General features: G+C 37.4%; 1 pseudogene; it reads right to left on the bottom strand.

Moving 5' to 3' along the window:
• Window positions 1-58,399: 58,399 nt before the first annotated feature.
• Window positions 58,400-59,842, bottom strand: LOC103006625 (elongation factor 1-alpha 1-like; annotated as a pseudogene).
• Window positions 59,843-72,089: the final 12,247 nt, after the last annotated feature.

The following is a 72,089-nucleotide window of genomic DNA, read 5'->3' as shown; positions in this document are numbered from 1 at the left end:
CAAGAAATGATAATTATGTGATGTGTTAGAGGTGTTAGCTACTGCTACAATGGCAACCACACTGCAATAGTAAATGTATAAAATCAATATGTTGATTTACTTAAACTTACACTATTGTTATATGCCAATTATATCTCTATAAAATACCCTAAAATAGTTTTATCACACACACACACACACACACACAGTCCTCCCTTGGTATCTGCCAGGGATTGTTTCCAGGACTCCTGCAAGGACACCAAAATCTGAGGATACTCAAGTCCCTTATACAAAGTAGTGCATTATTTGCATATAACCTATGCACATTTTCCCATATACTTTGAACCATCTCTAGATTACTTATATTACCTACTGTAATGTAAATGCTATGTAAATAGTTGACAGTACATGGCAAAATCAAGTTTTGCTCTTTGGAACTTTCTGAAACTTTTTCCAAATATTTTTGAGCCATGATTGGTTGAATCCATGCATGTGGAACCCATGGATATGAAGGACCGACTGTACATGTATACATATATTGTGTATATATGTATGTATATTCCTAATTATAATAGGTTAAGTTCTGCATGGTGATTAGATTTATTTTCTTTTTATTTTGCCTTCTATGAGTTTGGAGGTTGTATTTTCCATATCCATTCTTTTAGTAATTACCACAGATACTTTAACATGGATACTTCAAAAGTCTAATGTTAATCACTATTTTTACCCTCTTCTCAAATGAAACAACATCAGAATGCTTCAGATCAAATCAATCTTCTCTCAATTAGAGTATATGGGTTTTTTCTTTTCATTTGACAAAATATATATTATTATTTTATATAGCCAATATTTGTTTAGATTTGCCTACATAAGTCTTTGCTCACCATTTCTTTCTGCATCTGTGCCTTTCCATTTGGTATTACTGTTACTTGAAGCTCACTGTTGAGAATCACCTTTAATAAGAACCTGTTGCTGGTAAATTCTGGTATCTTTTAGCCTGGATGTGTTATTTTTCTCCCCTCCTATTGTTGAAAGGTAATTTCACCATGTATTCCATGTAAGTTGATAGTTATTTTTTCTTAGCATTTTAAAATATCATTCATTGTCTTCTGGTTTACATTATTGTTGTGGGAAAAAAAATCAATCAAGCTATTTACAATGCCTTTGTAGAAACATCTTTACTTTCTAGATGCTTTACAGATCTTTCTGCCTTTATTGTTTTACAGTTTCACTGTAGTTTATATCTAGATGAGAATTTCCTTTTATTGATATTGCCTGGAATTTTTTTGACTTCTCAAATCTGAGGGTCAGTTGTTTTTTAAACTTTAGGGTATCTCTTGAACTACTGCTTCTGATACATTCTCTTTATTATTTCCTTATGAAACATTCTCCTTATTATTTCCCTATGAAACTCTAATTAGACATCTTTTAAAACTTCTCATTCTATCTTTAGTGTCTCTTAATCCTGCTTCATATTCTGTCCTTTAAAAACTGTACTGCATTATGCATAATTCATTCAGATCTGTATTCCATTTCACTGATTTCTTTTTCCTCAGTCATGTTCAATCAGTTAAGCCATCCATTGAATTTTTTATTTCAATGATTATATTTTTATTTCTGGAAATTCTATTTGGTCTTTTCATATCTGTTTTGTTGCTTTTTATTATTTTGTGTTCCTTTTTCATATTTTTAAGCCTCTCTTATTTCTCTAGATATGTTAAACATGCCTTTTGTATACTCTTTGATAATATCTGAAATCTCTGCAACACTGATTCTGCTGTTGTTTCTGGTTGGCAATTCCTCATGATACATTGTGATATTTGACTGTAAGTACATGTTCCTTGGAACTTTATTTGTAGGAATTATCTGAGAAGTGGTTTAAAGTTGGGTCTCTTCAGATAGGAGTTGTCTTTGCTTCTGATGTTGGCTAGGATACTACCAACCTGCAAATAACTTCTATTTCTCATCTTGAGTTTTTCTGACCATAAACCTGTGTGAAAACTGGCTTGTGGTTACATATTCTCAAGGGAGATTGATTTACCCTCTACCTTGCTATGTTTTTTTCTGCATAGTAAGTTTGTTTCTCACGTACCCTTACAATGAGAATGTCGACCTTTGGGCTCCTAGCTTAATGCTGGAGTCTTCCATTAGATTTTCCTCCTTAGGTGTGTCTTAGGCTTTATTTCCTGTATCTCATGCAGGGTGACCCTGAGCAGCTATTAAATCAGAAGCTCAAAGTTACCAGGATTTGGCAAATGCCGTTAGAGCAAATGCTGGGCTACCCATAGGGTTACCTAAGAATGATTGTCTCTTTTACTTGTTTTGGGTATCTGAAGATTCATCAAAACAAAAAAACAATACATAGCATTTTTATTGTTTTCACTGGGAGGGTTATGGAGAAAATCTCAATATACCATATTTCCAGAATCAGAAGTCAAATCAGAAGTCAGGGTTTTTTTTTAATCACTCAACATTATATCAAAAGTATTCCACATAATATTTGTAATCATTATTGTAATAGCAGATGGAGTTTCTTTGCCATTCCCTAATTTTTTACTATTATTTTTTAAAGAGCAATGCTATAAATACATTTAAAAATAACATTTTCTGTATATTTGAAGTTATTTTCATAGGCTATATTACCAGTGTAGTATTGCTGGACTAAAGGGATGCATATTTTAAGGTTGTTGATATACTTCACAAAAGCGCTTTTCAAAAGCATTGTAACAACTTACATTTTCATTAATTAAAATGAGAGGGCTCTATAGCCTCATCATTATTTGGTGTTATTGTTAATACTAAATATTTTCCAATTTGATAAGGGACTTTTCTTTAAAAGCAAAAACATGTTTGTCTTAAAATCTATTTGTGATTAAAAATTTTAAAGTTTAAGAAGTTCCATTTGTTCTGTGTTTACATATTTATACATACGTTTATTATTGGAAGTAAATACAGAACGGCTAACCTCTGAGATGGGTGGTAAAAATAAACATTTGTCAGCTCTAGAATATTTTGGTTCTTATCTCTCTCTTTACTCTTCCTCCACTCCCTTCCTTCTGACATTTAGGGAAATGTTTTTTAAACATATAATATATCCCATCTCTAGAATGCCTTCCTCTGGAGGTGCCCAGAGGCCACCCAGTGTCCTCATATAAATCCTGGTAAACTCCTCCCTTTAGTCCACTCTATCCTCAGAATAAACCAGTTCATTTATGGCCACTAGTTTTCCAGCTTAACAATGACAACAAACAGTAAGAAAACACAAACCTTAGAAACACAAAAACTCCATTTTTCCCTTGGGACTTTTTTTGGTATATAAGGTCAAATAGTTTGTGAATACACAAAATACTTTATACATGTGGAGGACAGTCAGAGAGGGAAGACAGAGCAATCAATATTCCAAAATTTTTTTTTCAGAAAATAAACATATTTTTTCCTACTTAGAATAATTTTTATGTGCAGACAGTGCAAAACATCCCCCTTGAAGGCAAGTCTTCTGTAGCAGTAGCCAAAGGAGGGGGGTTGCCTCTGTGCCGCCAGCATTTATAGGCTCAGCTTCCTGAGGACCTGCTCTCTCTCAGCATCACCTGAACCTGTCTCCCCACAGCCTCAAAGCTTTGTTTCCGATAAGGTGCCTCTTGCCTCCCAACCCCCCCAGGTGACTGGTCACCTCTCTCAAGCAAAGCCCCTGGAGTCCTGATGGACTTCTCTCTGAGAGCTCTCCAGGAAACCTGGCTGCTGATAGCTTTTCAGCTTTCTTTGTTTCCCTGGAGAGACTGGTTTCAAATCAGCAGCTGCCTGCCTGGGCTTGCATTCTTTGTGTCCCAATTGGGACAACCAGGATCTTGAATGGTTCTCACGCAAGATGGCAAAACATGCAGAAAGGGTCACCAATTCTCCTAGTGTTGCTGTTTGAAGTAATTATTTTCTATTTAAATTCTTTTTTTTTTTAATACAATATCCTAAAGGTTGTTCAGATTCTGTCTGACAGATTGACTTTAAAAAATGGAGAACAATTAGCCAATCATTGTTTTTAAAGGTCAGGTTTGACTGATTTTACCCAGAAGGATATCTGCACATCTTCAGAGGGAAATGGTTTGTTTGAGTTGTTTGTAAATGTTCGATTTATTTTCTGACACCCTGTTGCTCCCTATCCACAGCAATTGGCTGGCTGTCCTTTGGTTTTCCTAACTTGTTTCACTTCAGGAGGAAGGAGATTATTTCAATTCACTCCATCTGAGACTATGTGAATCGTTTAACAACTCCCAGGCGTCAGTCATAGGCTTCCCAGTTTAATTCCCAATCCCATACGCTTTAGCCTTTCTATTCCCAACTCCTTTCCCCATAGTTACAGCCAACCAAACATCCTATTTTTTTTTTTTTTTTTTTTAAAGAGAGGAACAGAAGTTTGTTTTCTAAGAAAGTATAGAGCATGGAAGAAGGTAATTCGGATTTCTGACATGTTTTAAAACATGCTTCCTGTGGGATATGCCACAGAATACTCAGTGTAGTCAGAAACCATTAGTAAAGGGCTTTTACCTGGACAGAGCGGAGTTGAAGTTCGAACTCTGCTACCTCTTAGCTTTGTGACTTTGGGCCTGTTTCTCCATCTGTAAAATGAGATGTGCCTACTGGGTTCCCTGTCACTTTCCCATCCACAAATGTATGGCCACTACTATATATGTTAGACGATTAAGGTCTTAGGAATGTCTAATGGCAAGAACACTTTAAGATACTTTGTCTTGTAAAGGTAGTTAGAATATTAATTAGCATTCTCAAAGTGCTTCTTATCTTCTTAGGCATTTGGAGAAACTTTCAGTTAAAACTAATAATTATTTCGCATTAAGAAAAAAGCCTTGAAGTTATGAGCTCTTTCCATTTTTTAAGAGCAATAAAAAGTCCAACTAGGATATTCTGATAAAAAGTGATCTAGGGACTTCCCTGGTGGCGCAGTGGTTAAGAATCTGCCTGCCAATGCAGGGCACGTGGGTTCGATCCCTGGTTCGGGAAGGTCTCACGTGCTACGGAGCAACTAAACCTGTGCGCCACAGCTACTGAGCTTGTGCTCTAGTGAGCACACCAGGGAAGCCCCAAAATCCTGTTTTTATCTCTGTCTCCCTAGAGTCTAGTCTCAACTTTCGAGCTAGCATCTTTCAAAAATATTGTCAGTTCATGTCACTCCCTTGATTACAATCCTCCAAGAATTTCTAACCCACTCCAAATAAAAGTCAATGTCTTTACAATGACCTTCAAAACCCTATGTGCCCTGGCCCCCTGTTAAAAAGATAACTTAATAAAAGACAATTACCTTTTACTCTTCCCAATGTTTAGATCACTTCCCAGCCTCCCAGCCCCCAGGGACCTGCAGAGCTCCCTCCTCCTCCTCCTTCCTTTGTTACCTTTACAGTGAGGCTGTCTTTTATCATACCAGTTGAAGTGAAGCCCATCCCCCTCCTTCCAGGTTTCATTTGTCCATGTAGCTTTTATCACCTTCTGATACACTACATAATTTAATCATTTATCTGTTTTGTTATTTGCCCTTGCCTAGAAGCTTCCTGAAGGCAGAGATTTGGTTAATTTTGTTAATGGATGGCTCCACAGCTCCTTGAATCATGCCTGGAGTGTAGTAGGCACTTAATAAATATTTGTTGAATTAATACAGGAGAAAATTTAAAAGCAGACAATGGACTTTAGAAGGTGAATTTTTTTCAACCTTTTCAGATAAAATAATTCCTTTGGTAAAACTTCAAAGGAGATTTTACTTAAACTTAAAGGGAAAAAAAAAGACGTGGATTAACAGAGAAAATACAAGCAACGCACGAGCGGTTGAGTTAGTAAGTAAAAGGTTTCTGAAATGATGGAGGCTTAAGATCAGGCATGCTTTTCAATTCCGTTTTCACCATATTTGGAAATACGGTGCCTTCTCAGATTGTAAATGATGCTCCCTTTGGCTTTTGCCCTCTCTTTTATAGTGAGGGGTTGGGGCAGACATCGCCAATAGAAATGCTGGTTCCTTTAAAAATACAACAAAGCCTTCCACATCCTATGAGTACTATACAATTTCCAACAACCTGAGTTTACAGCTAATATCACATAGAAGATAAGGACCACACGCTCTAGGCTTTGCCAACCCCGAGTTTCTGGTTTGAAAGCAGTTCAGTCTGCATGTTTTCTCTTTATCTCTCTCTTCCGACTGCCACTTATAAGACCCGCGTTTCCTACCTCACAACGTCCCAGTTCCCAGGAGAGACCAGGTGCTCAACTTGCTGAGGCTGCTTCCAAGTCTCTGTCACTGTTTTCCAGGAAATGCTGTAAAAGACGCTGCTGCTCCTGACCCTGGGAGACTGTTTCTCCTCCTTTAAAAAGTGATCTCAGCTCACAAAATAATTAGCTCCTTAGTGCTAATCCATGTGCATTTGCAAAAGTGCTTTCAGGTTAGGAGAAATAAAGACTTGATTAGGTCTTCATCACTGAGATGTAACACCAGGGAGCTCTTACCTGCTAGTTCCATTGGCATAAGGAGACCCAAGGCTCCTCAGGTTTGCTCACTAACCAGCTCTCTTTCCCTGCTTTTTAAAAACATGTGGAGCTTGCAGAAAACTCTGGCGTCATGGGTTGATTTCGTCTAGAATGTTATTTACATTACTTTGATTGGGCTTTTGGCATTTCTCCCTTTGTTCTTAGCAGTCCTTTGGGGTACAATCTAACAGCCTCACAATCCCTCTGTATACTTTGTGACCAAGACATTTGACTTTGTAATCTAGGCTGCTTCTTTCCAACTCTTCAAATCAAAGAGACTTGGTATGATTCCCAGGCTCTAAGATATTAAAAGAGGAACTGAGAAAGCAGAAATGAAGACAAGAGAGGACAAATTTATGTCAATGAAATCCCGTGACAACTTACTTGCATTTAGAGATCATGCACATTTTTTTCCTTGATGAAAGGTTTCTTTTTTTAAAAAAAAAAACTGTTCTGAAAATGCTAATAAGACAAGTTTCAAGAAATTGACAGTAATGGAAAACTTGAATGTTACAATGATATCTTAAAAGAAAGAAATTATTTCACTCATCTTAATCTTGCTGGAGAGGAGAAAAAAATGTGAGCAGAGAAATGAGACAGCTGGCAATTGAAGCCTTGGGATTCCTAAACCTTCTCTTCTGTGCTCCCAAATGAACAAGGTTTAAGCAGCCTTCAAGAGAAAGTCAATCTAAAGTCCATGATGACTTTTCAAAATGAAACCTTAGGGGGCTTTTAAAACTACAAGCTTCAGCTCACCAAGGTCACTTTCTAAAGTGAAAATTCTTTTTAGGATAATGATTGTGGGGTTAGAAAAGGAAGGGGATGGGGTGGCCTGGCGAAGTTTGAGTTACAAGCCATGTCAGGAATCTTCACCTGTAGAAAGAAACACTGTACTGTCTCCCTCAACAGATCATAGGGAGGGACACTGTCCAGCTGGGTGCTAAGCCCCCCGTGGGCTTCTTTTGCATACCACCTGCTAAGAGCATACACACCTGTTCATTGGTAGTTAATTGGCTGATCTCTATTAGAAGTTAAAACTCTGGTCACTGGGGAGACTGCATTGGTCTGGGACACCAGCAGCCCGAGGAATGCTCAGCTGTCACCAGGATTGCTAGAAAATAACCCAGATTTGTGTTGAATTCCTTTCCACTCTCTGCTGCTTTTTTTTTCAGTCTTTACACCCGCTCTTTGCTTACAGGCTGTCTCGCTGTTGTTCCCTATTGTTTCACAAATGTGTGTTTTGAATTCCTGGTGACACTGTGACATTCTTAGGGAAAGGGAACAACTTGCAGACCCCACGTTCTCTGCCCTGCCCTGGAATAGGGAAGGGAGTGTGAGGGAGGAGCAGTGGCCCAGGGCTGGACTGGAGCCTGAGTGAGTGGACAGCATCAGCATGGCTATCTGGAACCTAGAGAAGTGAGCGGAGGCCACAAACTGAGCTAGCCCTTCTGAGGACTGGGTTGGCAGGGAAGGTGGGGGGAAGCTAGGCAGCCCAAGCAAGTCCAAGTTCATAATCAAAGTTAAACTTTACAATAAGAACAAGGGAATGCAACAGAGGACCGTATGGAATCCTGCCAGATGTTTGCCACAGCTGCCTGTACCTCAGCCCTCTCCCAGGAGGATGTCCACCTGCTATTCAAAAAAATAAAAATAAAAAAAAGGGGGGAGGCATCAAGAGGCTCCTTCTCTTGTGTTTCTGTTGGTATCAGTATCCCAGATGGTCCCTAGATGCTGACTCCATTACTTCCTAACAGGGTCATCTTGGGCACATCCCTTAATTTCTGCCTTTCTGTTTCTACAAATAAAACAATGAAACAGGAATCAAAATAAGGATAAACTATGTCATTAAATTTAAGTTAATATTGTAGGTATGCAAGAAGGATTTGTTTCTTTTCTCTTCCATTTCACATGCTCAGAGTAAGTAATTAATACATATTTGTCAAGAAACCGTAAGGTGATCTTGAGAGTAGAGTGTGTAGTAGTAGCTGTGGAACCAGAATATCTGGGCTCAAACTCTTAAAAACTAGCGACGTGACTTTGGACGAGCTATTTAGACTCTGTGATTCAGTTTTCTCAGGATGCAACACTAATAGTGACAATTTGACAAGGTTATGGTGAGAATGAAATGATATAATGTACACAGATGTTAAAAAGATGGTGATGATGGTAGCTTTCCCCACCCTCAGGCTTGCTGAGTACAGCTACCATCTCTCCCTCACCTGCCTCGCATACTTGTATTGCTCAAGGCCAGGTATGACACATCCCTTCCCCCAAACAATTAAATGCACTTATTTTTCATGGAAAAAAGTGAGAACAGGAAAGAACATTTAAAACAAATGTCATTCGATTTTATAAATGACATAGTTTTAACGTTACCTGGGGAGATGTTGTCAAGGTAAAAAGCTGACACTCTATGGAGTGTGGAATTTCTTCCATAATAGCTTTATGGGGAATAGAAAGGGAAGTGTTGAGTTGTGTGCTGCTGAAACCCTCCTTTTTTGCATCCATAAAATCTATATAAGAACGAGCCACATGCAACCCAAAAACTTCTGGAAGGAAAGTTAAGATCTCAGGATCCCTACTCTGGCTAGGACCCCATCTGGCACCTTCCAGCAGCCCCATGCCTCCTCCAGGGCACTGACCTCAGGCATGCAGTCACGTCTTTGCAGATGGGCCTTCTAAAGCATCCTCTCTGTGGAGGGAACATTCCAAGAAGGAGTGCTTACTGACTGAAAATTGCTGTCTATGATGGCCGTTTTGAGCAACGCTTTACATTTACTCCATGTGTAGCTCTTTCAGCAGCAGGTTTCCCTGTGGGTTATGGAAGCGGTTTAAATTTCCTTTCTAAGATCTCTGAGCTGCCAGCTCTGGAGGAGGCTCTTTGATTTCTGAAGTTCGATGACATTCACCAAACCGTACTCACTTGTAAGAACGAAGCAGCAGTACATTCTGAACGTTCATGCTGTTCTCAGCAAGGAGTTACCTGGCCAGGGTGATGGAAGGGAAGCCTCACGGGCTGGTGGGAGAATGGAGAGTGCTGATCTCCAGCCTTAACATTTTCAAACACAGCCGGTCACAGGTCACATAGAAATAGGGTAAAAAGGAGGGTGCGTAAAAGCGAGGAATAGGAAATTCCATTTTGGGTCTCTGTATGTTTGCCTCTTGAAATATAGCTACAGTGTTAGGAAAAAAAATGTATAATTGAGTCATACATTCTAAAGAATGCTAAACGTGGACTATTGTTTTCTCCAAAGTGGGAGTTTTAAATTTGTAATCCACAGACCTTTAGGGAAAATATGAAATTTGAGTGTGTGTGTTTACTTAGGGAAGAAGGTGTGGTTTAGAACATGGACTTTAGAGCCAGACTGCCTGGGTTGGAATCCCAGCTCTTCTTCTTACTGGACAAATTATCCAACTTCTCTGACCCTCATTTTTCCCATCGGTAAAGGGGATAATAACAGTACTTACCTCATAGATTTGTGAGGATTAATGACATAACACATGTGAAACCTTTATAACAATGCCTTTCATACAGTTAGCACTAACAAGCAATCGTTATCCTTATTGTTGTTTTATTAGTATTTTCTTAAATCTATGGGCTGGCCAAAAAGTTCGTTCGGGTTTTTCTGCATGATGTTACTGACAATCCCGAGTGAAATTTTTGGCCAACCCAATATAACCAAATAAAGTTCAGATTCACTGCTCTAGAGTGTGATGAAACAAAATGTCCATGACGAATTTCTGTAACATCACCAATTCGTAGTTGAACAAACTAGCCTGGTAGCGACGAGGCAAAAACTATCATACCCTACACTTACACCGTGATTTAGAGTTTACAAAATGTTTCTGTCTATGTTTCCCTCACATTGATCGTCACAGTCACTGTGAGATGGAGAGGATTACCTCCATTGTATAGATGAGATTGTTTGGCTCAGGGAGAGTATGTGACTTGCCCAAGGTTGTGCAGATAGTTAGCTGCACAATCCAAGTCTAATCCATCCCTGCACTGATGTGCTTTCCTTTACAGTATACAAGAGGTAAACAGTCTCATAATTAGGCTATTGGCTGCATATTATATATAGTGTAACACTCATCAAGGAAAAGCTGAAGGATTTAAGAACAACACCACAGGTCCCTGAAGCAGCAGCAGCAAACCTGTACATGACTAACAGTCAATCACTGTTCAGCTTTGCTCTCCAGTCACTCATTAGCTGTAGATTCCACAGAACGCTCCTCGCTGAGCCAGCCGAACACGAATTGCTGTCTGGAGAGCTTTTAGAAATATATGCTCAGAGACAGCATTCGAAAAATTCATCAAAAATGGGGGATGAGATGACAAACTGCAAATTCAAAGGATTTATTTATGTCTTTATAACCTAAGTATATGGCAATATTGGGCCTTGAACAGACTGCTTTGGCCCAGCCCCCAACTTGACCTTCAGGGTAGTTTTGGAACCCTGCTTGTCTGGAATAAATCCTGTCTAAAGGATTTATTCACTGCTCCCTTAAACCCCACCAATTACCCTTTTTGCTACTTTACCTATGTTTAGTTGTCCAGGATATATTCTCCAGGCCATTGACTAAATGCTACTCATCTTTCAGACCCATCTCAAAATTTTACCTCCCCAGATAGAATCCACGTTTGTAATATAATACTTGCTTTTGAACTCCTGGAGAAGTGATTTTCTAAATTACCTAATTTGCCTTTAGCTTTAACTGCTGCACATTTTCTTTTCATATACATGTACCCTATCTTTCCCACAGAACCATTTTTTCTTGAGGGCCAGGAACACATTCTTTATTTCTTCATATGCCACATAGAACCTCAAATTATGCCCTGTAACTACTAGAAGCACAGCAGACACTCAATTATCAATTGATTACATTAAAAGATCAATTTATACATATCAGCTATGTACCTGATTAAACTTGGACAAAAACAAGAAGATGCATAAATCAGACAAAAAAAATTTTTTTTTTAATTTAAAAGCTCCTATAATGGATAGCATTTTTTCTCCCAAAGTTTCACTGCTTCTGCTGTCACCCAAAATCTGAATCTTGGCTGCTTTCTGAGGACCTGTAGGTACCCAGGATATGAAAGGGGTATGTGAAATATCAGTTAGTTGATGCTGTTATCTAATGGAATAACACCAAAAAGAATGATAAATTTATCTGTAACCCCCACCTCCAAGGGCTATCATTCAAAAAGAAAGCTAAAGGAAAGAGCCAAAAAGGAAATATGATTGTCACTCTTACAACTTTTTCAAATGCCTCTCCTGGAAAGTAAGTTCTGAGGGGCGGGTTAAGGTGAGAAAGGAGATTAGGAAATTTGCTAACTAGGAGTGAGAGTCCCATCAGAGGTTCATGTAGTTGGTAGGGAAAGGAGGCATCCCGTGGAGACCCCGGTGTCCTCATAAAGAGGAATTGATAGAGGAGGAGCTAGGGTGGAAGGGAGGTGAGATGGATTCTCAATAATGAAGGGAAAGTGGGCCAGGAGCAATGATTGTCCTTTGTGCTGGGTGGAGGGAAGCTTTGCTAACCTGGGGCACTAGAACCCTGACAGGAAGCCTCTGACATCAGCACAAAACACATCCCCAGAACTGTATCTGGGGTTTCAGCCTATCTGAAATTGGTTTATCCTTTTTATTCCATTAGATGGTACCCACTTCATAGATAGGAATTCTATTTCCTAAGCCTCTGTTTCTGCTTAGCCTGGACCATTGTGTGTGTGTGTGTGTGTGTGTGTGTGTGTGTGTGTGTGTGTGTGTGTGTATAAATACAATGCCATAATTTTAATTGGCATATGTGTATACCCCTCAAAAGTTCATTGCTAAAAGCCATTTCTGTCAATGAGAATGTATGTGTAGGTGGTTGTGCAGTGGTAGTGGAGATAGCAGAGATTGGTATTTAAAATACAAAATCTCCAGCAGCAAGGAGAAGAAAATACTACTTCAGAGTTGTCTGCTTACAGCAAAGTTGGAAAGCCAAAATATGTTGGCAGTAGGACTAGCACACCTCAGCAGTCCTCCTGGTACTCTACATGAGTGTTTTACACACCGTGGGTAGCAAGCCGTTAGTGACTCACGAAATCAATTAGAGGGCTACGTCTAGATTTAAAGAAATAAATTTAATAGTATATTCATTTAAAATATACATTTTAAATGAAATAGAACAGAAAATGTCAGAATATGTTACACACTGTAAGAGTATTATTTAGTGAACTTTTTGTTATATAAAAGTATGTTCTGATTCATGATTTTAAAAAATGTATTACTTAATGAGGGTCATGGTCAAAAAAGTTTAAAACTCACTGCCCTAAAGTATTGTGAGGCTTTACTTGATTTAATTGGGCAATCTAGGATGAAGGATATGCTTTAATGGGTTGTGAATGCCACTTTTATCTAGTAGGAAAAGATTTTAAAAAGACATAAAAACTACTAAGCAAATGAGAAAGAGCTTCTCTCATGGAAAAAAGAAGTGTGCGCAAAGGCAATGTCCTGGAGAAGCCATAGGCCATTGGGGGAGACAGTCAAATAATAAGCAATTGCCCTATGAGGTCTATCCATTATAACGTTGCTTATAATAGAAAGCTAACGGAAACAGCTTCAATGGCCCACAAATAAAGGCTTGATTAATATATGAGTACATATTTACAATCAAACATATTCAACCATTACACATGAAGGTAAGGATCTACATTTACTGGCTTAGAAAGATGGGTGTGAAATATTGTTGAGTAAAAAAAAAAAGCAGGTTATAAAACTAGTACAGTAGGCTCATTAGGAAGGACCTTCAAGATGGCAGAGGAGTAAGACATAGAGATCACCTTCCTCCCCACAAATACATCAGAAATACATCTACATGTGGAACAACTCCTACGGAACACCTACTGAACGCTGGCAGAAGACCTCAGACCTCCCCAAAGGCAAGAAACTCCCCAAATACCTGGGTAGGGCAAAAGAAAAAAGAAAAAACAGAGACAAAAGAATAGGGATGGGACCTGCACCTCTGGGAGGGAGCTGTGAAGGAGGAAAAATTTCCACACACCAGGAAGCCCCTTCACTGGCAGAGATGGGGGGGTGGGGTGGCAGGGGAAGCTTTGGAGCCATGGAGGAGAGCACAGCCACAGGGGGAAAAAAGGGCAAAGAGGAGAGATTCCCACACAGAGGATTGGTGCCAACCAGCACTCACCAGCCTGAGAGGCTTGTCTGCTCACCCACCGGGACGGGTGGGGGCTGGGAGCTGAGGTTTGGGCTTCAGAGGTCAGACCCCAGGGAGAGGACTGGGGTTTGCTGCGTGAACACAGCCAGAAGGGGGCTAGTGCACCACAGCTAGCCGGGAGGGAGTCTGGGAAAAAGTTTGGACCTCCTGAAGAGGCAAGAGACCATTGTTTTGGGGTGTGTGAGGAGAGGGGTTCCTTGCCTGTCTGCCTGTCTGCCCACAGAAGGCAGAGAACTGACTGAATGAGCTCCAGAGATGGGCACGAGCCATAGCTATCACCTCGGACACCAGAGACGGGCATGAAACGCTAATGCTGCTGCTGCAGCCACCAAGAAGCCTGTGTGCAAGCACAGGTCACTATCCACACCACCCCTCCCAGGAGCCTGTGCAGCCCGCCACTGCCAGGGTCCTGTGATCCAGGGACAACTTCCCCAGGAGAAAACACGGCATGCCTAAGGCTGGTGCAACGTCACGCTGGCCTCTGGCACCATAGGCTCACCCCGCATTCTGTACCCCTCCCTCCCCCCGGCCTGAGTGAGCCAGAGTCCCCTAATCAGCTGCTACTTAAATCCCATCCAGTCTGAGCGAAGAACAGATGCCCTCAGATGACCTACGTGCAGAGGCGGGGCCAAATCCAAAGCTGAACCCCAGGAGCTGTGCAAACAAAGAAGAGAAAGGGAAATCTCTCCCAGCAGCCTCAGGAGCAGCAGATTAAATCTCCACAATCAACTTGATATACCCTGAAGCTCTGGAATACCTGAACAGACAATGAATCATCCCCAAAATTGAGGTGGTGGACTGTGCAAGCAACTGTAGACTTGGGGTTTGCTTTCTGCATCTAATTTGTTTCTGGTTTTATGTTTATTTTAGTTTAGTATTTACAGCTTATTATCACTGGTAGATTTGTTTACTGAATTTATTGCTCTCTTCCTTTTTGTAATATAGATATATATATATTTTTTCCTTATTCTTTTTTTGTGAGTGTGTATGTGTATGCTTCTTTGTGTGATTTTGTCTGTATAGCTTTGCTTTTACCATTTGTCCTACGGTTCTGTCTGTCCGTTTTTTTTTTTTTTTTTTAGTATAGTTTTTAGCACTTGATATCATTGGTGGATTTGTTTTTTGGTTTGGTTGCTCTCTTCTTTCATTCTTTCTTTCTTTCTTTTTTATTTTTCTTTTTTTAATTACATTTCAATTTTTCTATTTTTATTTTTAATAATTTTTTATTTTAATAACTTTATTTTATTTTTTTCTTTCTTTCTTTCCGTTTTTCTCCCTTTTCTTCTGAGCCGTGTGGCTGACAGGGACTTGGTGCTCCGGCTGGGCATCAGGCCTGTGACTCTGAGGTGGAGAGCCGAGTTAAGGACATTGGTCCCCAAGAGACCTCCTGCGCCCACGTAATATCAAATGGTGAAAGCACTCCAAGAGATCTCAACTCAATGTTAAGACACACCTCCACTCAATGAGCAGCAAGGTACAGTGCTAGACACTCTATGCCAAACAACTAACAAGACAGGAACACAACCCTACCCATTAGCAGTGAGGCTGCCTAAAATCATAATAAGGTCACAAACACCCCAAAACACAACATCGGATGTGGTCCTGCCAACCAGAAAGACAAGATCCAGCCTCATCCACCAGAACACAGGCACCAGTCCCCTCCACCAGGAGGCCTACATAACCCCCTGAACCAACCTTAGCCACTGGGGGAAGACACTAAAAATAACTGGAACTACAAACCTGGAGCTTGTGAAAAGGAGACCCCAAACACAGTAAGTTAAGCAAAATGAGAAGACAGAGAAACACATAGCAGATGAAGGAGCAAGGTAAAAACACACAAGACCAAACAAATGAAGAAGAAATAGGTAGTCTACATGAAAAGGAATTCAGAGTAATGATAGTAAAGATGATCCAAAATCTTGGAAATAGAATGAAGAAAATACAAGAAACGTTAAACAAGGACCTAGAACTAAAGTGCAAACAAACAATGATGAACAACACAATAAATGAAATTAAAAATTCTCTAGAAGGAATCAATAGCAGAATAACTGAGGCAGAAGAATGGATAAGTGACCTGGAAGATAAAATAGTGGAAATAACTACTGCAGAGCAGAATAAAGAAAAAAGAATGAAAAGAATAGAGGACAGTCTTAGAGACCTCTGGGACAACATTAAACGCACCAACTTTCGAATTATAGGGGTCCCAGAGGAAGAAAAGAAAAAGAAAGAGACTGAGAAAATATTTGAAGAGATTATAGTTGAACACTTCCCTAATATGGGAAAGGAAGTAGTCAATCAGGTCAAGGAAGCCCAGAGAGTCCCATACAGGAAAAATCCAAGGAGAAACACGCCAAGACACATATTAATCAAACTATCAAAAATTAAATTAAAACAAAAAAATATTAAAAGCAGCAAGGGAAAAACAACAAATAACATACAAAGGAATCCCCATAAGGTCAACAGCTGGTCTTTCAGCAGCATCTCTGCAAGCCAGAAGGGAGTGACAGGACATATGTAAAGTGATGAAAGGGAAAAACATACAACCAAGATTACTATACCCAGCAAGGATCTCATTCATATTTGACAGAGAAATTAAAACCTTTACAGACAAGCAAAAAATAAGAGAATTCAACACCACCAAACCAGCTCTACAACAAATGCTAAAGGAACTTCTCTAAGTGGGAAACACAAGAGAAGAAAAGGACCTACAAAAACAAACCCAAAGCAATTAAGAAAATGGTCATAGGAACATACATATTGATAACTACCTTAAATGTAAATGGATTAAATGCTCCAACCAAAAGACACAGACTGGATGAATGCATACAAAAACAAGACCCGTATATATGCTGTCTACAAGAGACCCACTTCAGACCTAGGGACACATACAGACTGAAAGTGAGGGGATGGCAAAAGATATTTCATGCAAATGGAAATCAAAAGAAAGCTGGAGTAGCAATTCTCATATCAGACAAAATAGACATTAAAATAAAGACAATCAGAGAAGAAAAAGAAACAAAAGGAATACAAATTGGAAAAGAAGAAGTAAAACTGTCACTGTTTGCAGATGACATGATACTATACATAGAGAATCCTAAAGATGCCACCAGAAAACTACTAGAGCTAATCAATGAATTTGGTAAAGTTACAGGATACAAAATTAATGCACAGAAATCTCTTACATTCCTATATACTAATGATGAAAAATCTGAAAGAGAAATTATGGAAACATTCCCATTTACCATTGCAACAAAAAGAATAAAATACCTAGGAATAAACCTACCTAGGGAGACAAAAGACCTGTATGCAGAAAACTATAAGACACTGATGAAAGAAATTAAAGATGATACCAACAGATGGCGAGATATACCATGTTCTTGGATTGGAAGAATCAACATTATGAAAATGACTATACTACCCAAAGCAATCTACAGATTCAATGCAATCCCTATCAAACAACCACTGGCATTTTTCACAGAACTAGAACAAAAAATTTCACAATTTGTATGGAAACACAAAAGACCCCGATTAGCCAAAGCAATCTTGAGAAAGAAAAACGGAGCTGGAGGAATCAGGCTCCCGGGCTTCAGACTATACTACAAAGCTACAGTAATCAAGACAATATGGTACTGGCACAAAAACAGAAACATAGATCAATAGAACAAGATAGAAAACCCAGAGATAAACCCACGCACCTATGGTCAACTAATGTATTACAAAGGAGGCAAGGATATACAATGGAGAAAAGACAGTCTCTTCAATAAGTGGTGCTGGGCAAACTGGACAGCTACATGTAAAAGAATGAAATTAGAACACTCCCTAACACCATACACAAAAATAAACTCAAAATGGATTTGGACCTAAATGTAAGACCGGACACTATAAAACTCTTAGAGCAAAACATAGGAAGAACACTCTTTGACATGAATCACAGCAAGATCTTTTTTGATCCACCTCCTAGAGTAATGGAAATAAAAATAAACAATGGGACTTAATGAAACTTCAAAGCTTTTGCACAGCAAAGGAAACCATAAACAAGATGAAAAGATAACCCTCAGAATGGGAGAAAATATTTTCAAATGAATCAACGGACAAAGGATTAATCTCCAAAATATATAAACAGCTCATGAAGCTGAATATTAAAGAAACAAACAACCCAATCCAAAAATGGGCAGAAGACCTAAATAGACATTTCTCCAAAGAAGACCTACAGATGGCCAAGAAGCACATGAAAAGCTGCTCAACATCACTAATTATTAGAGAAATGCAAATCAAAACTACAATGAGGTATCACCACACACCAGTTAGAATGGACATCATCAGAAAATCTACAAAAAACAAATGCTGGAGAGGGTGCGGAGAGAAGGGGACCCTCTTGCACTGTTGGTGTGAATATAAATTGATACAGCCACTATGGAGAACAGTATGGAAGTTCCTTAAAAAACTAAAAATAGAATTACCATATGACCCAGTAATCCCACTACTGGTCATATATCCAGAGAAAACCATAATTCAAAAAGACACATGCACCCCAATGTTCATTGCAGCACTATTTACAATAGCCAGGTCACGGAAGCAACCTAAATACCCATCAACAGATGAATGGATAAAGAAGATGTGGTACATATATACAATGGAATATTACTCAGCCATAAAAAGGAACGAAATTGAGTCATTTGTTGAGATGTGGATGGACCCAGAGACTGTCATACAGAGTGAAGTAAGTCAGAAAGAGAAAAACAAATATCGTATATTAACGTGTGTATGTGGAACCTAGAAAAATGGTACAGATGAACCAGTTTGCAGGGCAGAAGTTGAGACACAGATGTAGAGAACAAACATATGGACACCAAGGGGGGAAAACCACAGTGGGGTGGGGATGGTGGTGTGCTGAATTGGGCGATTGGGATTGACATGTATACGCTGATGTGTATAAAATTGATGACTAGTAAGAACCTGCAGTATAAAACAAACAAACAAACAAGAAAAACAACTAATACTAAACTTTCATTGGGTTATTTGTATGGAAATATGTTAATATAAATGTTTCAGACATTCCATGAAATTTCTAAAAATCTTATATGTTCTGGTATAATGTTATAAGTCATAATTCTAGTTATTACTTTAAAATGTATATCTCAGAAATAACTAAATTTCCTTGTCAATTGCATTATTATGAACTTTCATCAAATCTTTAACCGTGGTCATTTTTAAGTCTTTTTTCATTTACAGACAGTTCTGGGTGTACTCTGATGCTTTTGCAAATATGTTCCTATAAAAGGGTTTCATCTTCAAGGAATTCATGGGAAAGACTCTGACAAGTACAGATTTCTGATAACTGACTATACTGCTGAACTGAATAAATAAGCATTTTCAGAACTCTAATGGAAAACTGATGAATTCATAAAAGTGCTAACAAAAGATCAAGATGAAAAAAAAATTAATTACATGGGACTGAGTGAACTGATGAGGATGATTATAATTCTTGTGACTTTCTGTTTGAATAAAAAAAAAAAATCCCACAAGGACTCAGAGGCAAAAAATATACAAATCAATTTTCACTGCAAAGTAAAGGAGCTGTTACAGTGGAGGATTACTGGACTGAATGTCAATATTATGACATAGTATGAGTGTGTTTCATGTTTGGTAATTGCAATCATTTTTGCTTTTGTTGTGGTCATCCATTTACAATGCTTGGTGTCAGTTTATTTATCTCCTGTAAAAACAAAATACAGTGTGTGTGTGTGTGTGTGGGAAAAAAAAAAAAAAAGAATAAAGGCAGCCTCTGGGCCCCTGGGAGGAAAGTCAGAGAGGCAAAGATCTGGCTCAGGGCTCTCCCCTTACATGAAGTAGACAATTGCTCTTAATTTTTAAGACATTACTATTCCTGGAGGTATATGTTTAGTCCAACATAGTTTAAAAACTACAAAGCCAGAGGAAACAGTTTTGAATTAACATAACTTGAGTGACTTTACAAAATGATTTTACTCAGAACGCTCAGAAAAACCAATCATTTTAAAAATTGTAAGGGATTGGGGTTTTCTAAATTTGAAGTTACTGCTAATGATTTAACTTAGCTGGAGGGAAAATGAAGTCTTTCTGTCAACTACAGGTTGTTCAGCCAGGGAAGGTCAAAAAAAAGCACACACACAGAAAGAACAAAGTCTGATATTCATGAGAAGTGATGGTCTTTTCTAAAATGAAGTTTCAACTGAAATGTAAGAAGTCAGCTAGAAGCAATGATTCCAAGAGGTTTTGAAGAAAGCATCAGAGAAGAGTGATAGAGATGCAAATTTCAAGCTGTCTGTACAGCTTCAGCCCAGCAGAGATCTGGAGTGAAGAGAAACTATTTCCTCAAGTCTTTAGTGCCTGTCCATCTGGAAGTTAAAAAAAAAAAAAAAAAAAGTAGGCAGGAAAAATAGAGACAGCCCAATCTGGTGTATGGTTTGGTTTATGGCCAGAGAAAGTTCAGCTAACTCCATCTTCCCTGTTCAAATACAGAGAAGTTTCTCCCTTGTCCCTTACACCCACCTTTGCTTTCTTCCTCAGGTAAGTTAAGTCCTCAGACAGGGTCACCACCAGTCTTTGGTTCGTGACACTAGATGTTTTCTAAGGAATTCCCTTTTGGAGCAGACAGTGTGTAAAGTAGATTTAAAAATGTACCAGTCTCCTCGCTCTTCCTTTATATGTTTGAAATAAACATACTATTCCTTTTCTTTTTAAGGATTTTATTGTGAAACACTACGAAAAACAGCTAGGGAGTAACAAAAATAACCAAAGTTAATCTTCAAGAAATCTTCAAATCGTTATATTCTCTGTCCCTGTTCTGAAATAAAAAGCAGGGGGAGCTAGCCAGCTCTGGGCTATCAGATGCATGCTAAATTTTGCTTTAAGAATCAGTCCCATTAAACCCTACCTGCTAGGCAAACGGTTCCCATCCAGCGCTCTGCACTGTTGCAACTGCTGATTAACTCTCGTGTTCACCAGTAAGGTGGCCTTACCTGTTGTTTATTAGCTGTTTGGTACCTTAGGCAGGTTCTGGGGTAGAGTCAAAGGTTAGAGCACTGTCTAGCATGTGAAGACAGCCCAAAGGAGGAGGTGGGAAGCAAATCTGTTCAGTTGTAGAAGGAGAAAGTCTATGCCATTGTGTGTGGGGAGGGGGGTGGGGTGGGAAGGACAGAAAAGAAAGGAAACTGCAGTCTTCCCCTTTTCTTTCTTTGGACTTTCCTTTGGTCCAAGGTCACCCTTGGGGCCACCTGCAAGTGTCTATGAATATGTCATCCTACGTCCCCGGAACTCTGACCTGCTCTTCTCTCTGACTGCTATTTCCTTCGGTTTCTTAAAAATGTCATCCCAGTGTTATCTACATGTTAAATGATTTGCTGGTGCTGTGACATTTGATCTTCCCTGCTGAGAGAAAAACCTGTGTAGATTCACAAGTGGTTAAGTCATTAATACAGCTAGCACGTATTGAGCACTGACTGTATACCAGGCATTCTGCTAAGTGTTTTATCTATAATAATCCATCAAGGTAGGCTTTGTTACTGTCTTCATTTTATAAAGGTTAAGTGCCTGAGGCAGCTCATAATTGGCCAAAATAAGACCGAAATATAGGAAGCCTGAGCCTACAGCTGTGTCTTCAGCACTACATCCGTGCCCTTCCCTGCAAGACTCCCACAGCTTCCTCTCCTGAGCTTCAGTTTGCCCCAACTGTCCAGCACTTTCCTCCCCACACCCCTCAGGACCTTCTGGCTCCAGGCCTGGCTCTGTTTGTTGCATTCTTTTTATTTTTCCTGTAACATATTCAACACGTGGTTATTTTTCTTGGCTTCAGTTTCTATTATTCTAAGTCAATATCTCAGTCAAGTACAGCACACTGCAATATTTTAAAAAGTGCCTCCATAGCCATCATATCAATTTTTCCATCTGTAAACCTGGGCGAGGATAGTGTCTATCTCCTGTGGGTATTATGAGGATTAAAAGGTGAACTATATGTGACATTCAGCACAGTGTCTGGCACAATATGAGTGCTAATTATTTTTGTTACTTGCTGACTAAAATAGCCTAGAAGTATAATTATGCTTACTTTGTGGATGTGGAAAATGGAGCCTAGGTGCCTAAATAACCTGGCATAAGGACATAACACGAGTTGCTGGCAGAGCTGGTGGAGCCTGTGCCTTAGAATTCATCTCCTCCCTCAGCTGCCCTGCAGAGGCACTTCCTGCAGACCTTTATCCACTTCCCACATTGTTGGGTATCCCATTGCCTTTATGCTTATGGTTTGGGGTCACTTTACATTTTCAGTTAATTTGAAGAGAAGAGATAATCTGTGTTCCATTTCAGATGATCAAATTCTCAGGTTCATTTTAAGATTATTCAGGGGCTGTCAGACTTGGGAGTGGGAAAGCAGAGAGAGGGGAGAGATGAAGGCTCACTTCTAGTGTTCCTGGTGTGGTGTGTCGGTGTCAGAGAACATCGGAAGAGGGCAAGAAAGAGCCTAAATCAGGGGACGGTTAAGGATGTTCACTTGGTTGTGCGGTTCACTGGGATGATAGGGGAAGCCTGACACTTGGGATGGGGGAACCTGATGCATAGGAAGTAAGATTGTAACAGAAAGCCGGAAGGTATATCAGCTCCATGCAACCATCACAGAGCTCGGGTCTTCCCGGAGTTGGGCAGCTTAGCCAAGATCAGATTTATCCACGTAGAGAGAAAGTAGACACCCTATTCCAGGGTCAAGGACATATTGTGATGGACAAGAATTACAGTGGAAGAGCATCGCGGAGCTGAGAGGAACAGAGCAAATTAAGTGCACAGCTTCCCTTCCCTCTGGAAGTGTACCCTGGGCAAAAGCTGTAACTGAATTTAAATGATGCTTGTTTCTAGAAGGGGCCTAGAATAAGGAGGGTTTTGCCCTAGGAGAGCCTTTGTTTTCACCTTAAAAATAAATGGTAACATTTCCATGTAAGGAAGAAAAAGCAATATTGCTTCGTATAAGATTCTCTAAGGCTTAGGGATGTTTTTTAAAGATGAAGAAAAGCAAATTACTTTCTTATTTACATTTACGCTGTCACCATACACTAAGTAGTAGCTTAAATGTAAGAGGAACTCGAATAATAGAGTAAAAATCCGATGCAATGCTGATTAAAAATGCAAATTTGAATTTGCCAGTGATCTTCTAGCTAAGCAGAGTAAACACAGGGAAGGAGAAAAGGCAGACTGAGGTTGGTTAGATAATTGAAATGATTGTGTGTTTTGAAGGAGGTAAGAAACGTGGAGTCTGGCTTCTGAAGAGTAAAGGGAGACTGAATAAGCCCTGGTAAATCAGGGGGAAAAATAAAGTCCCCCAGAATGATGCTTAGCAGTGTTTAGATTTTATGCCCATGGACTGAGCCAGTGATGCTTGGAGGAAATCCAATCAGCAAATTCCAACTGAACATCCACTGCGTGCAAGGCAGCCTACTATGCATTCCCAGGGTAGTAATAAAGAAGTGTAAAGATGAGATAACCTTGCAATATAACAGCTAAACATACAAAAAGGTAAGTAAGTAAGATAGAGAACGTATGCACCTTGAAGAAAAGAAAATTATAGCATGTTAAATGCAAAATAATGGTACACGATAGCAGCACTAGGGGACTTTGAGCAAGAGGTGGGGTGGTCAGGAAAGTCATCATTAGTGTATAGGAATGCAAGAGATTTCTGTGCATTAAGTTTATATCCTGCTACTTTACTAAATTCATTGATTAGCTCTACTAGTTTTCTGGTAGCATCTTTAGGATTCTCTTTGTATAGTATCATGTCATCTGCAAACAGTGACAGCTTTACCTCTTCTTTTCTGATTTGGATTCCTTTTATTTCTTTTTCTTCTCTGATTGCTGTGGCTAAAACTTCCAAAACGATGTTGAATAATAGTGGTGAGAGTGGGCAACCTTGTCTTGTTCCTGATCTTAGTGGAAATGGTTTCAGTTTTTCACCATTGAGGACGATGTTTGCTGTGGGGTTGTCATATATGGCCTTTATTATGTTGAGGAAAGTTCCCTCTATGCCTACTTTCTGCAGGGCTTTTATCATAAATGGGTGTTGAATTTTTTCGAAAGCTTTCTCTGCATCTATTGAGATGATCATATGGTTTTTCTCCTTCAATTTGTTAATATGGTGTATCACATTGACTGATGTGCGTATATTGAAGAATCCTTGCATTCCTGGGATAAACCCCACTTGATCATGGTGTATGATCCTTTTAATGTGCTGTTGGATTCTGTTTGCTAGTATTTTGTTGAGGCAAAATTTCCCCTTTCTATGCTTCTTGTTCTTTTGATTTTCATTTTGTTAGCAATGAATATTAGGCATGCTCTCTTTCCATATCTCTGTTGACATCCTTATTTTAAAAAATACTGATAAAGGTAGTAGATGCCCAGTTCATCTTACTAGTTTGATCCACTTTCTAGGGCTCTTAGATCATTCAGGGTCTGTGTGTAACGCTGTGGAATTATTTTTGGTGCTCAACCGATATCAGCATAGTGCCATAGGAGGCCAGGAGAGGGCAGCAGAGAGCTGAGAAGCCCTCTGATAGAGGCCGGAGGAAGCAGGAGGTGCGGAAGAACCTCTAGCAGGTGGAGGAGGAAATATTGGATCCTTCATGAAGCACAGGGTATGCCTGTGTCCGTGCTCCTTAAATCAACCAAAGCCAGAGTCATTACTCAGACGAGAAACTGGAATCAATAGGGGATGCCATAGGGAGTAGCAATTTTAAAACAGAAAGAGATGAAAATAGGCTCTGAGATACTGCGGGGAGCCTGCAAAGGAGAGCCAGCTTGTGGGGTGATGGTGGACCCATGACTGCTTGTGAGAACCATGACCCTAGTGAGTCTAGGCCTAGATATAAACCCAAATCAAGAGAAACATGCTTTATCTAAGGACTGAGCAAGTCTTAACTTAGGGATGCATGTGAACAGGATAGAGCAGAACATTTTAGGTAAGATTCCAGGGAACTGGAGAAGTCCTGACTTTTAGGAAGGGCAGAAGAGATTCCTGCAAGGTTAGTGCCTACTCCACAAGGAAAGACTCTTTAGAAGGCCAGGATGGGGCCAAGGGGTGTTGTGCAGATGGAGGGCATACAGGAAGTACCAAAGGCACAGGCCAGGACCGGGAGAGTGAGCTAGAGCACCCCATCTAGAGAAGGTATTTCAAAACAAATTCTGCAAGGTTTTGAAAATTCCACAAGATTTTGTTATTGATAGTGCCAGTCTGAATCTACCTTAGGCCCAAACTTCCAGAATGTGGTTTAGCACCTCGCTACTTAAAGTGTGCTCTGCAGACCAGCAACACTTGCATCACTCGGGAGCTTATTAGAATTTTGAATTTTGGGTCCCAACTCAGACCTACTGAATCAGAATTTGTATTTTAACAAGATCCCCAGGTGATTCCTGTGCATACTACACATATTAAAGTTTGAGAAATACCAGTCTAGCAGCCAGTCCAGGCAGGCCTGGGTGGCACTGATGCCTCTGGAAGATTTAAGGGCATCGGTAATGAGGAAGTGAGGGAGAACAGCTGCATCTGAATGAGAGTAGGTGCACCTCTTACCAACTTGGTACTTTCTTTTGGCTTATTTTTGTTAAGCCCCATTAGATTCCTTATAGTTACATGCAAAATCAACCAACCAATGTCTATTTCAGAGGCCCCATAGTGGGGAAAACCATATCCTTTTGCAGTCTGAATGGTGGTGGGAATCAAAGTGGAAGGTGCTGCCTGAGGTGAACAGGGTTTCTTAGCAGGTTTTTGTTATGTGTGGTCCAGGGTCTGAATATCCAGAAACTAGATTTTTGGTTTTTATTTTGTAGGCTAGCTAAAAGCAATTAGACTATAAGACCAGGGACCATTAGTACTAACATTACATGGTGGCGTATATTAGTTTCTTATTGCTGCTGTAACAAATTACCACAAATGTAGGGGCTTAAAACAACACAAATGTATTTTCTTACAGTTCTAGAAGCCCTAAATCAGTTTCACTGGGTCAAAGTCAAGGTTTAAGCAAGACTGGTTCTGTCTGGAGGATCCAGGGGGAGAATCCATTCTCTGTCTCTTCCAGCTTCCAGAGGCTGATGCTGGTCCTTTATGGTCCGTTATGGCTCATGGTCCTTTTCCTCTGTCTTCGAAGCCAGCAGCATAGCGTCTTGTTTCTGTCGTCACACTGCCTTATTCTTTTGTGTCAAATCTCTCCCCATTTCCCTCTTGTAACTACACTTGTAATTACATTTAGGTCCCACCTGGATAATGAAGGATAATGTCCCCATCTCACTATCCTTAGCTTAGTCACATCTGCAAGCTACTTCTTCCATATAAGGTAACATTCATAGGTTCTGGGGATCAGGGCCTGGATATCCTTGGGGGCCATTATTCAGCCTACCACAGTGTTTAAATCAGAATGCTAATTAATTAACAGATAACATAAAATATGCTTTTCCATTGATTAGAGCAACCTACCCTGTTTCTTGGTATTGGGAAGTCACATAAATGTCATAAGAACTGGACATTGGAAAAATAGAGAATGAGTGCCCATGGAAAAATAGAGAATGAGTGCCCAAGGAAGTGGCTATTTTGTGTCAGCCAGAGAGAGCCTTGAGAAAGCACCCTGACCCACAGCAATCCCTCATGACTGCATTGCTCCCATGAACCAGAGCTTCTCTCCTCCACTCTGGCCTAGTTCATAGTGTCATAATTGCTCTCACGCTTCCTTGTTCTGCACAGCTCCCCTCCTTCAGTTGGCAAATTCTTTCTCTGGATGTATAATATTATAGTTGAAGCCCCAGGTTTGAGGGTTCATGAACCCTCCTAGGTACCTAAGGGTACCCTCCTAGCTGGTCCAGGAAAGAGCAGCTCAGACATAAAACCAGGTCATTCAGGTAAAATGCTGCTGGCATAACCTTAGCAGATTTTGGAGCTTGAAGGCAACTTAAACATTATCTAGTCCAACCCCTCATTTACTGATGGGGAAAGAAGTCTCAGAGAGACAGCTGCGTGTCCAGGGCCACACTCTGATTTATTATGTAGTCAATGCAAATTCATAAAGCAGCTGCCATGTACAAGGGTTACAAAGAAATGGAATGTGAAAGAAGGAAATAAAGGATGGTGACCATGGATCTAGCTGGCAGGAGGCCCCAACATGTGCACCAGAAACCAGGCTTTGGGCATTTCTGAGTTCAGACTCTAATGCTCTGTATGGGCAAGTTGGAAAACCTCATGCTATTACTCCATCATTGATAAAATAGAAATAGTAGTATTTATTTCCCAGTACATATCAAAAAAATAAAATCTGGTTCTCGCTTTTTCAAACTAGAGAATAAGTGTGTTTACCTCCCCAGAGGCAAGCTCTCTCATACTTAGGTAGCAACCCGTTGCCAGCCCAGCCCTCTGGGAAGCAGCAGAGTAGCAATATGACAGTCCCCTCCACTCCCATGGGCATCCTGCAGGGACACATATTGGAGATGATGGATGTGACTGCCACAGCAACATGGATGAGGATGGAGGAAGCTCTTTCTTCCTCACATGCAGCACCAATGTGCCTGAGCTTGAAAGAGAATTGACTGCTCCCAAGAGGTTTGGAGCTGAACAAATGATGCCATTGATTCTCTCCATATGCACCCATACATATCTTTTACCATATGTCTGCCAGCCCAGTGTTTGTTATTATATGTCAAACATGTTCAAATTCTTTTTTGCAGCTCTCAGAATAATATGCTGAGTAGAATATGATCATGGTGGCAAAAAGCTGTGAAATCCTGAGTCATCTTTCTCGTGTTAATTAAAGTCATAATCCAGTGATCTTAGGTTTAAATAAGGAATATACATACATTTCAAAATACCTCAGCTAGAAAGAAACTCCTTAGGATTTATTTTTCTTAGGAACTCAAAGGAGATTAAAGTCTTTTCACAGGTACAACAAAGACATCTAGGTAGCCTAACAAAATCCACAACCAAATATGAAAATGTAAGTTATGCACCCTTGTCTGGGGGTTGACAGTGCAGGCTTTCCATTTTCTTTTGGAGATACTGTTGGCTAGCTAGTCTGCTCTCTACTATGATTGAAAGACCTGCTCTCAATAGTTTCAAAACTGGCTAACAGGTCTCATCAGCGCAGAGGTCAAAAACAATGACCTGATGGCTCAGGAGGTCTGCAGACATTGGGTCAGCTTCTCAGAGGTTCTGGGACAGGACGGTTCCCAGTAGTCCCTTGATCCCCACATGACTGCCCTGCACATGGCCCCTCCAATCCAGTCATCTGCTCACCAGCCCATCCCACCCACGACTTGTCCCAGCTCATGTCTGCCCCACTCCCGAGTGACCGAGTCTCCCAAGGCGTGAGTAACTCAGACCTATTCTCTCCTCAGTCTATCATCTTGTCATAAACTCTATGCCTGGCTCCCCTCAGGTCTTCTGCTTTCATTCTAACTGCATGTTTTATAGGTCAAGCAGACTAAAGTTTGCTAGTTGACTGTGTCTTTCCCTGCTCGCTGTTAAGAACCCCAATTCTAACGGAGGCTATATGGATTTCTCTAATTAAGGGAAGGCTCAAAAATAAGAAAGCACAGGAAAGGAAAGCTCAAATTATTATCAATCTACATAAAGGCCAAGGAAAAAGAAGTAGAAGGCCAGATATCAAAGTATTAACAGTAGTTTTGCTGAGTGTTGTTGTTTTTTCTATTTTTCAAGCTTATTTTTATCACAAACAGTGAATCAGAAAGAAAATGATACATGTTGCCAGTCAGAATAATTGTGCTTCTCTTTGTAACTATAAGGTAGAGTGCAGAAAGGCAAACCACAGGGACCTCTTTGGTCACTGCAATGGGCCAGGATCAGGTTAGGTAAGTAAAGGAAAGACTTTGCTCATATGCCTTTTTGAACTAAGCATAAGATCAACTAAATTTGACTTGGTAAATAAGATGCCCCAAGGTCAACCCTACTTAGGCTTGCTTTATATTACTTCATATAGGCATGGCTAAATGGGTCCTCCATCACCCTCCAGACTAATTACATTTGATTAAAGGGCTTCCTTAAAAGCTCTTCTTTCACATTGAATTAAAAATGACTACTAACCTTCACTGACGATGCCAGGGGCGTCACCTATGAATTGATTAGGTAGTACTGCATTATGCCTTTGGGATACTAGTTCTATGGGGTCCCTGGAACCCTGACTCCATAAATCAATGTATGGGATGGTAATTACAATATTCTGTTGCTATTTCTGTGCTACAGTCCATCTGTGTGATGTAGTCACCATTATCTAATTCCAAATTGGCGTATTCTCTGCTTATCCAGTTTTTCTTTACATTTCTTAAAGGTATCTTGCTGATAGCTCTTTGCTTAACCTGAAGCCATTATCTCCCCTGTGTTTTGTACCAGAGGGTTTTATTTTATAGGTTTATGCCTACAGAATGGGATGGCAGGAGAGGCTAAGGATGGCTGAAAAGCAAATGGGTTCAACTATTCAAAATGTCAAAAAGAGAAAGAAATAAATCTCAAGTGCAGTCTGTGTCTGATCACTCCGAATTTGTTTTTGAACAATATTGATAACATAATATGTATTCTAAATGGAATGGTGTTGATTTCTGGGAATAGTAATTTTCTGGGAATAGTAATAAATCCCTATCTATCTATCTATCTATCTATCTATCCGTTACATGCAATTACATTTCAAATATAAATACATTTCGAAGGTAAACGAAAGCTTCAATCTAACAGGCTTTGAAATAAAGATGGTCACTTTTTTGGTATGTAGATCTTAATCCAGGTTTAGCCTTCTCTCTCCCTAAGGTACTCACTGCAACTGTGACTGACATGCAGCCCAAGAAGAGAGAGTGCAAGAATGGGAGAGGGGGGAAGAAACCAAGGGTCCCATCAGTAAAGCTCATGGAAACAGAGTTTCAACTAATGAATCCCAAAGGAAAATAGGTTATAGGAAAGACTATCTACCCAATAAATGTGGTTTTCTGGGATGAGGAGAAATTGTAATTTTACTTCATTAGAAGACCATAATTCTCTTAAGAGGGTTTAGTTTTTAAACAAGCAGCCTCTGCCACCCCATGCCTGTGTTTTTGATCCTGGCTCCTCTACAAATTAGCTGTATAAGCAAGTGACTTAACCACTCTACTTTTCATCAGAAAACTGGGTTGGTTATAGTAGTACCTACCTCATAATATTATTATTAGGAGTCAATAATCTCATAAATGTAAAATGCTTAGAACAGTTGTCTGGTTCATAGTAAGTATGCGATAAATGCTAGCTCATTATTTTTGTGCCCTTCATCTTTAACTGAAATTTTGTTAAAACTTTCTTAAGATTGGTTATGTGTTGGTATTAGAAATGTCATCTTAAGATTGAGATTTTTTTATAATGTGTCCTAGGTTCACCGTTGTTACCCAGATGCTGTGCTGCATTTCAGTTTCTTTTAAGAATTCAAGATATTCTGCCTATCATCTTTTCCAAACATCAAGCCATTGCTATTGGAATATTAGTAAAAGCAAATATTTACTGAGCACATTTTATGTGCTAGGTAGAGTGCTAAGGTTTTTACATGGATTAATGCATTTGTTCTTCATAACAATCCTATAGCATTATCCCCATATGACAGATAAAGAACTTGAGGTACATGAAGGCTGAAGTATCTTGCCGGAGATTGTCCAGCTAGGAAATGGCAGAGCAGCAGCAAGTCCAGCTGGCTGCTCAAAAGGCACACCTCACATTCTTGGCTATAACCACAACTAGCCACCATATCATTGACTGCCTTTGGTTTTCCTTTGGCCCGTATAAAAGGTACAGCCTTATTGGAAGATTGATAACTAACCAGAATTTTTGAGTCATTGGCTCATCAATGACTAAGAGAGTTATTAGTGATATTGGTCGAAAGTGTGATTCTTTCCACTAATCGAATTAACTAGAGACACAAATGTTTCTCTAATAGTGGTTCTTGCTCATTTGTCTCCGCCTGATTTATCTGTGAGCTGCTCTCTTACAGTATTGATGGCTTCACAAATAAGAAGCCATTAATATCTCACATTTTTAAATGACTTTTGGTGCCTACTAGAGCCTTGGATGAAAAGTTGTAACATTGGAACCTTCTTTGTTTCTTTCTTTCCTTTGTTTCCCCACATTCAATTAGCTGCTGAATATTCTGAATTCATCTCCTTATTTTGTGTAGGAGAGACTTTGCTAACCTGTAGAACCTAGGTAGAAAAATTGGCTGGAATTGTGCCATTGGAACTGTTTGTTAAATATGTAAAGAAGCCCAGGTGTTGGAAATGAAAGCCTTCTTCCTAAAGGACAAATCTCTCAGGGTTTCCTCACCCGAGTACATTAGCCGGGGGCAATGTACTCACTGGTGACCCCCTGGAGTGAAGCCCAGCCTCAGGAAGGGAGACGTGTAGCAGGTGACTGCTGGAAATTGATGCAGCTCGATTTGCCCCAAGGGTTAACTCTGAGTTCTGCAGGACTTCTTCATTTTCCTACCCTTTGGAAAAGGGTGTTCTTTTAGTTGAATTCTTCAACTTAAAAGTCTATATTCTTAGTATACTCTTTTAGTCAATATTTACCTATTTACTCTAAACTTCTTTAATCTTTTTGCTTTATTGTCCTATCTTTTTACTGTATCTTATCTAGTCTGAATTTTTAGCTTGCTGTTTCATCATGTTTCTTTTATACTATGCTATCTCCTTTTATCTAAATTGTATGTATTTGCTTTATATGTGTTGTTTCAATTTTATTTACACCTCATTTTATCTTTAATGGCATGAGGTGACCAGCTGGCAGACAGCCCCTAAACCAACCAAGAGCAATTGGATTCCTTGTCCTTCTAAATCTCTCACTAAACAGCTTTTTAAGTTTTCCACTGTATGTCCTTCTTTCTTCCAATAATGAAATTTCACCATAAAATATATCAAACTAATTATGCAGATTCACCTGTTACCTTCATTCTCTCACCTCACCTTTCCAGGACGATAATACTTACTTTTAGCGCCAGTGGTTTTGAGTTAGAATGGTGCCATCTCTTCACAGTATTGGCCCAAACTTTCCAAATGCTTCCTGACCCAAATTTATAGTGTCTATTTTTTCCAACCGCTGTATATTGACTAGGCCTTACACACAAATCGTGAGCTATTGAAGAAAACACAGGTGAGAGGACCTTCAGAATAACCTCCTGGTCCATGTTTAATCTTCCTCCAGCATTACAGCCGTTTCCTCCCTTCTTTCCCATGGTTTCAGCCCCGTTAAAAGCCTTCGTTACCGCTCCTGGATGATTGGTCTCCCTATCTCAAGTCTCCTTCCCTCTGTTTCTTCCTTGTGACCACTTCCACACTGCTTTTCTTGAAATACATCTCTCTTTTCAAATGCCTCCTCTAGTTTCCCATGGTCCACACATGAAGTCCAAACTCCTCAACCCACATTTGAGTCCTCCAGGTTATCCCTAGCCTCCTTTTCCAAACGTATTTCTACTTCCCTCCCTCACATTAGACAAAATAACCAAACTTAATGGTTTGCTACTCTTCATTTATGGCTCAAACATTTCCACAGTTGTTTCTTCACCCATACTCTGTTTTTTTCATGTATTTTTCTCCATCTGTGAATGTCAATATTATACCCTCTTTAAAGCCCCTTTCCTATTTTTTGACTTCTCTAGGTGAAAATAATCAACCTTTGTATGACATTCCTTGGAGAAATAGTATTTTAGGGAATTAGTGTGGGTTTTGGCTCTAGATAGCCCTCACTTCAAATCCTGACTGTGCTAGATATTATTTGACCTGAGAAAAGTTATTTAACTTTTTGAGCCTTTTTTCCACACCTCTAAAAATGAAGCTAATAGAATCCATCTCACAGTGTTGTTAAAAAGAATAAATGAGATGAAGCATGAAGTTCTGAGGTCTTTTTGTATTAAAAAGCTTGAGACTCTGATTTGGTATTTGAGGAGAAGGGGAAGGAGAGGGAACCTCTGTTATGTTAAGAGTTATAGAGTCATGGGTTATGGGGGTGTGAGAGATGTGCGCACATGCGTGCGTGCGCATGCGCGTGCACACACACACACACACACACACACACACACACACGCTCTCTCTCAAGGAGTTTCAACTCCTGAACCTGAAATTCTCATTTGATATAGTCAGGTTTTCTAGTTTTTCTCATTCTATCTGGATTTAAGGGGCTTTTAAAAAAAATTTAATTTATTTATTTGTTTTTATTTTTGGCTGTGTTGGGTCTTTGTTGCTGTGCACGGGCTTTCTCTAGTTGCGGTGAGTGGGGCTACTCTTCATTGCAGTGCGTGGGCTTCTCATTGTCGTGGCTTCTCTTGTTGTGGAGCACGGGCTCTAGGCGCGCGGGCTTCAGTAGTTGTGGCACGTGGGCTCAGTAGTTGTGGCTCACGGGCTCTAGAGCGCAGGCTCAGTAGTTGTGGCGCACAGGCTTAGTTGCTCCGCGGCATGTGGAATCTTCCCGGACGAGGGATTGAACCCACGTGCCCTGCATTGGCAGGCGGATTCTTAACCGCTGCGCCACGAGGGAAGACCCTTTATTTACTTATTTTTAAAATTTATTTATTTATCTGTTTTTATTTTTAGCTGTGTTGGGTCTTAAGGGGCTTTCTGTGTATGGAAATACAACTCCTTTTGTCAGAGAAATGCCAAAGCGATCCTAGATAGATCATCTTGAAAATAAGTCAATTTGCATAAACACTTCATTATTGTGGTCTATTTGTATCTGCAGTAATTTCAAACTGTGCAAGTATACTGATACCCAGTATATTAAGTATCTAAAATGAGTTAAAAATATTAAAGTATTCAACTAAAAAAGACTTGGAAGTGATGTTAGTTGAGCAGGAAATTCCAACATGCGCAGGGAAATTGAGGGGACAAGGGTCCTCTTGTGGAAGATGTAGAGAGGATAACAGTTAATAGGCTTGTGAAATAAACATATCCATCAGTGTAAGGAAAGCAAGGATAACTTTTACCTGATTTTTCCAATTTTATAATGGGGTTATGTCCTTAAAGGAATTAAGATGATGGGCACGAATTGATATGAGCACAGGTGTCCCTGGGACAGCACAATCTGCCTAAAGCTATAAAGACAGAATGAAGTTTGAAACACCGCTAGAAAGAAAGAGACAGTAGTATTTCAAGTGAGGGTTAGTCAGGGCTGAAAGATGGTTTTAAGTGAAAAGATACCTCTCTCTGGTCTTTCTAAGTTAATATCACTTTAGGTTGAATAAAAACAGACTGGAAGGAACATTACATATTCTGAAACATAATTATTCTTCACATACACACACACACACCTAACAGGATGTATTAAAGAGTGTGGAGATTTCCTTATTTCCCTCTCTTCCTTCACAGGAATTGAGGAACCAGATAGGCTTTCAGCTTTCTTAACCAAGGGAACATAGAGGAACTTATTATGAGCTAAGAGGAGAAGGAGGACGTAAGGCAAAGTGCCAGAATGTCAGACATTGTGTCTTTGTGGGGGGAAGTCCATTGTTATATTTGAAACCTTACTTTAATACCACCAACTATAGTACTTGTATACTGTATAAGTACTATATACTTATATATACACATATATACTATTTATAAATATATTTATATATATACATATACCATATATACACATATAAAGTATGTATATACACATATATATGTATATATAGATATAATCAGAGTGATTATAAGAATGTTACATACATGAATACTTACATATATGGTATGCTGCAGTAATTTTAGATTTATCATAGTATATATATTACTAAGTGCCTAGGGTATGCTAGTGTATTAATGTTATTTTAAATACTTAAAGTGACTGCAGCGTAGATATTATTTCAGTTTCAGTGATGTGGAAAGTGAAGCTCAGGGTGTTTAAGTGACTTAATCAAGAAGGCTCTAAGTGGCAGAGTCCTAAGGCAGATTCATTATTCTGCCATCTCTCTGATTTAAACAAACAAATCAACCAAGCAAAACAACAAAACCATGCACTTTGCACAACACCAAATTATCCAGAAAAGTTTAAATAGTGTAAACTTTATAAATATTCTGTGTACCTGGCAATTTTGTGATTCTTCTTACTCAAAATTTTAGGTTTAATTGTCATCATGTGCATCAAAATATTATTGGTTTGTAAACTGTCTAACTTTTGTTTGTTGACTGAAACTATTCTCTCTTTAACTTGTGTTTTCCTTGTGCATCTAGTTCATGCAAATGCTGAAGTCACCAGGCTGCTCTATTTCTGCTACTGAAGCACCTGGCTCCTGCTGGCACCTGGTGATTGCAACACCCAAGTGGTCAGGAATTGTTTTCAGTCTGGCTTCTGAAACTTTACACAGCAATAAGCACAAAAATGTTCAAAATAATAATAAATGATGCAGTAGTTGGCCCTTGCAGTAAGCAGTGCTGAATCTTAACGACTGAGATTAAAGGTCAGAGAAAACATCCATAAATCTGGAGCCAGATAGGTGGTGAAACGGGCCAAAAAGGAGAGGACCAGCATCAGGGAAAGAAATCTGAGCGAAGTGAAGAAGCTAAAGGAAAGCAAAGACTCAGGAGAATAACAAAATGTGTGCAGGTCCCAAGAGGATAAAATTGCTATGTCTGCTAACTGTCATGGACATACCACAGCTTCTTTGTGATCTAATTGGCAGGGCAGTGACATGCAACTCTTAATGAGCTGAATGCTTTCCTGGCTTGACTTCCCTCATCTTAGTTAAATTATTCTGTGAGTAGAGACACACCCTTTGTGTACATCCCTGTGACATGAATATATGCTATATACTCTAAAATTGACTAATTCATCCATTTTAGGATTGGTGTCATTTATTTCAAGTTTGTCTTTGATAGAACCGACATCCTTCATCTTCATTACACTGAAATGCAGTTCTCCCAACCTCTCTCAAAAACACGTATCCATTTATGTTTTCAATTTACTTTGTGCTATTTTTCAAAAAGTCAGGTCACGACCTAATTTCTAAAGCAATCTTAACAGTGCTTTATCGTTCACCAGTGACTTATATGATTAAAGAATCCATCAGGATTTTGTGGTTGTTTTTGTTCTTTCTATAGCATCTCCTTTGCCAATATCTCATTCTTTGTGGTTTGCAGTTCAGCATCTTGAATACAAATTCGTACAAGGAATGGGTGTTATACTTTAGAAAACGGCAGCTCCATTTCAACAGCCACATTGTTTCTTAGAATTTGTGCTCTCTTACTGTGAACTTCAACCATATAAATATAAAAAGGCGATCAAATACTTAAATACAACATCTACCTGAGATTAATAAGGCACCATGGTTTTCTTTCAGCCATGACAATGGTATCCAATCATCATTCCTAAAAAAAAAAAAAAAAAAAATTCAAATAATTCATTAAAAAGCAAATGGACTGAAAGGTTGATACTCAAATTATTAGATTAATGAATAAGCCACTTTTTTGGGAACATTATGGACATTAGTAAGATGTGAGGAAAGAAGCCTAAGAGTGTGACACAGCCATAGATCCCATCTACATCTGGAATCCCAATAAAGAGCAATTCAGTTCCAGAAATATGAAGTAAAAATCTTTTTAAATCCTCAATTTACTTGTTGCCCACATGCCTTGCAGCAGGTTTAGGAAGGAAAATAGGCACTGAAAGGGGCAGTAAGGGGACAGAGAAAATGAACTTCTTATTAAGTTAAATGGCATTCGTTTAGCATGAATGTTAATGGCACCAGGACGTGGGGGATCAGAAATGGCTGTGCTAGGTCTCTTGTTAGATCTTAAGTGCTGAAGTAACACTGATGTGGAAAATGAGAATATTCTCACACTGGAACAGACAACCACCTTGATATGTGAATTGAAATGAACTGACTATAAGACCAAACTATATATTAATATTTTTCTCAATTTCAGACATTGTCTTAAACCATATCATGTAATATTCCAAAGCTGAGTAAGACCTAAAAAGTAAAATATGTTAAATTTGCTGTAAATGAGGTAAAGGCTATGGTGTCATAAATTGTCAGTGCCTAGAATTGACCTTCATGTAGATAATCTATTAGTTGAAATAATTCTTTTATGACTCTATGGGAAAGAAACATAGACTGTTGATATAGGAAAATGTTGAGTGTTAAATATATATTTGCTATCAAATATAATTTTATCATGCCTTTTAGAATACTTTGTTCTAAGTGAAAAAGATTAGATAAGATGGTCTCAAGTGATTAAGATTCTTTACTAATAATACATTTAGTGAGCAGATATATATATTTAGTATTAGTAACAGTATAAATCAAGTCATTTATATTGGAATACTCATTGGGAAAATGTCTATTAAATTTGCTTGTTTTTCATTCATTCATTGATTCATATATCAATTTCTTTCTTTTTCAATTTTTAAAATAAATATTTCTGGTAGCTTATATCATAGTTTGGAAAAATATAATTCATTGCCATAAAAAGACCAGGAAAATATAAAACAGGAAGAAAAATGTTTTCTAAAATTAATTTAAAAAAGTAACTTAGTGCTTCAAAGTGGCCAGAGCAAAAGAAATGGAGATATGTTTCATTACATAATTTTTGTTTTTAAGGAAAAAATTGATGTAAGTTTCTGAGAATAAACATTTTTCCCCTTGGCCTTTGGTCTGAATTCTATTTCTTGGGTGCATCTTCTCAAATAGTCATAGACTCATGTATTGGTAAATACCATTAGCTATATAAACATGGCAAATGCAATACCAATTTTTATAGCATGTAGTGATTTGATTTCTAGATGTTTCACCATAGTTGTGGCCCTGTGGCCACTCTTCCCTAGTGACACTTATCACTTGTTCTATGTCTCCTATCTTTAGAGCAGAATATCAAGTATTCTCCCACATTTGCTCTCTCCTTTTCTATTTTTAAACTATCTTTTATCCAAAGATTATATTGCAACACATTAAATGCATGTTAATTTTTCAAATGATAAAGTGACATCAGAGAGTTGTGAAATCTCTTCTTGGCTGTAAAAACGTCGTTTACTATATAATTAAATTAATAAAATTGTTACATTATTAACAGCAGGTCCCTAGATTAAAAAAATATATATTGATGGTAGAGGGACGTTTTAGGTCAGCTGGGTTGGCAGTTAGGAGGGAAAGCTGGATGTGAAGTGAAGGGAGTGAAGAGAAGCAGGAAACCACGAGGGCAAACTGGAACCCACATCTGTCTCTCTTCACTTCCAGCCTCATGATGCTGGTGACCTATGGGAGAAGATAGTGTCTTATGTTACAATGTTACATGTGCATCTGGACCAGGACTTGGAGAAGCTAAGGAAAAAGATCTGGGGGGAGATTGAGGAGTTGTAGGTTTGGGTACTACCCATAAAGTAAGCCAGTAGATAATGAAAATATGCATGAGTGGCCTTAGTGCCTAGAGTTCTGCACGAGCCTTCAGAACATAACAATTACTGCTTCTTCACATCTGCTTTCCTAATCCTGTATAGATTATTTATATAAGGTAAATGGCTAAGCCTTATGTAAGTTTTTATGCAAGATTTTTACACGAGGTAAGTGTCCAATCCTGACCCAGAATTATACAAGGAAGAAAATTCTGGGGCATTTGATTCTAGTTTATCTACATTGACACAGCATAAGGCCATCAGAGTCGACTCCTCGTCAATTTGGTATCCATGTGCACCTCTTTTATTCATACTTAACTTCTTCACTAGCTTTCTCCAAAAAATAAGATATAACTATCAATATTTAGGGGATATTTTTTCCTCTTCTAACTGAGTATACTTGTATTTAACTACTGAGACATAAGGTTAACTACTTTTAATATATCTTAAGGGACATGGAAAAAAGGAAGAAAAATGATGAATATATCCACACATTTGTTTGTATCAAAATAAGGCCAACATTAATAAAGATTACAGTTCTTGTTTCTATCACTGATCATATGGTCATAGCTGGTGTTTGAAACTATCTTCTACTATGCATTCTGTATTCCCTTTGTTCTCAGAAAGCACCTCAACTGATAGTGGTTCCTTGCCTGGTGGGGTGACCCAAGACTTAATTCTAGAACGGTATAAGCCAGTAGAAGTTCAGCTTTTACTGGATTGTTGTAGTTTTACATTAACTTTTATCATAGGCCATGGAATTATTAAGATGTTCCTCTGGGTATTACCTGTATTCCAAACATACTCATTCATATTCGCTTTGTGGAATAGCAGCCCATTTGCCCCTTGAAAGTCAAGAAGATAAGTCCCTTCTTTGCCTGTCAATTCATTGGAATCAACATGAAGAGCCCAAACTGGCCTGGTGGCAGTATCAACTTCCAGTTTTAATAGAACCATGACTGTGTCCTCTGGTGGAAGCATCCTTCTCTTGGGAACTAAGCCCTCTGGACCAGCAGACACAAGGTTGTGGGTTTGGGGTGAAAACATTTTGCCAGTCATCACTAGAAATGAGAGAAACTACTTCATTTTTATCCTCAATTCTCAGGTATATAATATGATATAATTCAATCTATCTAAGATGTATTTTTTATTTATTTAACTTTATAGAGGTACAATTTGTGTATAAAAATGCATAGATTTTAATTGTATATTTTGATGAGTTTTCACAAATTTATGCAGTGTGTATCAACTCCTAAAAATCAAGAAATAGAACATTTTCCATCACTTTTCATTTCCTAAAAGTTCCCTTATGTCCTTTCCCTGCCAATTGCCCTGTTCCCTAGCCCTAGGCAACCACTTATCTATTTTATATAAATATAGATTATTTTTGTATTTTCTGTACTTTCATAAACATGGATCATAGGGTAGTTACTCTTTGGCATCAGGATTTCTCAACTCAGGAAATTTTGTTTTTTCTTTTTCAGGGTTCATCCATCTTGTTTTATGTATCAGAAGTTCATTCTTCTTTTGAGTATTATTCTGCTGTGTATCACAACTTGTTTATCCATCTCTCCATTTATTGACATTTATGTAATTTTCAGGTTTTGGTTATTATAAAAATGTTGCTAAGAATATTCTTGTACTTGTCTTTGTATAGACATGCTTTCATTTTTCTTCAGTAAATACCTAGGAGTAGACTTTCTAGGTCATATAGTAAGTATATATTTAGCTTTATAAGAAATTGCCAAACTTTTTAAAAAAGCGGTTTATTGTTTTACATTCCTACCAAAATTGTATGAGCATCTTAGTTGCTCTATATCTTTACAAGCACTTGGTATTATTGCCTTTTTAGTGTTATCCATTTTAATAGGTTGACGGTAGTCTTTCATTGTAGTTTTAATTTGCATTACCTTAACACTAATGATGTTGAGCATTTTCCTGCACTGATTGGACACTTGAATATCTTGTGAAGTGTCTGTCCAAATATTTTTACCCATTAAATTTTTTTCCTTATTATTGAGTTGAAAGAATTCTTTATATATTCTGGATACCAGTCCATTATCATATATAAGTTTCCAGGTTTTATATATATATATATATATATATATGTATATATACATATATATATATATATATATATATATATATTATATATGTATAACCTATACACACATATATGTATGATATACACATATATTCCATTCTTTGGCTTGCCTTTTGATTTCTTAACCATAATATTTATAAAGCAAAAGTTTTTAATTTTGATGAAGTTGAATTTATCAAATTTATGGCTCATGATTTTTTGGCTTTTACCTAAATAATCTTGTCTATTCTGAACTCACAAATTTTCCTCTATAATTTCTTCTAGAAGTGGTAGAGTTTTAGTTCCACATTTAGTTCTATTTTTAGATAATTTTGTTTATAATGTGAGTTAAGGATTGATGTTCATTTTTTCCCATAAAGAACATTAAGATTCTCCTTTTCTTATTGTGTGAAATACCAATATTGCCACCTCAATATTATTATCTGGACTGTACACACTTGTTTTATTTTATTTTCAACTAGTGTCTGTATTTAAAGTGTATTTCTTATAGACAGAATATACTTGATCTTGTTTTTTGATCTAGTCTGACAAAATCTGCCCTTTGATTGGAATACTTAGTCTAACAATAGAAAATTTTAAATAACATTTACAATCACATTAAAAATAGAAAATATTTGGGAATAAATTTAATACAATATGTGTAAAATCTGGGCAATAAGAACTATAAAACTATGCTGAGAAAAAATGGAAATACTGAAATAAATGGAAAGATGTACCACATACATGTACATGTTCAACTAAAATCATGCATTTTTTGTGTACGTGCATGTGTGTGTAAAGGAAACAATTCCCCAAAAGAAAAATTCTTATCTCATATAAGCAATTTTTCCACTGTGTCACACAGCAATTAAGTGGTAGATTTGAAACCTGAATCCAGGTTCGTCAGAATCCCAAACCCATATTATTTCCAATACATGAAATTACCTTTCTGTGTCTACTTATAATGCTGAAATATTGCCTAATTGCCAATAACTTCTGTCTTGTTGAGCTGAAAGAGAATGATGCATTGGTCATATAACCTGGATCAGGGTTGGTGCCCAGTGCATTGACCTTTGCTTGGTTTCTTCCTAATACCATGTGCTCCTAGCTAGGTAGGAGATAAGTAAGGATCATCTCAAATCTACCTTGGATTTATTTCTGGCCTTTCTATCCTGTTCCATTGATCTATAGTTCTGTTTTTGTGCCAGTACCATACTGTTTTGATTATTGTAGCTTTGTGGTATATCTGAAGTCACGGAGCCTGATTCTTCCAGCCCCACTCTTCTTTCTCAAGATTTCTTTAGCTATTCAGGGTCTTTCATGTTTCCATACAAATTAAATTTTTTTTTGTTCTAATTCTGTGAAAAATGTCATTGGTAATTTGATAGGGATTGTACTGAATATGTAGATTGCCTTGGGTAGTATAGTCATTTTGACAATATTGATTTTTCAAATCCAAGAACACAGTATATCTTTCCATTTGTTTGTGCCCTCTCCAATTTTCATCAGCGTCTTATAGAACCATGCATCTATAGTCAATTAGTCTATGACAAAGGAGGCAAGAATATACAATGGAGAAAAGATAGTTTCTTCAGTAAGTGGTGCTGGGAAAACTGGACAGCCACATGTAAAAGAATGAGATTAGAACATTGTCTAACACCATACCCAATAACTCAAAATGGATTAAAGACCTAAATGTAAAACCAGATACAATAAAAACTCCTAGAGGAAAACATAGGCAAAACACTCTTTGACATAAATTGAAGTAATATCTTTTTGGAACCACCTCCTAGAGTAATGGAAATAAAAACAAAAATAAACAAATGGGACCTAATTAAACTTAAAAGCTTTTGCACAGCAAAGGAAACCATAAACAAAACAAAAAGACAACTTACAGAATGGGAGAAAATATCTGCAAATGATGTGACTGACAAAGGATTCATCTCCAAGATAATAAACAGCTCATACAGCTCCGTATCAAAAAACAAACAACTCAGTCAAAAAATGGGCAGAAGACCTAAATAGACATTTCACCAAAGAAGACATACAGTTGGCCAAAAGGCACATGAAAAGATGCTCAACATGGCTAATTATTAGAGAAATGAAAATCATAACTACAATGAGGTATCACCTCACACCAGTCAAAATGGCCATCATGAAAAAGTCTACAAATAATAAATGCTGGAGAGGGTGTGGAGAAAAAGGAACCCTCCTACACTGTTGATGGGAATGTAAACTGGTACAGCCACTATGGAGAACAGTATGGAGCTTCCTTAAAAATCTAAAAACAGAGCTACCATATGATACTACAATCCCACTCCTGGGCATATATCTGGAGAAAAACATAATTGGAAAAGATACATGCACCCCAATGTTCATAGCAGCACTATTTACAATAGCCAGACATGGAAGCAACCTAAATTTCCATCAACAAATGAATGGATAAAGAAAAAAAAAAATATATATATATATATATATACACATATATGATGGAACATTACTCAGCCATAAAAAATAATGAAATAATGCCATTTGCAGCAACATGAATGGACCTAGAGATTATCATACTAAGTGAAGTAGCCAGACAAAGACAAATATCATATGATATTGCTTACATGTGGAATGTAAAAAAAAAAAAAGATACAAATGAACTTATATACAGAACAGACATAAACCTGCAGACATAGAAAACAAACTTATGGTCACCAAAGGGGAAAGGTCAGGAAGGAAAACTTAGGAGGTTGGGATTAACATATACACACTACTATGTAAAAATAGGTAACTAACAAAGACCTAATTTATAGCAGAGGGCACTATACTCAATATTTTGTAATAACCTATAAGGGAAAAGAATCTGAAAAAGAATATATATATATATATATATATATATATATATATATATATATATATATATATACATACACACACACACGAATCACTTTACTATACATCTGAAACTAACACAACATTGTAAATCAACTATACTTTAATTCAAACATATGTAAATAAGTAAATAAATAAATAAAAGAACTTGGATGGGGGAAGAAAATCTACCTTGGATTACACTTTAAACTGCTTTTATCAGATTTCAGAAGGATCCCAGGAAGTCTTCCTTGAATCACTTAATAAGAAAACTAAGAATTATAAACTAGGAGACATGAGAGCTTTGGAAACTTCAAGGATATCTGTAGCTTCAGCACAGTAGTTACATCTGTCACTCCCAGTCTATTTCCATAAGAGTTAGTGGGAGGCATTTCCCATGAGATAGTCCAGAAGGCTTTTTTAATGGATTAAGGCAGCAGAGGAACTGAGAAAATGGTCTCCTACTGTGGCGGTAGACTTGGAGGGAAATAACCTAAACAATAGCACAAACAATAACTTTAAAAAGCAGAAGAAAAAATAGCTTCAGAAAAAGAAGAAAGGGGTCCAAAGTAAGCCAAGACAGGACTGCGGAGACTTTAGGTATGAGGAGAATTCTTACCCAGGGCCAATTTATGATTACTTAGCAGCTTGAGGAAACTTCAGACTGACAACATTGTAATAGGACTGAATATTCTTCAGGCTAAACTTAATTCTAAAAGATAGGAGTAAAAAAAATGGTCAAGTGAAGAATATTATCATACTTTTTATGGAAATTAATATTATTTACTTTTTATTTATTTATTCTATAAATACTATTTGACAGCCTACTAAAAACTGTCTTGGCAAGATACTATAGGTAAATAAATGATTCAGATATGGCCTCTGCCCTTAAGGAATGTACTGTTTAAGGAAAGAAATACATAATAAGATGTTTATAAAGTAAGTACTATATCAGGTTATGCTAAGTTATGTAGTAGTAAAACAACAACCCTCAAACCTATGAGGCTGTGCACAACACATTTTTATTTCTTTCTCATGCATTGCCTGCTGTGGGGCAGAGTGTCTCTAGAAGGTAGGCATCCTACACATGTTGGTTCACTGTTCTAGCTACTTTAATCTTATGACAATCCCACAACAACAGGTGATTTCAAGATCAATCATAACAGAGGAAGAGGGAGCTAGAGAGTACAGCATCAGAGTTAAATATCACACCAGGAAGTGATAATTGTCACTTCCACTCATTTCATTATTCAAATAAGTTGTGTGGCCTTGCTTCATTTCATGACAGGGATACACAAATGCCCCATATGCCTGTAAGTAGGGGAGAACCTGGTACTGGTGAAAAGTACTCGCTCCTACAGTGTTTTATATGATAGAGGTTTAGTTAAAGGATTATGGGTCACTAGTCAGTTAATAACAGAGGGTAAATTGGCCACTGTTTGCCTTTTCTTCTAGTTGTGGGAGTAGGTAAGACCTGAACAATATAGGAAAGGGAAAAGAGAGGAAATCATTCAAATGAAAGTCTCCCTGTGCACTCTAATCTCTAATCTAATGATAACAAATATGAATTTTGCACCTATTTGTGTAAAGTCTGTGTGAAATGCAAAATAAATAGAAGGTACGATTTTGGCTCTTAAAGATCTTAGAACATAATGGGGAGGTGAGGCAAACCTAAAGAAACGCAGTAAAAGCTGATCAATCTGATAACGTATGAACTGGAAATCTTTATTATTTCCCTACATATATAGGATGATAATGATAACCTTGAGACTCTGCAAAACCCTAAAGTGCTTTCAGAATCATTAAAGGAAGATTAAAAGATTTTCAGTATAGTTTAGGTTTGAGGCTATTACTGAATTTTAATACTACACAATGGGCCATTCATGCACAGTGTATATTACATATCTCTATTAACCTGAATCTGTGATGAACTAGAGTAGCCCATTCTCTGATCATTTATAAACAAAATTAGAGAAACAGATAAACATTTGCTTCTAGCAACATCTGCACAGAATTGCCTATGCATATTGAGCAATCATGGTGATTTATAATGGGAGTGAGATGGAAGTGGGTTAAGTAGGAGTTTATATAAAAAGGCTATCTGAAGAAGAAGAGTACGTTTTTACTGGAGAGGTGCGAGATATTTTGGAGCACAGTGAGCTAAAGGTGGGTAGAAGCGTTTTAGAAAAAAATGAGATTTGGAAACAGATGTCACATTCATTTTGTTTGTGTGGCTACAGAAGAGTATATAATGGAAAGTAGCAGGGGCAAGAAAGATCTAACAATGGGTAGAATCTTCACGCTTATGACCAGGAGTTTTTATGTGGTCAAAGTGCAAATTAAAGTCCATTCATGTCCTCAGAAGGCAGGCTTGGAACGTCAGTTCCTGGATTTGTTTTAAGATAGGTTGGATAAGGAGAAGCTGCTAAAATGGCTTATGCTGGAATACAGACATGGATTCCCAGGAACTGCCAGAACAGAAGGTGAATCCGAAAGACTACAGGGAAGAATCAGTATATTTGGTATTCCTTAGGTTTCTGTCTGAGGTACTCTTCTTTCACTATTTAAGTGATCATATCCATTGGAATGATGTCATTTACCATCAATAGGCTTATAACTCTTATCCAGAAATAGGAAAAGCATCATATAGTAGTAAAGTGTGTACTCAACAAATGTTAGCCATTAGTATATGTCTATCAAAATCTATTTATTTGAACCAAAATTTGTATATCCATCTGCAGTTTGGTTATCTCCACTTGAATACCTAAAAGAAAACTCAAGCTCAACCAGTCTAAAAGTATCCTCTCCCCATCCTGACCCACTCTTGTGCTGTGTTCCCTTTTCATTCAGCCAACTGAATATATCTCCAATGTGTATATCATTGTATCTTCACATTGTTTGCCTCATAGTACATGTCCAAATATATGAGTATGTGAATATTTCATATGAAAAAAGACTAGATAAGAGCAATGAAGAGGCTTAAGTTTTGAATGTTATTCCAAGGTTGTAAACTTAGGTAGAAATGAGACTGGGAATTGTAGGGCAAAGAGTATGGGCATGAGAATCAGGTTTCAATTGTTGATATTACTTGAAAGTTGCTTTACTTAGCAGATGCCTTGTATTAACAAAGCACAAATCACAATAAGGCCTCAGAAAAGGCAATTTTTTCTACAAGCAGTCTTTCATGGCTTTCAAACATTTCCACACCTCACCAATTTTGTCCTCCTCTCCCTCTAAAAGACAGCACATCACTGTGGCAAAGAAAGATGATAAAACTCTCTGCCATCATAGAAACCCAGGCTCTTCTTGGCTTAAAAATAAGAGGTGACATCCTCTAGAGAGATTCCTGAAGGACACAAGTTGGCATCATTTTATAGAAGAAAAAAGGGCATGCTTTGATGGATGGATAATAAAAGCATGGGGGAAGAAGATATTTCAAATGAAAGAAATAACCGACAAAGAGGGTTAGTGAAGGGTCAAAACAATATATGAAGATATCAACATTTCTTGCACAAACATTCCATAAAAGTGTCAACAAACGAAAGCCTGGCTGGCAATAATACAGCCAAAATGGGTAATTAAGTGAAGAAAGTAGTCTAACTGAGCTCAACATGGCTATTAACACTTATTTACTGGTCTCAGAAAAATAAAATACTGAAAGACAAGAGTTTGAAGTGAATCAAATGTATCCAACTTACAATCAAATGAAAAAATAGTGGGCTCAGAGCCAAAAAATATTCCTCAATTAAGCTTCTTTCAATGGCTTTAACCAGCTGGATTTTTATTTAAAGTTGTAAAAAACTACTATCTTATTCAACCTTTTGAAAAGCAGGATTTTCATTTTAAAGGGTAATCTATTTCTTTTTATAAAATGAAAGTCAGCAATAACTGGTATTCTGCACACATGGAAACATAATAAAATTGACACAGAGAAATAGAAGGCACAGTCCCTATTCTCAGAGTGAAGACATTCTATGAAGAAGAAATACATGCCAAATGGGATATATAGCTCATGGGCATGAAGCTTACTGGACTTGCCTCAGTTTTCAATTCAGAGATGCTAGTCAACTTAGGTGTAAGGTGATAATTGAGGTTCTTTGTTTAATATAACATTATAATTTTGAGGATGACTCCTCAATAAACTGTAGCTTAAGGTCAAAATGTTCCAATTAAGTAGTCCTCTTGTCATATACTAATATATGCAGTATAAATTAGTAAAATTTTCATTCCTAAATATATAAAAATTATTTAAAATTCTGGAACTTGAAAAGGTAAGCCTTTATCATCTGGAAAATTCTCTTTCATAAGAATAAAATTGGATGTTACTATACCAGGAAACATATTTTATCTTTCATCCTGCTTTTAAATTTTAAGATAAAATCACAGTATAAATATATAAATATATATGATGTTCCTTTTTGGGGGGGCATGAGTTGGGTTTTTTTTTTAACATCTGTATTGGAGTATAATTGCTTTGCAATGGTGTGTTAGTTTCTGCTTTATAACAAAGTGAATCAGCTATACATATACATATATCCCCGTATCTCCTCCCTCTTGCGTCTCCCTCCCACCCTCCCTATCCCACCCCTCTAGGTGGTCACAAAGCACCGAGCTGATCTCCCCGTGCTATGCGGCTGCTTCCCATGTCAGAACATTCAACATGAAGGGATAGTTTAATAGGTTAAAGTTCTGATTTTTTAAATGTTGAGTAATAATGTAATGTTTTATCTCTACACATGCATATGAGGTTGAAAAACTGTGCACTTGACAGATAATTCAATCCAATCAGCAAATATTTGAATCCCTACCACTGGCAAGTTTGAATGCTGCAAATGCCATAGAGTGGAGTGATGTACAGTCTCTGCTGTCACTCATTTGGTGGATGGCCACTGTGATGGCCCTAGAAGGAGAGAAGACAGTATAAACTTACAGATAACTAATACAAAGCAGAGTCAACTGCAAAGCAAAGCAGGGGGTGGGGGGAAGTACATTTAATTGGAGAAAATCAGCAATGGCTCCACAGAGAAGACCACATTTTATAAGAGCTTTGAAAGATAGGTAGAATCAACCTATAAAGAGATAAGGTAGTAGGGCATTTTAGGGACTGTAAAAGGACAAGAAGGAGGTAAAGAATGAGACGGATTTGGGTGAAATGCTGAGTAATACAGTTCTAAACAAAGGATATTAAATAGAGAAACTAGTAGATAAGCTTGGGTTAGATTGAAGGCCCAAGAACAGGGAGTACTTATGTCCAAAGGCAGAAGATAGATGTCCGGCTCAAAAGAGAGGGAATTCGCCCTTCCTTCACCTTTTGGTTCCTTTAGAACCCCCAATGTATTGGATGATGCCCACCCACATGGGTGAAGGTGGATCTCTTCACTCAGTCTACTGAATTAAATGCTAATCTCTTCCAGAAACACCCCACAGATATACCCAGAAAGTGTTTTACCAGCTGTTGGGGTATCCCTTAGGCCAGTCAAGTTGACACAGAAAATTAACCATCACAGTGGCCTTTTGTGTCTGCCTTCTTTCACTTAACATACTGTTTTCAAGGTTTAACAGTACTTCATTCCTTTTCGTGGTCAGATAATATTTCACTGACTGGATACACCACATTTTGCTTATCCATTCATCAGTTGATGGACATTGGGTTGCTTTCACTTTTTGCCTATTATGAATGATGCTGTTGAGAATATTCATGAACACATTTTTTTTGGCCATATGTTTTATTTCTCTTGGGTATAGAACTAGGAGTGGAATTGCTGGGTCATGTTAACTCTTTAATATTTTGAGGAACTTTCCACCGTTTTCCAAAGTGGCTGTACTATTATATAATCCCACCAACAATGTACGATATTTGAGGGTTTGATTTTCTTCATATCTGTACCGAAACTTGTAACTGTTGGCTGCTTTTTATTTTAGCCATGATAGTGTGTTAGAGTGGTACATTGTTGTAGTTTTGATTTGCATTTCTCTAGTGACTAATGATGCTGAGTATCTTTTCATGTGCTTATTTTTGCCATTGGTGTATTCTTTCAATAAATGTCTTCACATTACTTGCTTATTTTAAAAATTGGGTTATTTGTCTTATTTTTGAATTGTATGAGTTTTTTATAGGTTCTGGATATAAGTCCCTTATCAGATATATAATTTGCAAATATTTTCCCCAATTCTGTGGATTATATTTTCACTTTCTCTATAGTGTCCTTTGAAACACAAGTTTTACATTTTGATGAAGTCCAATTTATCCACTTTTTAAAAATCATTTGTGCACTTGGTATCATATCTAAGAAACCATTACCTAACCTAAGGTAACAAAGATTTACTCTTATGTTTTCTTCTGAGAGTTTTATAGTTTTAGCTTTTATGTTTAGACCTATGATCCATTTTCACTTAATTTTTGTAGGTGGGATGAGGTAGGGGTCCAGCTTCACACTTTTACATGTTGACATCTAGTTTTCCCAGCACCGTTTGTTGAATAGATTATTCTTTTCCCATTGAATTGCCTTGGCCCCACAGACACAAATGTGTTTTAATGGTCACCATACAGGTTTGAGCACATACTTACCCTTTACTAAATTCTTCCAAAAAGCTTTAGATTAAATATACTATTTAATTTCTAAGTGAATGTTTATGGGAACATGGATGTATTAATTTCTTGTGTGTAAGTTTGGTGGCCTTAGAAATTGACATAAAAATTCGGCCTTGCTTCCAAATTAGGAAAGAGGACCCCATTCAAATCTAGAAGGCAAATCTCTATTTCAGAGTCTGCTTCTCAGAGAATTATTTAAGACACCTCCAATAAGGGGACAGGGCCTCTCAGTAGAGAGGCTTATGCACGGTAAAACATAATTAGGAGCCTATGATCTCCGTAGACAGACTGACTCAAGAAACAGAGAAGAGGAAGGCTCCAACTATACCTGCCAGTTTCTCCTTCCAAACTCACTAGTGAGGGTAGAGTGAATGAGGGGATGTAGCAAGACCAGGATTGCACTGCTAACACATTACATTGTCATAGTCATCCATATGAAAAGAAACAGAAGAGGTGGAAAATAAGCATTTCCCCCCAAACCTTGTACCACATACCTCCGGTAAGGTGTCAGGCTCTGGTGTAGGTCTTCAGTTTTTTCCTACTCACCTTCCTACCCCACCTTCCCAAGGTATTCTGTGAGGAGAATCTGATACTTATCTTGTTTACTGATAGCTTTAAGATGAGGGTTTACCACATAAATAGTATAATTGCTTCTTTACTTTGAGGCCTTTTATATGAATAGTTGGTCATCACAGGTGATGAATTTTTCATTTCCTTTCACCCAAAGACCAACTGACTCATGAACCAGCTCAAAGCAAAGGATAGACTTGTTGAGAAACTTTTTTTCTTTTTTCTTTTTTAACCACTGTAGACAAAAAGGCCATTATTGCTGGATTTTTTGTCTAAATATACTCTAAATTTCGGATGAAAATTGATGGCAACCCTATTTTGGGCCAAGAATTCATTTCTGGGTCCTACAAAGTGACATTTTGGCTCTACTTTATACGGAGCCAAAGGAAAATTGTTCATTAACATTTGTAAGCTGTTTCTTTATATCCGTGGTCTGATGCAAATGAGCTGGGAGGCAGAAAGTGCAAATTGAATTTCCATTTCTATCACTAACTCCATGTGTGACCTTGGACAGAACTCTTAATTTCCCTGAATCTATTTTCTCCGTCTGTAAAATGGGGACAACAATAGTGGATATTTGCTTCATTGCTTAGTTTCCCATACATAATTTTTAAAAAGTCTCACTAATGAGAAGGATACATTTAAATGGTTCATATGAATAAAAGTTGGAAAATACAGTTTCATATAAATGCGAGTTCCAATGGTGTGATTCACTTTAAGGAACACACACATTTCTGAAAATCTGGCATAAGGTACAACACATTATATTCTTTTCCACTTTCAAAATGATGGTGCATCCACATTAAGAACTGTTGACTTTAGCATGTAAGGGTAATCATTAACCTATGTTTTTAGTAACATGTTTTTTTCATAAAGCAGATACGTCCTTTTTTCCCAAAATTTTGGTACAACCAGTTTTCTAGTAATTTCTAGGTTACAGCAGACTTTTGTCATATGTGGTTTTGTGTTTCAGGATTTAGCATAATACCCAAGCCTACGTAATAACAAGCTAGTTATTATACAGTTCTACAGTATAAAACAAACACATTCAGGGGTTGTTTTAAAAACTATAAATACTTCATAATACAAAAAAAAAATTCATTTCATGTTTTCTTTAAATAGGGAGCTCATCATTTCAACTACTTAAGAAATTTCAAGTTTGCACAACTTATAAGGAACACATCTATCGCAAGAACAGGCAAATTCTGCTCTCACATCAGGAAAATAAAAACAGTATTTCAGATTACTGTTGGGTACTTGGGAGCAGAAGGGTCTCTTTAGATGCAGCATGTGGCTTTACTTCTCCCGAGTAAACTTTCATTATAAAAATGTCCAGTAAAAGAAAAGCTCTTGGCTATTTCCTAGATCATACTGTATCATTTACCTATTGAATCCAAAGAGGTTTATTTTAGCTTCACTTTCATTTTGCAATATTCAGGGATTGAGCATATGATCTAGTTCTATCGTTCCGCATATTACTTCAGTTGTGTTAGTAGGTAATGTTTAGGTTAACTGTGGTTTTACTGAAATAATGGCTACTTCAAGGGCCTTCATTCCTCTCACAGAGTGGCTCACAGAATAGATGAAAGTCAAGGGGAGGCTAAGCTGTCCATTCAGTAGCTGTTATCAAAAATAAAGACTGATTCATGGGTGCTCTTCCCAGGTATTTTTATTTTTCTGTTTCGGGAGGTGACCTGGGAATTTGGACTGAAAAGGAAAACAAACAAACAAAACTTTCCAGGTGATTCTAACATCCAGCCATGCATGAGAATTCTGTCTGAATTTTGTCTAACCGTTTCTTGAAGCGCTCCATGAATTCACAGTAAATGTTACTTATGTGATTGTCACCCTGTAGTTCCAGCACCAACATTCTGAATCCCCAGTCCAGACTTTTTTTGGCCCCTTTCCTACTCATGGTATTTGAATGAAGCTGGTGCTTGGCCTCTTGACTTTCATATGTACTATAAACACCATGTTTATTTCCCTTATGTGTGTCTTAACCTGGAATAATTTGAGAATTAGGCCTGTATCCAAGTTCTTAGGCCATGTATTAATTTATTCTTTCAAAAGGTATATATACATTTTGAGTATATAATATGTACCAAACAGGTACATTTTATTACAGACATTCGAGCACAAAGGATGGGGACCCCCAACTACAATAAGTCTCTCTGAAGAAGAAAGCATTAAATGGAGACATTAAAGCAGGTGAGGTGGAAAGGGCAAAAACAAAACAAAACAAAAAATGCAGGATATAAAAAAGGTGAATTTTTATTGACTATCCCCTTAACCTGTCACATACTTTTGCACTTTAGGTTGTGCAAATTTAGTAGTTAGTATTGTTTCTTTTTTTTTTTAAATTAAAGACTATTACCCTGATTATTGGAGATTAATTCAAATTCCTAATTCAAAGCTCTTAGGAAATACTAATATCAAGCAGAAATTTGAAAGGCAATCCTTGAAAACCCTACCAGATTGAATAGCTCTGACTCTATTATGCTCTGCTGCATCCTGTGTATAATAATAATACAGGACATTAACTGAAGATTATTTTCAATCTGGAACATCCTGTTATGTCTTCAAAATGGCATGCTCATATAATAATCTTATTCTATAATGTTGTTTTTGCCATAATATGCCACTCTTCCTATTAACTATGTCACAGACTGTAATAGCAATGGCAGTGATTGAGATCCAAGTGAAATGTGAATCGGGTGACCTCTGCATTGGAACTGGATCCTTGTTAGGTGAAATTAGCTAATACATCGACAAAGCTACCCACAATCTAGACTTCTTGGTAGCTTTTTCAGCATCAGCCTGAGAGCTGAAGGTGCTCTGCTCAGCAGGTGGATCTGAGGAAGGTCTTAGATTCTTGCTTTACTAGCTGTGCCCTTGCTGAATTGAATGGCATTTCTGTTATTCCATAGATAATGAGGCAAGATGTGCTTATTATAGCAATGTATTAAAAATAAAAAAGCCACATTTTAGCAAACTAAAATTATAATTAAAAGAAAAAAGAAGGAAAGTTTCTGCATAAATAGTACCCAAATTTCAAGGGACCAATCCTTAGAGGACAGAGACATCAGAATTCAAATTTGTTGAGTAATTTTCCTAGGCCACACGGCACCAAACATATCATCTGAGACAGATTTTCCTTTGATTTCCACTTAGGTTTAATGGTTGAATAATCATGGCTCATAAGTTTATCTTTAATAACAGTCACAGCAGACAGTTTATTAGCAGATTCTGCAGGCTGCGGGGTTGTCATTTGCTGTTATAGTGATTGTCTGTTTTAAATATCACAGCTGCTGGTGTTTTTATTTATTTATTCATGATTTGATTCCTGCCTCTCCCACATCTCTGATGCTCAAAGGCAAGCTATTTTCCCTTTCTCTTTGAATTGTGAAAGGCTGCTGTGACAGCCCCTAGCCCAGGCCGTGGAGTGTCACACAGTGTCCTATGGTGTTGAACAAAAAGCCGCGTCTTCCTGAATCTGGCAGAGCTCTTTATGAGAGCCCAGCCTTCTTGTGGGGGGCTTTCTCTGTCAGTGAGTGGCGGGCATGAATGGAATCCTATCAGGGGCTCTGGGCCAGTGAAGACCCTTCTTCATGTGTTTCTTGGCCAGGAGAGTGGAGCCACTGGGAGAAATGCAAATGTCCGGGCCAGCTGAAGAGAAAGCTTGCCCATAATACATAGCATCTTTCATTGAGTTGCGAGGGGACAGGCTTGTATTGAACAGATGACATTATTTCATTCGTCTTCAGAAAAGCCCTGCAAGGCAAAGTGTATACAGAGTGATAGAATTTTGTAAAGAGAAAGATTGGGGCCTCACATTCTCAGCATGACCTGGAATTTAGCATGGAATTAGAGGGGCTGCTGCTGGGTAGCTGATTTAGGGAGCTGAACATGCCTCAAATACCAATATCCTTCCTCTCTACCCTGACGAAATATGCCATGCTCCCTATACCACCTGCATAAATAGAACAATGTCCCCACCTGATGGATAGGAGGTGGGCAAAGTCTGATATTCTACAACTTAATGTGTATCCCCTGGACAGAGGGCAAATGAAATGTACATAACTAATTTCAGTTAATTTCCTATGAGCAGGCTTGGATCCCTGGGAGGCCAGCGAAAGCAGAGAGAAGAAAGACCTAAGAAAGGAAGAGTGAGGAAGGAAAACAGGAGACACATCCCACCCACATATTGATCTTTGCAGGGACACGTTCTCCCCCCACACACTCTAGAAGGTATCTACCAGTTTCTTGCCTAGTTCAGCCAAAAGGAGACTCAGATCTCTGTGCCCCTTGCTGCTTTGGGAAAGGGGAAGGTGCAATCTGCAAAGAGACAATCATCCTCCCCTTTACTGCCAGCAGCAGATTTTTTTTTTTTTCTCTTTTTGGCTTCCCTGCCTTTCAGTAAGTGCTTTTGTAAAGTAACAGTAAAAGCTAACGTGCAATAATATTTCAGAAGTTAATGGTGGGTGCTGAGGATTATGGAGCACTTTAATTTTTACTGTTGCTTTGCTAATATCTTTATCAAAACAATGAGCACCAGGAAGTGGTATCGCTTGGTAAGCAGAGCCAGAACTAGGACTCAGTACTGTGAGCCTTTCTACCTGCCTGGCTCCAGATGCACTCCCCAATGTCAGGCTGAAATCAGACAATGATGTTCCTTTTAACAGGTGAGATGCCCCTCATAATGCCTGGGAACAAGCAGTTTCAATATCAGCAACATCACTCCTCGAATTTGGACAGCTTAGTGGTTCTCAAACTCTGTCCCTAAAAAACCCTGGGAGCCTGCAAGCTGGGTGCCAATGTTCTAAGGCTGAAGTCCAACAATTAGTCATTCTTGACACAATAGAAATGTAATAGACATAACATTAATGTAGCAGATATGGTCTTTGTTTTATTTTAAGTTTCTTTGCCCATAAATGTTTATAAAGCCTTTGGCACTTGATGATGTTTACTAAGGGATGTTGGCCAATCTTCAATTATTTAAATTATTTGTTGACTCTATGATAAACTGTTGATTCTACTTTAAGATATTCAGCATTCAACTAATTTTCATCATGGACACACTACTTTGGTCTGAACCACCAAAGATTATGGCAATCACCTCCTAACAGATCTTTTTGCTTCTGACTTTGCTACTACATAACCTATTCTCCACACAGCAGCCAGAGTGAGCCTTTGAAAATGTAGGTCCAATGATGACACTTGCTCAAAACTCGGCAATCATTCCCCATCTCACTGCAGAAGAAAGCACAAGTCTTTATGATGTTCTACAAGGCCTTACATGGCCTGGCCATCCAGACTTTGCCTGCCCCTCTTCCTTTCCTTCAACCTGCTCCAGGCACTTTGGCCTCCCGGCTGCTCTTTGAACATGCCAGGTAAACTCACACCTTAGAGCCAGTGCCCTATTTTTCTGCCTGAAATGCTTTGCCTCTAGATATCTGCTTGCCTGAAATCATTATTTCTTTCAAGCTTTTGCTCAAATCCTACCTTCTCCGTGCAACCACCCTGCTTAATACTGCAACTTGTTTACGCTTCCAACTCCCATTCCCTCTTAACCTGTTCTACTTTTCTTCCATTACACCTATTGCCTTCCAGCATTTTAACCCATTAGAATTAGAATGTCAATACCATGAGAACAGAAATCTTGGACTTTTTCTGTATTTCACATCTTCTAGTAAATGCTCCAGAAATATTTGTTGAATAAATAACTTCTATTATGTGCTAAACTCTAATATTCTGAGGATACAAGCATTAACAAGTTATACATGCTTACTTACAGTTCAGTGAAGACATATAATTTACAAGCAGATACAGGAAATAGAACAGTGCAAAGTAACATATGAATAATAATGGAAGAAATCATCAAGAAACATTGAGCTGAGTTTAATAGTTTTGTGTGTGCTGCATGTACTTACAGCTGTGATCTTACTCTACATTACATTGTAGTTTTCTACTATTAAAACGGTTCCTCTGATGAAATTCAACACATCAGTATTCACTGTGATCTCCAAGGAACACTGACTTTCAGATGCTCCACACCTGAGGAAATTTAAGCACTGCTATTTGATTGTGTGGTGATTTTTAAAAGGCGTTCACATATATTTTTCTTATCTAATCCTCAGAACAACCTTCAAAATGCAGGTCTTATGTGTTATCTTCTTTAATGTGTTCTCCCTGTTTGGACTTTCAAGCTTTAAGCAATGAAGTTTTAGGTAATTTTCTAAATTAACATGCCTACAGGTTCTATGAGATTCATATGTGGGGACTTGAGTGTGACGGCTGCTACCTGTGTTCATTATGTTTTTTCTTTTTTTTCAACTTCAGTCCACCATTATAGGTCCTTCTCTCAAAGTAAGAATAAATTCTGCAATAATTGCTGGGAATGGGAAAAGTACATCTTAACAGAAACTTCGTGGAGTCAGCTGGGCCCCAGGCTTTGGATTCTCTTCTCTTTCAGTTCCAAGGACATTTATCTTGTAATGATTGTGTAAAAGGCATGGTTTAAGTAGTTATAGAAAATACAAGGATCAATAAAACAGTATCCTTGTTTCAAGAGCTTGTACTCAAGGAGGGATGTCAATGGTGTCAGCAGTGGTGAAAAACACTGTTTTTGCAGGGTGTGTGTATAATTTTTAAATCAACTTTTCATTTTAGGGTAGATTTAGATTTACATAAAAGTTATAAAAGATGGTATAGAGACTTCTGGTATATTCCACACCTAGTTTTCCCTATTATTAGCATCTTGCTTTATTATGGTAAATATTATAGTTAATGAACCAATATTGATACATTAATTACATTTTTAACTAAAATCTATACTATAGTCAAATTTCCTTTTTTTTTTTAACTTAGTATCCTTTCTCTGTTCCAGGATCCCATCCAGGATACCATGTTGCATTTAGCCATCATGTGTCCTTAGGCTCCTCTTGTCTTGTTATGACAGTTTCTCAGGCTTTACTTGTTTTCAATGATTTTAACAGTTTTGAGGAGTACTAGTCAGGTATTTTGAAGAATGTCCCTCAACTGCGATTTGTATGATGTTTTCCTCATGATTAGCCTGAGGCTATTGGTTTTGGGAAGAAGACAAAGAGAGAAGTGCCACTTTCATCACATTATATAAAGACTAGATGCTATCAACATGACTTATCCCTGTTGATGTTTATCTTGATCACCTGACTGAGGCAGTGTTTTTCAGGTTTCTTCACTGTATCCCTGTGATTTTTATGTACCCTTTACCTTGACCAAATCAGGATTATGTAGAAGCTTCCTTGGACTTTCTAAGTTTAGCCTCTCCAAACCCTGAATCAGCTCACTTTCCTCACATTTCCAAGATTTCCTATGTGTCTTTTTGTCTTTTTGCATGCCAGATATTTGTCTGATGTCATCCATGAAGAAATTGCAATTTTAAGAGTAGAGGGTGTTTTATTTTGTTTATTGCTTTTAACTAGTGACTCAGGTTATCTATGAAATCAAATACTTTATTTTGAAAGCAATCAGGCTAAGGAATCCAAAAATAAGACTAATGATTAATTTTACAGATTCACAAAATTCTAAAAAGTAGCTCAATTTCAAGTTAGAGATGTAATGCACATGCATTGTTTAAAAAGTTGGAAAACAGAGAATTTTAGAAAAAAAACCCTATAACTATCAAGAGATACTGCTACCAACTGATTACCTTCAGTCATTTTTCTACATTTCTAAATATATATATATTTATCCATGTATCTACATATCTTCATTTTCTTTTGATTTTGGGAGATGATCTTATAGGTATAGTTTTGTATTTTGTTTTTTACCCTGAATTTTTCTCATTAAACTTTGTTTTAAAGGGTCTCAAAATTCAAGAATTTTGGTCAAGTTGTTTCCATTAAAAAGTACAGATTTTTAAAACTAACAACTTATAATTGCCACAGAAAAAAGCCAAATGATCCACAAAACATCCTCTTTTCCCTCTGAAGGTTTTGACTTGCATTGTTATCATTAACCAAAGTTTGCTATTAAATGGTCAGTTGAGAGAAACAGTTCTGAGACCTTCTACTACCAGTCTGATTAAGACTAGGATGGCAGGCATTAGGGATAATATTATTTTAGCCTACTAAGTTTTATGAGCAGACTTAGTGAACTTACCTGCTCCAGCAGCTTTCTTGTCCACTGATTTGATGACACGCACAGCAGTGGTCTATCTCACGTCACAAACAGCCAAATGACCCAGCGGAGGATAGCCAGAGTTCAACACATGGGCTTCCAAGAAGCATATCAACCATGTCAGCAACCAGATTTCAAGAATTCGAGGCCATCTTTTATCTTCTTGCCAGAGTAGTGATCAATCTTCTCCTTCAGCTCAGCAAACTTGCAAGTAATGTGAGCTGCCTGACAATTCAGCACAGGTTCATAGCCAGCACTGATTTGGCCTGGGTGGTTTAGGGGAATCACCTGAGCACTGAAGCCAGCTGCTTCCAATAGTGGGTCATTTTTTCTATCACCAGCCACAATGCCAGGATGAATATTTTTGACAGGCAAATTCTTGACATTGAAGCCTACACTGTCCCCCAGAAGAGCTTCACTCAAAGCCTCATGGTGCATTTCAACAGACTTTACTTCAGTTGTAATGTTGACTGGAGCAAAGGTGGCCACCATGCCAGGTTTAAGAATACCAGCTTCCGCCTGCTGCAACTAAGATCTGGCACAACCAAATTAATTAATTAATTAATTAATTAATTAATTAATTTGAAAAAGAGACTCTTTCCAATATGGTAACAATTCACAAGTACTGGGGTTTAGAACTTAAACATATCTTTAAAAAGAAAAAAAAAGAACACCAGTCTCCACTCAACCCACAGGGACAGTACCAGTACCACCAATTTTGTAGATGTCCTGGAAGAACAAACCTAAAGGCCTGTCAATTAGAAGAATTGGTGGGCAGGCCACAATCTGGAGATTTGAGCACTGTGGTTCCACTGGCACTGCCATCTTTATGGGTGACTTTTGTTCCCTTGAACAAAGGCATATTTGTACTTGGCTCCAGCATGTTTTCTCCATTCCAACCAGAAACCAGCACAAAAGCTACTGTGTCTGGATTATAGCCAATTTTCTTAATGTAGGTGTTGACTTCCTTAACGATCTCCTCATTATCTCTCTGGCTGAGGAGTAGCTCAGTGGAATCCATTTTATTAACACCAACAATTAGTTGTTTCACCACCAGTATGTAAGCCAGAAGGGCATGTTCAAGGGTCTGCCCATTCTTGGAGATACCTGCTTCCAATTCACCAACACTAGCTGCAAAAATCAGTACAGGAGAGTGAGTATGAGATGTGCCTATAATCATGTTTTTGTTAAAGTCCCTGAATCCTAGGGCATCAATGATTGTCATGTAATACTGGTCTCATATTTTCACATGGAATTATCAATGGTGATAGCAATCTCATTAAGCATTCAGTTTACCCAAGATCCAGGCATACTTGAAGGAGGTCTCTCCCATCTCAGCAGCCTCCTTCTCAAACTTTTCATTGGTTCTTTTGTCAATCCTACCACATTTGTAGATCACATGGACAGCAGTGGTGGACTTGCCTGAATCTATGTGTCCAATGTTGCTGATGTTAATATGAGTCTTTTCTTTCCCCATCTTGGCTTAGATTTAGTGGTGGTTTCCATGGCACCTGTGTTCTGGAAGCAAACATGTTGCAAAAAAGCTGCACTAAAATTAAATATGGAGGATTTCCCTCAATTAAGTTTAAAAAAAATGGCCAACTCCAGTATAAGCATTTAATCATACATTTAGTGTTTGGAATTTTAGTTAGGGAATTTATAATTATTTCCTCTCTCATCAGTTCTGTGATGAATATATTTGATGTATCTTTTGAATAATCTTTAAATGCATTTTTTTTATTATTTCCTTATTATAGTATCTATGTCACTAGAATTCACATTCCTGGAGGTGGGCTGGATTGTAAATTCAAAGATTACCATCTTCCTTTTGTTGACCTAGAAATAGGACCATTGCTGTAAGACAAGGAAAAAAACCTCACTTATTTGGGGGTGTTAGGAATAGCAAACCAGGAGACACAGATTTGGGTAGAAACCCAAATGTGCTTCAAGAAGAGTTAAAAACCAAAGAGTTTTAACAGGAAAAAGGAAGAAGCTTACATAAATTTTTTTGCAAGAATTATGATTGATGTTGGCAGACTGGAGACATTCTTGTCTGTACATGGTTGGTTGCTAAGGCTGTTACTCTGAGAGAGTTCGATGTGCAAGCATTCTTTAAAGATGTTGTGGCCCAGTTCAAATTCATGTTCCATCTGGGTGGAGATGTGCATAGGCCCTGCTTTCCCAGTGGCCTCCTGGCTCCATTTTACTGTTCTGTTGTCATTAAAGACTCCATTTTATTCATTTCTTCACACTTTTTTGGAAAATCAAGGTAACTAAGCTGGTGCCTCTGAAGGAATAGAATCTGACATAATGCACTTTCACCTCTAAGATTCCATGATACTATGATCATTGGCTATTTTTTCAAGTTTTTTTTAATAGATTATAACACTTTATACATATATGTGTACCTATAAAATAAGGAATATATATAAAGTGTATGTATACTTTAATGTGGATATTACAACTTAGACTATGATCCTACAGAAATTAAAATACAGATTTCCCCAGAAACTGCATAAATTATTGAGTTAGATATTTCAAATTACATGTTCCGTATAATTCACTCAGGAAGAAATAAGAAAATACCAGAACACTGTTTTGGGAAAAGTAAGTAGAACTTGAATATTAGCTGGTGTGATTCTTTCAGTCAGATTCTATAAACATAGTTGAAAACAGCCTAGATTACAAGGTAACAAGTCAGTAATACATGCTCACCACTTCAAATCAAGCTCTCAAATGCAGGCATTGGAAATATGAAGTGATTCTCCCAGTATAGTTCATGCGGTTCTAGTCTTAATTGCTACTGTAGTGAGATTCATTTTAATCCTATTATTGATCTAAGAAATAGAGAGTTTGGATAGGGTCCAGAGGAAATGAGAATTAATAAAAAACCAAAACCGATTAATGTGTTGACTAGGAAACATTGAACTCATTGGGGTTATTGAGTTTGGAGCAGGCTAAGGAGAGACTTAATATCAGTTTCTGACTATATAGGTGAGACTATGGTATGATTAACTGTGTGTAACTGATTTCATTTTCCACAGAGGAAAAGGCACATTTACACAAGCATGGATTTGCCTTGGTCATTGAGAAGATATAATAGGCTAGGAGACAGCTACAATTTGTCATCAACCTTAGGATGCATTGTAGCCAGGAGAAAGAAGGCTCATAGCTTATCAGGAGAGGCCCCAAGAAATGAATGGAATTGCAGTACAGAACAGCATGCAGACAGGAAGTGATATCTGCTTCCCAATCACACAAGTTTTAGATGGTACCACAAATAATGATGAGGAAACCTTCTGTCCATGAAGAGCAAACCTCCCAATACCAAGCCCCACTCCATCCTGTTCAGTCTTTTATAATTGGTTTGGGGGCTGTTGAATATGGGCCACTGTCTTCTCTGTTATTCTTTGCTTATTGTACATTAGCAGGAATAGACTGGTATCGATTCCCTTTGTTTATGTAGACAGCATCTGTGAACTGCAGCATGATCTTTCAGCTCATGTAATATACATGCAAAATATGTATGTCTGTGAGTCACACTGATTTAGAAAAATGTTCTTCTACTTTCCTCCAGTATAACAAGTTACTCTTTTGGAGTATATTAAGCACTTTTGGGAACTTCTTTTGGTCATTGAATGAATAACTCATTATTTGGAAAATTAATGCCTTAAATTATATTATGTAGTAAGTCCAAGTTGGTGGGTTACACAAATCTGAAACTTGAGGTAGCAGTATTATACATTCTTCCTGAAGAATCAAGAATAGAGTGTTATATGGATAAAAGAATGGTGATGAAAATGCTGATTTTAATAGTCAGGGGACCACTTTGTCTGATATTTAACTCAGGTTAGGTGCAGTCCCTTGCGTGATCTCTTTGTTTTCTTGTTGCTCTTTGAATCAACCATAACCCCTCCACTTAGACCCTGTTCTTGGACTCTGCTTCTTTTCCTTTCCTCCTTCAAATTTTCACTGTCTACTAAATTCGTCTTTTGAAACAACATAGTGTAGTGCGAAGGCCTTCTTCTTAGACCTTGTGCTTTTGAGTCACCTAAGTATGGGTTTGAAAGCAGCTCCATCTCTTTCCTACTTCAGAATTTTCATCAAGTTTTTCAAGACTCAGTTTCCTCACCTGTGAAATTAACGTAATACTATCTATAATGTAGGGGTATAGGGAGGATTAAATGCAGTAATATTTGTAACAGATCTACCCCAACTGGCACATATTAAAAGTAAACATTTCTAGGAAAAAAATAGCTGTTTTTTAAAATATGATCACTTACTTCAATTCTAAGATACTACTGATCATTCAATAAATATTTATTGAGCACTTATAATGTCACAGCTTTGTACACAATAGTGCACAATAGATTGTGCTGGATAAATAGTTACTAAACATCATAATAATGATAAAATATAGATATGTTTCTCTTACATTCATGGAGCTTACAATAGGTTATGATTCACCATTGGTTTAATAATAGCTTTTCAGGGAAAATAAGAAATGATACACATTAAACTATATATTAATTTTAAGGTACATCATGATTTCAGAAATACGTTGTGTGAAAAATGCATACCTTATAATAAAAAATATTGTATAATTATTGTCCCACTCAAATTTAAAACGGATTCATTTCTGAATACTGGTCATCATCATCTTGAATTTTTCTTGGTTATATTTGTTCTATTCTCCAGCCAACCTATGTCTCTTCAGTTGCCCTCATAGGCTCCTCCCAATCCTGAAAGTTCAGGCCTTGCTCCTGCCTTTGTTGCCCATTGTTCTGCTAATGCTGTGGGCTATGCCTGAAAACTCTAGTCTTGGTGAGGTGTCACATTCAAAAAGAAGCACAGTCAAGTGACCAAAAATAATTTAATACAACTCCAATAATCACTTTTTGCTGCTTCTCTTGTAGAACATGAAAGAACGTTTAATATCCAATGCAGCACATCTCTGCACCCCATTCCTTCCCTCCCTCTACATCTCTCAACTTGCTCAGCCTCTCCAAAGCCTCTCTTTCTATCTCTCACATTCTTAATATTCTTCTCAATATTTTTTCACCTCTGTGATTAAAATCAGAAAAGAAGGAAATGCCAATTAGGCATTAAGAAGGAAGCAGAGGCTGTGAATGTTTATTCAGACATTAATAATTTTGTTTCTGTCATGCAGTTGTTGCCTTTTGCTACTCTCACCTAAGGATTGGGCACAATGAGACAAATCAGGATAAGGAGTGAGGACGGGATCAGCTGAAATTTTGGGGAGAACTGACAGAGTTGGTCCTTGCAAATGCCAAACTCCACTTGAGCACATCTCTGTACCCTTGGCAATTGGGTCTCCTTTACTCTCCCAAGCAGACCTTAAGGACAATCCTAGTCTTGGGCAGGAGCAACAAACATCTGTGGAAGCTGCTCATTGGTTCAACATGAATTTAGTTTTACTGCTGGTTCCCCTGACACTTAAGCTCCATTTCTGTGGTAACACTGTGTTTGTCTGATACCCTAGTATCAACCCTGATTGAGTTCTAAGTACCAATTATTTAAGAATCTTCAGGACATTGAGGGTTAACATAATAGCCGTGTAACAATCATTCAATAATGTACAAGGCTAGCAAAACACAAGAGTATTGATATTAGAAATACTCATCATTTATTATAATAATTTGGCCTTGGCATTAATACTTTGCTATCTTGTAATTTATCATGTGCTTATTGATGTTTTGTTATGCAATTTTTAAAATGGAGGATGTCAGCATATTGGATTCACTTTATTAAAATAAGTACTGAATTTTGGGGGAAGTTGGCTTCTAGGTCTGCGACAATATGCTTTAGAGAAAACTGCTTCTTCAGATTTCTCTCATGTACCTTAGATCTTCCATATAGATAGGAAAACTGCACAATCTATAGTAAATTAGGACAGTGATATTATTGGGTTAAACCATAGCTTAATTATTCAGTTACTTGAGGCTACATAATCATCCAGCCATATCTTTTGATAATGTTCCTTTAAACTCATTGGGACTAACCAAATTTAGAATAATGTGCTGTCATGTCACTTCTAAGAAACATTTTGTGTGCTGTCCTTGGTGACTGGTTAGTGATGCCTGAGAGAATATTGTTTGTGTACATTTCATTAATTATTTTACTTCAAAATGATGAAAGTGTTTTTTAAAAATTCAGATGAGATCTAAAACAAAACCAGACATAATTTGGGATTCAGAGCCACTAAGGATTTGTTTCAGGAGCAAAACTGTTTCCATGGAGTTGCAAAGTGTATCTGAAGCTCATAATTTAGTTAAAATTATCAAGTATTTGTAAAGTTACTGTGTTCAAAATATGTTAAACATTTTCATAGAGACTCTCAGACATTTGAGATCAGAAAAAGTTGGTTTTAAGACAGCCAAATGTTGAAAATGGAAGTGATTGTTATTCCATAACTGCCATTCCAAGTCTCACTGCATAATTAAGCTAGAGTTGTTAAATGTTCCCTAGAGGATCCAATTCAGCAACATATATCTCACCTCTAGATTTATCTCTCATAGTCCTATGAGTCATGGGGGCCTTGGGTGATCAACTATTTACTCATATTATTATGCTGGACATCCAGCCATAGCATTTGTCTTTTATTAAGGACAACTGATATTTCCTCAGAGTTTGGGGTTTTCCAAGTAAATAAATATAATTACTTTTCTCTCTTTCCATGAACTATCTGCAACATAGATAAATTATCATTATGTACATAGTGATATCTGTATAGTAACTTCACGGGCCAAAGTATGGAAACAGGTAGAGCCATGGTTAACTGACACTGGTGTTAGAACTCACACTTTCATTTACAATTTTTATAAATACAACAAAAAATTGCACTTTAAAACAAAATATTACTGTGAACCAATCTATAATGAAGAGTGATAGTATTTTAAGTACAAGGCGAGAAAAAATAAAGATACCTAAGTACAATTGTATACTTTCTTATTGTCAACATTAATAATCACTGCTTAAAATAATTATAGTTTGACCTCTGATGTTGGGTAAGATAATTAACCCTAAAAACTTTATTAGAGTAAAAAGCCATTTGGTGGAGACAGCTCTGATACTTCAGGGCTCTGCATGGATTTTTTTACTCTTTTAATCATTTCACTATGCAGATTGGTACTCAGTCCTCTTATCTTCTTGCTCTCAGATTTCCCAACTTGCATCCTCTACTTGTGGCAAAGTATAAAGTGAGAGGAAACTTTAAGAAGGTCTGTTTTCCAAATGGGATATCTTCAGTTCCACGTCATTCATCTTATCCCAGGTCCTCATTCGTAGAAACTAATATTGTTGTGAGATAAGTGTACAAATTCAGATCTTTATTACTAGTGTTACATGTCATTTTCCATTTCTAGCCAAAGATTATATGAAGGTGCATTTCCTTCTCTTCTTCATAGTATATTTTCATCAAAAAATGAAACATGTTCTCCAGTCGTATTTCAGGACCTAGTTTAGATTCCACCTTTCTCTTAAAGATTTCCCTGATAATTCTAGCATAAAACTTCCCTTTTCTGAAGTTTTATAATTTTTTATTATTTTCATTGTGCACTTTGTATTCTGACTACTAGCAGTTCTGTTTTCTTTATGAATCTTTGAATATGCATATAGAAGTTGAGTGACTTTTATGCTGAAAAGATGACATGTGTTTTTATTCCCCAGGGTGCTAAATACATTATAAAGTCTCATTACTAACCTTATGTTTTAGAGATAATTTCCAATGATATATACCGAGACTTTCTTGTCTTTTTAAATTTTATTCTTTTTGGGTCCAATTGACCAGTTGATAAGCTGAGGCCCAATAAGCATCTGATTGGGCATTTATGCCTATTGCCATTCATATTTTCTCAATTGTATTAAAATTAAGAAATGGCTGGTAACAGCATTTTCACTTCTGTTGACAAACTAATTTTATGTCATTTTAGCAGACAGCCAGGATGCCAAGATGCCAAGATGTAATAATTCATTCTTGACTTACTAAAATCTAATACAAACTATTACTTTTATCCCAAACATGATTCTGCTTTAACCTCAGGACCTTGAAGCTCTATTTATCCCCTCTTGCCTTTTGAGTAATTTTTGTTTAGTATTTTAGTACTACATGTATTTTAACTGCAAAAGACATTATAATTATAATTTTGTAGAGTAAATATTCCTTAAAAATGACCCAATAATATTTTTCTTTCTCTTTTTCCTTGTCAAGGTTTCAACTGGGATGAATTTCCATTTGCCTGAAGAACTCCCTTTAGATGTTTTTTTAGTATAGATCTAGCAAAAAAAATTCTCTTAGACTTTCATCTGCAAATGGCTTTATTTTACCTTCATTTTTGAAAGAAATTTTTATTGCATGTAGAATTTTTAAGTTGGAGTTATTTTCTTTCAGTGATTAGAGATGTTACTCTATTTTTTCTGGCTTGTGACAGTTCTGTTGAGAATTCAGCTGCCAGTCTTACAGTTACTACTTTAAAAGTAATATATATTTTTAAAATTCCTGTCACTTTTTAGATTTCCTTTTTGTCCCTGATATTCTGCAGTGTTACTATGATATGCCTAGATGTTGTTTTCTTTGTGTTTTTTCTCCTTTGAACTGAGTTTTTCTTCACTGGAATTTTTTGGGTTGATGTCTTTTTTATCAGTTTTCAAAAATATTCAGTCACTGTCTCTTCAAATATTGTTCCTGCTTCATTCTTTCCCTTCTCTCCTTCTGGAACTCCAACTATAAGTGCCTTTGAGATGTTCCCATTTGTCCTATGTGTTCCCATGTTTTTATTTCACTTGCACAATGTTTTCCATTTTACTAATCCCGCTGTCTCCAATCTCTGATAAACCCATCTAATATGGTTCTTACTTACTTTTGTATGTATATATTTTTAATTTTTAAGTTCCAGAATATCCATCTGATTATTTTGTAGGTGTCAATTTTATGTTGAAACTCTCAACCTTTTTATTTATTTTGTGCATCTTGTCTCTTTTTTTAATATATAAATCATAGCTATTTTAGAATTCTTGTGTGTTAACACCATTATCTTGATCATTTGTGAGTCTGTTTATATTGTTGTTGTTTTTCTTCTTTTTCTATGATATTTTCTTGTCTCTGCTTATTTCTAATTTTTAAAAATTATACACTGGACATTGTATACTAGAGAGCCTTAGGGAATCCCAGTGATGTTATATTACCAGTGAGAGTTTCACCTTTCTATGTTAAGCAGATAGGATGAGGGGCAGATCATCTGAACTCAACAAGAAAGTGAGCTGAGTCAATGCAAGGTTGAAGATTTAGAAAGACTCAGTCTAACTCTTGTTCACCCTCATCTTTAGTTATGTCTCTCATGGAATATGTATTAAGAGATTTCACATATTTCTTCTCAGTCCTGAAGACTGTCAAGAATGTAGGTCTGCTCTTCAGAGATTCTCAGCCAAGTTTTTTAGCTTCCTGCCCAACGAGCCTTCAAATACGGCAAATGTTTTTAAAGATGGACTTAAACACAGGTTTTTCAGGAAAGCAAAGCACAAAGCAATTGCAGCAGATTTTACTCTCCCTTTTTTTAGAAAATTTGGCCCAGCTAACCAGAGTCTCACCCAGCAGTGGAACTCAGCAAATATCTTTATCGTCAAACTAGATGCCTTTCAAGATTCTAGTTTGTTCTTCAACTCACAGAAACATTTGGAATAATGCTTGACCAAATATCTGGTCACCTTGTGGCCTAGTCAAGCTGACACATACAATTAACCATTACACTATTATTAAATTTATAACACTATAGATTATGATTAATGATGTTTTATAATATATAAATGTGTATGTGATATAATTTATCAAACATTGTATCATATATTATTATGAGAACTATTTAAATTGGCATCCAAGGCCACCCAATATATGTGCTCAATTCATATTTGTTAATTATTAAAAATGTCTAATTCAAATACCAACTATTTTATGTAGAAATATAGTTAAGCACTCACATTTTGGAACTCTTCTGCCTGTGTTAAAATCCTAGCCCTATCACTACTAGCTGTGTTTGGGTATCTATTGCCTTATCTATAAAATAATGAAAATAATAACTATGTCAGTAGGTTGCTGTGAAGGTTAAATAAGATAACGACGAACCAGTGACTGGAACCTGACAGACACTCAATAGTTTGCGCAAAACATTGTCATCATCATCATCATTGTTGTTTTAATTATTTTTAATTCTGAGCCCTATTTCCTGTTCCAATCCATGTGCTCTGCTACTTTCAAACTTTCTTAACCCTATACATGCACTGCTCTAATGACTTTAACATAGCCTAAAATTGTAATTCTTTGGATATATTCATTGCTGAATATTTAGTTTTAGATTTTTAATTTTCTTTGACTAGAAATTGTGTGGTTTTAATCATCATCATCATCCTCATTATCATCATCGTTTTCATCATTCTCATCATTCATCATCATCATCATCATCATTTGCAGTAAATACATAGCAAACAGTATTTGTTGAATGAAAGAATGCATAAATGAATGGGGAGTGAAACTATTTCCTATATCTGCTGAGAGCACAAAATAATAAAACATACTACACAGTATATTCAGCACCTATGTTTATGTTTGTTTTAGTTTTGTTCAGATCTATATTACTACATTAATTATCCAGAACCAATAAGAGAGAAAAAAAGGTTGACTTAATACTTAAATGATGTAGTAATGCAAATGAAAGCCAAATCTCTTCATGGCGTATAATAGGAAGGTCAGTTTTGCTTTAATTCAAACAAAGAAGAGTGACAGAGAATTGTACGACCACAAGGCACACAGTAGTTTAGGCATGGCAAACTCAATAGAATCTGTGTCATAGTAGTAATAGCATATCTGGGTTTGGAGTGCAGATTCATTTTCAGCAAAACAGTATCATCCATCACATTAAATTTTGTTAATTTGAATTTTATTGGTTCATTGTTCATATTTATTTTATGAACTACATTGGTTTTTAAATTATATAAGAATTGATAAGCATAAGAATATATATTTAAGTTCATAGATTTCACATGTATTAATATTGAAGTAACATAATAATAAAATAATTTTGGACTTGGAGTTCATGAGACATTTTCCTTGGAAAGGAAACCACGCCTTACTTAGATTTGTGTAAGCACCATATGACTCAAGTACTTATTCAGTAGCACTTCATCTGAGCACAGCTTGTTAGCCTTTAGATTTGGATATATGTGCCCTCAGAAACAACACAGAAACATACCAAAGCCCAATATATCAGAGTTAATCTGTGATGCAGGCATCAGTCCAGCTGGTACGTTCTACTGCTGTGAGTACTTCACTCTATTTTCAGTGGTAATTTATTTGGCATTCAGATGGAGATCTTGTGTGGGAGTAACAAAATAGACTCAAGTCCTGAGCTGCCCAGTTCTCCTCCTAAGAGCCACCATGTGAAGATGCACAGTTTTGCACCTGAGACGGTTGGTAATTGCCTGTTCCTCTCCCCTCTTCTACATTTGTATGAACTCTCTTGAATAAATGATAAATAACTTCTGTTTTTCCCCTACTCCAACAACTAAGTCTCATAATTAGAATTTGCTACTTCTTTTAATACATTAAATTATCTGCTGATTCAAGCATCTTCAGGTCAAATGCGTTAGAAAACAGCTAATTATGCTCTTTCCCATGGGTAAGAAAATCTTTAAATTTAATTAAAAGACCTTAACTCAATTCCTTCACATAAGGGTCTACTTCCCAATGGATTTTCTACAGGGTGACTTAAAGAACCAAGCTAAGTATTCAAATTAGTAGCAGCTATTACTTGTTATTTCTTCCTCTATAAAACAAAGTTGTTTTTGGTCGAAGGATACTTTGATCATTAATTTCATTCTCTCAGTTATGCCTCTGCATTCACTCTTAAAAGCACAGATTAATTGAGAAAGCTTATTTGCTGGTTTTAAAATTGTTTACTTTCTATATCTTGTGCCAATAAAGCATCTTAAACACAGAATACCATTTCTCAATCTCAATATTCTCTTTGACATACTAATCAACACATAAGCAAAGGTGGTAGAAAAAATTCTTAAAAGAAGAGAAAAAAAATGTTAAGCACCACATCTGAGCCATGTAGGGTTCAAATATACAGGATATTCTGACTTTTATGAGAGAAAGCCACAAAAATACTTTTCTACTTCCCCTGTCTAAATTGGAAAATTGGAATAGAGAGAGCTATCTCAGATTAATATCTTCCAGAAAAGCGAAAAATCAAGGCAAATCATGTGTTTTTTTCTTTAGTTTCATGAGTTTTGCTTTTTATTTTTGACTTAGAACAAACTTGTTTTTCATTAAAAATTGGCCATACACAGAAAGAGGAATCCAGATGTTGAAAGGAAGAAAGCAGTCTGGAAAAAAGCAATTATGTATTATCTGTAGATGAGTTTCTCCCTCTCATCCAAACTCTGCCCCTCCTTTCTTATTTCCATCCCCCTTCTTCCATTTTCTTCTCTTCCCTCCTTCTCTTCTTTCTCCCTTCCATATACCTTTCTCCTTTTTCTTCTTGTTTGACCAACTACTTCTAGAAGACAGTTAGTATGTGAGCAACACAAGATACTTCCAGGTTCCTGTAATGGGCCAAACCCACTTCTAACTCCCATTCCTTTGTTTGAATCAGAGTCACTGGAGAGTAATTAATGATACTAACTGTTCTTACTAATGTAACAAGTAGGCATTGCGGAGCCATTGGAGATTTTTGAACAGAGAAATGCCATCAAGAAAGTGATCTTGCAGTTCTACCCACCACCAGAGCCTCCCATCAAGCCACTTAGATAGGCTCAACCACCAGAGGGCAGACAGCAGAAGCAAGAAAAACTACAATCCTGCAGACTGTGGATCAAAAAACACATTCACAGAAAGACAGACAAGATGAAAAGGCAGAGAGCTACATACCAGATGAAGGAACAAGATAAAACCCCAGAAAAACAAGTAAATGAAGTGGAGATAGGCAACCTTCCAGAAAAAGAATTCAGAATAATGATAGTGAAGATGATCCAGGACCTTGGAATAAGAATGGAGGCAAAGATCGAGAAGATGCAAAAAATGTTTAACAAAGACCTAGAAGAATTAAAGAACAAACAAACAGAGATGCACAATACAATAACTGAAATGAGAACTACACTAGAAGGAATCAATAGCAGAATAACCAAGGCAGAAGAACGGATAAGTGACCTGGAAGACAAAATGGTGGAATTCACTGCTGCAGAACAGAATAAAGAAAAAAGAATGAAAAGAAATGAAGACAGCCTAAGAGACCTCTGGGACAACATTAAACGCAACAACATTCGCATTATAGGGGTCCCAGAAGGAGAAGAGAGAGAGAAAGGACCAGAGAAAATATTTGAAGAGATTATAGTCGAAAACTTCCCTAACATGGGAAAGGAAATAGCCACCCAAGTCCAGCAAGCGCAGAGAGTCCCATACAGGATAAACCCAAGGAGAAACAGGCTGAGACACATAGTAATCAAGTTGGCAAAAATTAAAGACAAAGAAAAATTATTGAAAGCAGCAAGGGAAAAACGACAAATAACATACAAGGGAACTCCCATAAGGTTAACAATTGATTTCTCAGCAGAAACTCTACAAGCCAGAAGAGAGTGGCATGATATACTTAAAGTGATGAAAGGGAAGAACCTACAACCAAGATTACTCTACCCGGCAAGGATCTCATTTA

The sequence above is a fragment of the Balaenoptera acutorostrata genome, chromosome 3 (genome assembly GCF_949987535.1).
Source record: "Balaenoptera acutorostrata chromosome 3, mBalAcu1.1, whole genome shotgun sequence".
In the NCBI taxonomy this organism is placed as follows: domain Eukaryota; kingdom Metazoa; phylum Chordata; class Mammalia; order Artiodactyla; family Balaenopteridae; genus Balaenoptera; species Balaenoptera acutorostrata.
Note: the sequence above shows the minus strand (reverse complement) of the source record. Positions and strands in the feature narration are given on the sequence as shown.